General features: G+C 41.3%; 3 non-coding genes and 1 pseudogene across 3 annotated transcripts; 3 read left to right on the top strand and 1 right to left on the bottom strand.

The window, feature by feature from the left end:
• Positions 1-43,270: 43,270 nt before the first annotated feature.
• TRNAL-CAA (transfer RNA leucine (anticodon CAA)) lies at positions 43,271-43,375 on the top strand. Its single transcript has 2 exons — positions 43,271-43,308; positions 43,330-43,375. It is a non-coding gene; the product is annotated as a tRNA-Leu (tRNA).
• A 372-nt stretch (positions 43,376-43,747) lies between these two features.
• On the top strand, positions 43,748-43,819 carry TRNAE-CUC (transfer RNA glutamic acid (anticodon CUC)). Its single transcript has one exon. It is a non-coding gene; the product is annotated as a tRNA-Glu (tRNA).
• A 7,864-nt stretch (positions 43,820-51,683) lies between these two features.
• On the top strand, positions 51,684-52,595 carry LOC119002765 (voltage-dependent anion-selective channel protein 2-like; annotated as a pseudogene).
• A 16,706-nt stretch (positions 52,596-69,301) lies between these two features.
• Positions 69,302-69,408, bottom strand: LOC119002820 (U6 spliceosomal RNA). Its single transcript, XR_005069816.1, has one exon. It is a non-coding gene; the product is annotated as a U6 spliceosomal RNA (small nuclear RNA).
• Between the last annotated feature and the right edge of the window lie 2,681 nt (positions 69,409-72,089).

The following is a 72,089-nucleotide window of genomic DNA, read 5'->3' as shown; positions in this document are numbered from 1 at the left end:
AAAGGACCCCCTCTAAATGTAAATTAGAGGAGCTGGTCCAAACTCTTTCTGTTCATTATCATTTCATCCTCCACCTCACAACTCCTACCCTGCATTCGCCTGGCATCACCTGTTCAGCCCACCCCCACTTCTTGCCTTGCTTATCCTCTTACCTCTACCTACAAAGTAAAAATTTCCCCTGACACCAGTCCATGGGTATTGTTATCTCATACATATGTAACTACTCCCAGTAGGTAAAACTGCAAGAAGGCGGCCCAGCAGAACTAGGACTAGAGCCAGAGCCAGAGCCTGTAAAGAATATATGATAGATATATGTGCACACCTATACAGTATAACAAATATATATATTTGTGTGTGTGTGTATATATATATATAGCAACTAAGTCAGAGCGTTATTTGTTACCACCATAACCTGTCAATTGTGAACAATGTCAGTGATGAAACACTTTTTCCACATAAAATCTTCCAATGGTCTAAGTCCTAAACAACTGTTGAATAACAGTTTGGTTAGTTTAACTCGAATCCTTATACTTATATTAACACATTACCATTTATCCTTTGATAAACATTATATTCTACATGGAAATTAATTTGGAGAATTCTTATTTTTTTATTTTTTATTTAATTCTTATTCAAGTACAGTTTTCTGTTTTATATTCTCTGCCCTGTCCCCCCCAGTGCTCCTCACCTCCTCCCATTTCTGCCCCCCAGCTTAATTATTGTCCATGTGTCCTTTATACTTTTTCACATGAGTTCCTCCCCTTTTCCCCTATGATTCTCTCCCCTCTCCTCTCTGGACCCTGTCAGCCTGTTCTGTATTTGAGTGTCATTGGTCATATTTTGCTTGCTTGTTTGTTTTGTTGTTTAGATTCCTGTTAAAGGTGAGATCATATGGTATTTATCTTTCACCACCTGTGGAGGAGAATTCTTATTATTGAGTCAGCTCTGGAGCTCTTACCGACCCACTCAACTATAGTAAGTTTCTACAATTTGGTTGGAACCATTTATACCTGAGTCTAAACAGTGAATTTTTAAAAAGATTTTATTTATTTATTTTTAGAGAGGGAAAGGTAGAGAGAAAGAGAGGGAGAGAAACATCAAAGTGTGGTTACCTCTTGAGTACCCCCTCCTGGGGACCTGGTCTGCAACCCAGGCATGTGCCCCAACTGGGAATACAACCTGTGACTCTTTGGTTTGCAGGCTGACACTTAGTCCACTGAACCTACCAGCCAGGGCTAAACAGTGGATTGAAACAAACCAAAGCACAGTGCTGGTAAAGATGGAAGATCAATTAGGTTAAACAATTTTGTCATGCTTCAGTCACTTGCTTGGAAGCCAATCAGTGAAACAAAGTGTGAACTGCAAAGTGCAATATATTTAGTAAGTACTAATTTTAGTTTTTGTGTGAAAGGTTTTATGGAATTTAAACATTTTTAACACTGAAAAATATAGAGTGAGTGAATCTAGGAAATAAAGCATTCCATTGTTAGTACAACTTAGTCCATGTGTCATCTTTAGAGCATTTTCCCAGTCTTGCTTAGTCTGTACTAAAAGCTGGTCTTGCTACATGGGAACATTTCAAAAGCATCCTGCTGTCTAAAACCACCTGCCTTTCTTGCACATTCCTTCTGGTCCACACTTGACCCCACTAGAACTCCAGCCTGTCTCCTTGTCGCTATCCTCCCTCCCCACCTTGCCCACCTTCCAGTTCAGGTTTTACCATGGTAGTTGCTCTGCTGCCATGCAGCCTTGATGTCTTGTCTCCTCTCATTGAATCTTAATCATTTGGGAAGAACTCTTTGCTCCTGTCCCTACAGCACTCAGATGGTCAAACATTTACTGGGCACAACAGCACTCTCCTTTCTCAGGCCTTCTTCACCCCAGTCATGTCCATCTTTTCTATCACCAATTTTCTCTTCACTTCAGGAGTTTTTAACCTGGGACTCCAGTGGATAGAACTCAGGGACCCATGAATTTGGGTGGAAATAATTGAAGTGTTTATCTTCACTAACCTGTAGCTAAGTATCTTCTTCCATTAATAATCTAGATAGCAGGACTTCAGATCAAGATGGAGGTGAAGGTAAACATGCTTTGCCTCCTCCAGAAACCGCAGAAAGAATTACAAATAGATGTCAAAACAAATAACACCCAGAACAATTATAAAATCAAGCTGTATGGAAGTCTGGCAACTTAGGATTTAAAGAAGCCACATGTATCTAGATGGTTAGGAAGGGCAGAGAGGAGGAGATGGACAGAGCAGTGTGGAGATGCAGTGTAGTGGCAGAATGGATGGTCCCACATTCATGTGTGGTAGATAAAAATTGGGAGGGATACCTTGGGAGCAAGCAACCCCAGCCTCAGGCCAGACAGCATAACCCAGGGTTCCAGTGCCAGAAAGATAAATCCCTGTAACTTATGGTTGTTAAAACCAGTTGGGGGTGGGGTAGTGAAAGAAACTGCCAGATTTTCAGGAGACTCTGTTTAAAGGGCCTAAACAGGCTTAGAATATATGCAAACCTACCCCCTCTAGGATTCAAAACCAGAGCAACAGATGTAAAAGTTCCAGTCATGTCTGAGGAGTAAGTGAAGAGACTGGAAACAGGACAAGTGCTGGGCCAATCTCCAGAAGCCAGGCAGTGGCATTGTCCCCTCTCCAGGCCCTCCCTCTGTGCTGTCACAAAGAGGTGAAGCAGGTTGCCCTGCCCTGGCAATTATCTGAGGTTCCCCCGCTCACTCAGAATTTACAGTTGCCTTTTCTATAATATGCCACACTACTAACACAGAGTCAAAGCAGCTCTACCTAATACACAGAAACAAACACAAGGAGGCTGCCAAGTTGAGGAAGCAAAGAAATATGGCCCAAATGAAAAAACAGAAAAAAAAAAACAGAAAAAGGACTAAACAAAATGGAGATAACTTATCAGATAAGAGTTCAAGCTGGTGACCAGAATGCTCAAAGAACTCACTGAATACAACAGCAACAACATAAAAAAGACACAGGCAGAAATGAAGTTTGCACTAAGTGAAAGAAAAATCCATAGGGAACCACCAGTGGAAAGGAGGAAGTCAGGATTCAAATCAATGGTTTGGAACATAAGAAAGAAATAAGCATTCAACCACAACAGCAAGAAGAAAAAGAACTCAAAAAAATGAGGATAGTATAAGGAGCCTCTGTGACATCCCCAGATGTACCAACATCTGAATGATAGGAATGCCAGGAAGAGAAGAGGAAGAGCAAGAAATTGAAAACTTATTTGAAAAAATAATGAAATAATGCTTCCCTCATTTGGCAAAGGAAAAGGACATACAAGTCCAGGAAGCACAGAGAGTCACAGACAAGTTGGATCCAAAGAGGACCACACCAACAGACATCATAAATAAAAGGCCAAAGATTAAAGAAAAAGAGAGAATCTTAGGATTTCCAGCCAAGATGAGGGTGTAGGTACATACACTTTGCCTCCTTACACAACCAAAAGAAGGACGACAAATTTTAAAAACAAATAATAGGTGGAGAGGGAAGATGGTGGAGAAATGAGTAGAAGTCACACTGACCTCCTCCCAGGACCAATCTGGAACTACAACTCTGTGGAGAAACCACCCAGAACAAACAACTGAGCAATAGCCAGAGAGAAGCATATAACTTTGGACATACAGAACCAGCTTCGACACAACTGGTCTGGTAATGAGTGTGGTGGGAACTCGAGTGTGGGTGCTATCTGGGCACCCACAGATGGCAGCACTGGCAGGATAATTAAGCATCTGGTTGGGTCCCCAGAAGAAGACTGGAGTCTAAACCCTAGGCTAGGATTCCCAGCCTAGAATACTAGAGCCCAAAAAGTACAGTTAGCAACCAGTGGAAAAAGCAGCAGGGTTGCTCTCTGTCAGAGACAGACAGTTGGAGATGCAAGGGCTGTTTAAAGGGCCAACACACAAATTTTCATTTGCAGGCACTTACCCAGGGCTCAGGCAAAGGCAGGGGCAGCATGGGCTAGAGATGCTTGAGGATAAACTGGGTGCAGAGACTTTGGGGAGAGAACTGAGAGTAGCCTCTGGGATGCCAGTGCTGAGTCATCCCCCAGACCATAGCAGCCTTCATGCTCAGGCAGACCACTCCCCTCTTGAGGGGAAACAATAGCCCCTACCCAAGGAAGGTATCTGCCCTGGCCCTTTGGTGCTTAAGCCTGACTGCTGAGTTCTAGTGACGAGATGAACAACCGAAGGAGACAGCCAGAGACAGTAGATCACTGTCAAAGGAGTGGTAGAGTGGACTAGAGAAACTTGAGGAGAGACAGAGACAGAGGCTTTGGGGAGAGAATTGAGAAGGCAGCTGCCACAATCAAGTGCTGAGTCAACCCCCATACACAGCAATCATCCTGCTCAGGCAGACCACTCCCATCCCCTCAGCAGCTACCTGAGGGGAAACAATAGCCCCTACCCTATTATAGCCTAAATAATAGCCTGAACCTGACTTTTGAGTGCAGAGGGGCCATATTAACAATTAAAAGAGGCAACCAGTGACAGCAGATCACTGGAACTATCAAACAGGCTACCTAAGGTCAGAAAGGGTAAATATCTGACATCACCAGAGGCAAATCCAGAAGAAAAAAAAGCAGTGGTAAATACAAGACTACTGATACAAAAGCTACTGTGGTCTCCTTCATAATTTGCGATATTTTCTTTCCTGCATAGCTGTATAACACTCATTTCTTGTCTAGCAAATTTGTATATAATAAGTCACTAGATTTTATGCTATAGTGTATTTCAATCCACACATTTCCCCCCTCCTCTTAGCCCATCTTATCTTCCTCTTTTCTTGCAATATTCTCATTTCAAATTTGGTTTTCTCTCTAGCTACACCTTGTTTCCATTCCACACTCTTAACTATTTCTCCCCTGTTGAGACACTCAAAACGAATTCTTTTGTCAACAGTCATTTCACTTCCTTTTGACCACCTATTAAAATACCCACATTGTCTCTAAACCTGTAACAACCATTGCTAGTTGGTTGTGGGTAGGGTAGTTTTTGTTGCACTGTTTTTTCAAGGTTATCTCTAGAGCGTCACCAATTCAATATTTCAAATGAAAATTTTTACGGGACTCTTCTACTCTTTTTTTTTAACTTTATTTAATTGTTGTTCAAGTACAGTTTTCTGTCTTTTCTTCCCATCCCAGCTCAACCCCTCCCCCCAGTGCTCCCACCTCCCTCCCATTTCCACCCCCCTTAGTTTTAGTCCATGTGTCCTTTATACTTGTTCCTGTAAACCCTTCCCCTTTTCCCATAAAATTCTCTCCCCTCTGGTCATTGTCAACCTGATCTCTATTTCAGTGTCTTTGGTTATATTTTTCATCCTTGTTTGTTTTGTTGTTTAGGATCCTGTTAAAGGCAAGATCATATGGTATTTGTCTTTTGTGGGGACAACTTTTCCTGCAAGTCCCCCTGACTGCCACGGATGAAAATAACTCTACCAAGACATGATCTGCTTGGAGAGGAGAGGTGGCCAATTTCTCAGAGGAAGGAGCCCCTTCCTCCAGGGTTTTTTGTTGGATTGTAATACACAGGAATACAGGGTGGCGAGGATCAAACAGTACATAACATGTCAAAGAAATCTGAGGGCTTAGTCTGAGCCAGTGTCTGTTAGGAAAGGGGGTTGCAAAAACTTTGGGAGACATACTCATTTCCTGTTCAGACCCTTAACATATGAATAAAAGCACTCTTAGCAAAGCAGGTTTCACAGGACTTTTAGGAACTCCTTCTTATGCCCAATCACCCAGGTTTGGAGATTAAACCCACTCTACCTAAAAAGGGGTGGCAACGCCTCCCCCATCATAGATTTTTTAGACATAAGTGGATTAGAGCCAGGAAGCACTTCTCCCAGAAAAAATGGGGATTCAGGCTATGTCAAAATAGCCTGGGGGTGAGGATCCATCACTCCCTCTTTGCTGTAGCCCCTGGAGTCCTTCCATGATAGCCTCCCATCCAACCATCCGTCGGGGGCAGGGGATGAAGCAGAAGCAGCGTTGCTGCCAGAGACAAGCTTGGTGTCCTAGTGGCTCCCATTCTGGAGGTTGCTCACTCAGCCTTAGCCATGGGGAGCAGTTATACCTCCTGAAACCAGGCAGAACGGTTCCCAACAGTCTTTCACCTCCTGATTTATTTCACTCAGCATAATGTGTTCCATCCATGCCGTTGCAAAGGATAGGAGCTCCTTCTCTCTTTCTTTCTTCTGCATAGAATTCCATTGTGTAAATGTGCCATAGTTTGTGGATCCATTCATTTACTGATGAGCACCTAGGTTGCTTTCAGAACTTGGCTGTTGTAAATTGTGCTGTTATGAACATTGGGGTGCATAGGTTCTTTTGGATTGGTGTTTCAGGGTTCTTAGGACATAATCCTAGCAGTGGAATTGCTGGGTCAAAAGGCAGATCCATTTTTAGTCTTTGTAGAAAATTCCATACTGTTTTCCATGGTGGTTATACCAGTCTGCAATCCCACAAACAGTGAACTAGAGTTCTCTTTGCTCCACAACCTCTCCAACACTTGTTTGTTGCTTTGTTTATGATGGCCATTCTGACTGGTGTAAAGTGGTATCTCACTGTGGTTTTAATTTGCATCTCTCTGATAGCTAGCAATATTGAGCATCTTTTCATGTGATTCTGGATTCTATGTATGTTCTCCTTGGAGAAGTGTCTGTTCAAGTCCTTTGCCCACTTTTTAATTGGGTTGCTTGTCTTCTTAGAGTGGAGTCATATAAGTTCTTTGTATATTTTGGAGATTAAACCCTTGTCTGAGGCATCATTGGCAAATATGTTTTCCCATACAGTTGGTTCTCTTTTTATTTTAAAAACTGTTTTCCTTAGCCATGGAGAAACTTTTAATTTTTATGAGATCCTTTTTTTTCTCTTTCCTTCATGTCCCTTGATCTAGGGGAAATATCAGTAAAAATGTTGCCAAATGAGGTATCTGAGATTTTCCTGCCTATGTTGTCCTCTAGGACTTTAATTGTGTCACACTTATATTTAACTCTTTTATCCACGTTGAATTTATTTTGGTGTATGGTGTAAGTTGGTGCTTGAGTTTCATTTTTTTGCATGTAGCTGTCCCAGTTTTCCCAACACCATTTGTTGAAGAGGCTATTGTTACTCCATTTTATGTTGCTGCCCCCTTTGTTGAATATTAATTTTCCATAGAGACTTGAGTTTATTTATGGGCTCTTTCTTCTGTTCCATTGGTCTATGTGTCTGTTTTTATGCCAGTACCAGTCTGTTTTGATTACTGTTGGCTTGTAACACAGTTTGGTATCAGGTATTGTGATCCCTCCTACTTTGTTCTTCTTTCTCAAAATTGCAGCTGCTATTCAGGGTCATTTATGGTTCAATATAAGTTTTTGAAGTGTTTGTTCTATGTCTGTGAAGTATGTCATTGGTACTTTAATAGGTATTGCATTGAACCTGTAAATTTCTTTGGGTAGTATGGACATTTTGATGATGTTAATTCTTCCAATCCATGAACACGGTATATGTGTCCATTTGTTTGTGTCTTCCTTGATTTCTGTCTTCTGTGTGGTATAGTTTTCTGCATACAGGTCTTTTACCTCCTTGATTAGGTTTATTCCCAGATATTTTATTTTTGTTCTTTCTATATTGAATGAGACTTTTTTCTTGATTTTTGCTTCTGCTGTTTCATTGTTGGTATACAAAAATGCCTTTGATTTCTGGATATTGACTTTGTATCCCACTGTTTTGCCAAATTGATTTATTAGGCTGAACAGTTTTGGGATAGAGTCTATAGAATTTTCCATGTATACTATCATGTCATCTGCATACAGTGACAGTTTTTTTCCTCCTTTCCTATTTGGATCCCTTTTATCTCCTTTTCTTGTCTGATCGCTGTGTCTGAAACTTCCAATAATATGTTGAATAGAAGTGGTGAAAATGGACAACCTTGTTCCTCATATTAGTGGAAAAGCTTTTACTTTTTGCTCATTGAGTATGATGTTGGCTGTAGGTCTTTCATATATGGCCTTTATTATATTGAGGAATGCTCCCTCCGTTCCCATTTTTCTGAGTACCTTTATCATAAATGGGTGTTGTACCTTATCAAAAGCTTTTTCCGGGCCTATTGATATGACCATGTGGTTTTTGTCTTTGCTTTTGTTTATGTGATGTATTACATTTACTGATTTGTGAGTATTGAACCATACTTTCATCCCTGGAATGAATCCCACTTGGTCATGATGTATGATCTTGTTAATGCATGGTTGGATGTGGTTTGTCATTATTTTGTTGCGGATTTTAGTGTCCGTGTTCATCAGCAATATTGGCCTGAAATTTTCTTTCTTTGTTATGTCTTTATCTGGTTTTGGGATTAGGATGATGCTGGCATCATAAAAAGAGTTTGAGAATCTTCCATCATTTTGGAATTTTTGGAATAGTCTGTGAAGAAAAGGGGTTAGCTCTTCCTTGAGTACTTTGTAGAATTCTCTTGTGAAACCATCTGGTCCAGGGCTTTTGTGTGATGGGAGTTTTTTGATTACTGCTTCCATTCCACCTGCTGTTGTTGGTCTGTTCAGGATTTGTGCTTCTTCTTCATTAAGTTTTGGAAGATTATATTTTTCTAGAAATTTGTCCATTTCACCTAGGTATTTTAATTTTGGGGCATACAGTTCCTCACAGTAATTTCTTACAATCCTGTATTTCTGTGGTGTCGGTTGTAATCACTTCTTTCTTTTCTGATTGTGTCTATTTGGGTCCTCTCTCTTCTTTTCTTGATGAGCCTACTTGCAGGCTTGTTGATTTTGTTTATCTTAAAAAAAAACAGCTTCTGCCCTGGCTGGTGTAGCTCAGTGGATTGAGCGCGGGCCTGCGAACCAGAGGATCGCAGTTCGATTCCCAGCCAGGGCACATGCCTGGGTTGCAGGCTGGTTCCCTGCAGGCCAACTCCCAGCAGGGGGACACATGAAAGGCAACCATACATTGATATTTCTCTCCCTCTCTCCTTCCTCTCTGAAGATAAATAAATAAAATCTTTAAAAAAAAACAGCTTCTGAATTCATTGATTTTTAGAATTCTGCTTTTAGTCGCTATGTCATTTAATTGTGCTCTGATCTTGCTTATTTACTTCCTTCTACTTGCTCTGGGCTGTGTTTGTTGTTGTTCCTTGAGTTCTTGTAGGCATAAGGTTAGGATGTTTGTTTGAAATGTTTCTACTTTTTTTTAGGTAGGCCTGTATTGCTATGAACTTCCCTCTCAGGAGTGCCTTTGCTGTGTCTCATAAGTTTTGGGTTGTCATGAGTCATTTTCATTTGTTTCCAGAAATTTTTTAAATTTCTTCCTTAATTTCATTCTTGACCCATTCATTGTCTAATAGTATGTGATTCAATTACCAAGATTTTGAGTGTTTGGGTTTTTTCCCTTTGTGTTGGTTTCCAGTTTCAGTTCCTTGTGGTTAGAGAAAATGCTTGGTATGATTTCAATTTTCTTAAATTTGTTGAGGATTGTTTTGTATCCTATCATGTTGCCTATCTTTGAAAATGTTCAATGTGCATTTGAAAAGAATGTGTATTTAGCTTCTTTGGGATGAATGGCTCTCTATATATCAGTGAAGTCCGTTTCATCTAGGGCATGGTTCAATGCCACAATATTCATCGTGATATTTTATTTGGAAGATCTGTCCATTTTTGACAGTGGGGTGTAAAATTCCCTACTATAATTGTGTTGCTGTCAATATCTTTCTTGAAGTCCTCTAAGAGTTTCTTTATGTATTTGGGTGCTCCTATGTTGGATGGATATATATTTACAATGTTCATGTCTTCTTGGTGGATTATTCCCTTGATTATTCTCTATTATGAAGTTACCTTCTGGGTCTCTCTTTATGGCCTTTTTTTTTGAAGTCTATTTTGTTTGATATGAGTATTGCTACCCCAGCTTTTTTTTCCTCTTCATTTGCTTGGAAAATTTGTTACCAGCCCTACACTTTCAGTCTGTGTAGGTCTTTTGTTCTGAGATGGGTCTCTTGTAGGCAACATATGTGTGTGTCATGCTTTCTTATGCATTCAGCTATTCTATGTCTTTTGATGGGAGCATTTCACACATTTACATTTAAGGTTATTATTGATAGGTACTTATTCATTGCCATTTTTGTACCTGTGTTCCTCTCTGCTCTCTGTCTGACTCTTTTCCTTCCTTTTCTTAAAGCAGTCCCTTTAGCATCTCTTGCAGAGCTGGTTTGGTGGAGGTGTATTCTTTTAGACTTCTTTTGTCTTGGAAGCTCTTTATTTGGCCTTCCATTTTAATTGAGAGCCTTGTTGGATAAAGTAGCCTTGGTTGCAGGCCTGTGGTTCTCATTACTTGGAATATTTCTTGCCATTCTCTTCTTCCTTGGAGCATTTTCATTGAGAAGTCAGCAGTTAAGTTTATTGGGGCTCCCTTGTGTGTTACTGTCTGTTTCTCCCTTGCTGCCTTTAAGATTCTCTCTTTGTCTTGGAATTTTGCCATTTTAATTATGATGTGTCTTGAAGTGGGTCTCTTTGTGTTCCTCTTGATTGGGACTCTCTGTGATCCCTGGATTTGTATGATTTTTCTTACATCAAATTAGGGAACTGTTCCATCATTACTTTTTCAAATAGGTTTTCTATCCCTTGCTCTTCTTCATTTCCTTCTGGTATCTCTATTATTTGATATTATTATGTCTCATATTTTCAGGCATTTCTTTTAACTCCTCTTCATTAATTCTGAACCTGCTTCCCTTTTCTTGCTCTTTCTGGGTGTTTTTTTCTACTTTGTCCTCTCACTAGCTGATCCAATCTTCTGCTTCATCAGTCCTGCTTTTGATTCCTGTGTTCTTCAGTTCTTCTTCAGTTCTTCTTTTGATTCCACTGTGTTCTTCAGTTCAGATATTGTATTCTTCATTTTTTCTTGACCCTTGCTAATAATTTCTATTTCCTTTTTCATGTTAATATAGTTTGCAGTGAGTTCATTGTAGTTCCCCTGTAGTTTCTGGTAGCTCATTGTGAGCTCATTGAACTTTCTCATAACCAGCGCTATTTCCTTTTCTATTTCCTTTTTCATGCAGTGAGTTCATTGTAATTCCCCTGCAGATTCTGATAGCTCATTGTGAGCTCTTTGAACTTCCTGATTACCAGTTCATTATCATTGAGTTCAACACAATGGTTATAAGGACATTCAATGAACTCAATGTGAGTTCATTGAAAACAACAGGGAAACTATGCAGAACTTACTGCAAACTATACCAGCATAAAAATGACATAGAAACAAGGGCAAAGAAGAAATAAAGAATACAATTTCTGAATTAAAGAACACAGTAGAAGGACTCAAAAGAAGGCTTGATGAAGCAGAGAATTGAATCAATGAACTGGGAGACAAAGTAGAAAAAATGTCCCCAAAGGAGCAAGAAAAAAATGACTAAAAAAATGAAGAGGGATAAGGGAAATGAAAGACAACATGAAACAGAATAATATCCATATAATAGGGGTACCAGAAGGATAATAAGGATAAGGGATAGAAAACCTGTTTGAAACAGTAATGATGGAAAAATTCCCTACTTTGATGACAGAAAAAGTCACACTAATCTAGGGAGCAGAAAGGGTCCCAGTCAAGAGGAACCCAAAGAGGCCCACATTGAGACATATCATAATTAAAATGGCAATATTCTAAGACAAAGGGAGAATCTTAAAGGCAGCAAGGGAGAAACAGGAAATAACATTCAAGGGAGCCTTAATAAGGCTAGCAGCTGAGTTCTCAACAGAAACATTACAAGCCAGAAGGGAACAGCAAGAAATATTCCAAGTAATGGAAAACAAAGGCCTGCAATCAAGACTACTCCATCTAGCAAGGCTCTCAATTAAAATGTTAGGCCACATAAAGAGCTTCCCAGACAAAAGAATCCTCAAAGAATACACCTCCACCAAACTAGCACTGTAAGATATGCTAAAGGGACTCCTTTAGTAAGAGGAAGAAAAACAGTGAGAGAGAAAAGGGGAAAGGTGCAAAGGGAGTAAAATGGCAATGAATAAATACCTATCCATAATAACCTTAAAAGTAAGTGGATTAAATGCTTCAATCAAAAGACATAAGGTAGATGAATGGATAAGAAAACATGACCCATGTATACACTGTCTACAAGAGTCCCACCTCAGGACCAAAAAGCAACACAGACAAAGTGAAGGGCTAGAAAAAAATATTTCATGTAAATGAACAAGAATAAAAAGCCAGGGGAGCAATACTTATATCTGACAAAATAGACTTCAAAACAAAGGCCATAAAAAGAGACCCAGAAGGACACTTCATAATACCCAATGAAAGAATTCATCAACAAGACATAAACATAGTAAGTGTATATGCACCCAACATAGGGGCACCCAACTACATAAGGAAAATCTTGGAGGGTTGCAAGAAAGATGTTGACAGCAACACAATTACAGTAGGGGATTTTAACACCCCACTGAATAAAATAGACAGGTCTTCCAAACAAAATATAAAAAAATACATTGCAGCACTGAACAATGTCCTAGATGAAATGGATTTAACTGATATATAGAGAGCCTTTCATCCCAAAGAAGCTAAAACACATTCTTTTCAAATGCACATGGAACGTTTTCTTTTTTTTATTTAATTCTTATTCAAGTACGGTTTTCTGTTTTATATTCCCAGCCCTGCCCCCCCAGTGCTCCCCACCTCCCTCCCATCTCCGCCCCCACCTTAATTATTGTCCATGTATCCTTTATACTTATTCATGTGAGTCCCTCCCCTCTTCCCCTATGATTCTCTCCCCTCTCCCCTCTGGACCCTGTCAGCCTGTTCCGTATTTGAGTGTCATTGGTCATATTTTGCTTGCTTGTTTGCTTTGTTGTTTAGATTCCTGCTAAAGATGAGATCATATGGTATTTGTCTTTCGCTGCCTGGCTTATTTTGCTCAGCATAATGCTCTCCAGTTCCATCCATGATGTTGCAAAAGGTAGGAGCTCCTTCTTCCTTTCTGCAGCATAGAATTCCATTGTGTAAATGTACCATAGCTTTTTGATCCAGTCATTTACTGATGGGCATCTAGGTTGCTTCCAACTCTTGGCTATCGTGAATTGTGCTGCTATGAACATTGGGGTGCATAGGTTCTTTTGGATTGGTGTTTCAGTGTTCTTAGGATATACTCCTAAGAGTGGAATTACTGAGTCAAAAGGCACGTTCATTTTTAGTTTTCTTAGAAAATTCCATACTGTTTTCCATAGTGGTTGTACCAGTCTGCAATCCCACCAACAGTGAACTAGGCTCCCCTTTTCCCCACAACCTCTCTAGCACTTGTTGTTTGTTTCTTTGTTTATGATAGCCATTCTGACTGGTCTATAGTGGTATCTTATTGTGGATTTAATTTGCATCTCTCTGATAGCTAGTGATATCGATCATTTTTTCATGTGTCTCTGGATCCTCTGTATGTCCTCCTTGGAGAAATGTCTGTTCAAGTCCTTTGCCCATTTTTTAATTGGGTTCCTCATCGTCTTTGAGTGGAGTCGTGTGAGTTCTTTGTATATTTTGGAGATTAAACCTTTGTCTGAGGTATGCACATGGAACATTTTCAAACAAAGACCACATAATAGGACACAAAACAAATCTCAACAAATTCAAGAAAATTGAAATTATATCAAGCATTATCTCTGACCACAAAGGACTGAAATTAGAAACCAACATCAAGGAAAAAATCAAAAAACACTCAAACTCATGGAGATTGAATAGCATGCTATTAAACAATGAATGGGCCAAGAATGAGATCAAGGGAGAAATAAAAAAGTTTCTGGAAACAAATGAACATGAACTCACAACAGTCCAAAACTTATGGGACACAGTGAAAATAATCCTGACAAGAAGTTCATAGTGATACAAGCCTACCTAAAAAACAGAAACATTTCAAATAAATAACCTAACCCTATACCTATAAGAACTAAAGGAACATCAACAAAGACAGCCCAGAGCAAGTAGAAGGAAGGAAATAACCAAGATCAGAGCAGAATTAAAGAACATAGAGACTAGAGAAACAATTCTAAGGATCAATAAATTCAGAAGCTGGTTCTTTGAAAAGATAAACAAAATTCATAAGGCTTTAAGTAGACTCATCAAGAAAAAAAGAGAGAGGACCCAAATAAACACAGTCAGAAATGAAAGAGGAGAGATTACAACTGATACCACAGAAATAGAAAGGATTGTAAGAAATTACTATGAAGTAGTATATGCCAAGAAATTTGAAAACCTATGTGAAATGGACTAATATCTAGAAAAATATAATCTTACAAAATTAAGTGAAGAAGTAGGATAAAGTCTGAATAGACCTATAGCAGCTGACAAAATTAAAGAAGTAACAAAAAAAAGGCTCCCAACACACAAAAGCCCTGAACTACAAGGTTTCACAGAATTCCACAAAGCATTTAATGAAGAGCTAATCCCTACCCTTCACAGACTATTCCAAAAAAATTCAAGAAGACAGAAGACTCCCAAACAATTTTTTGAAGCCAGAATCATCTTAATCCCAAAACCAGATAAAACACATCAGAGAAAGAAAAATACAGGCCAATATCACTGATGAACATAAAAGCTAAAATCCTCAACAAAATACTGGCAAACCTCATCCAGCAGTCCATTAAAAGCATGCAAATCCCAGAGATGTAAGGATGGTACAGTATTCGCAAATCAATAAACATAATACATCACATAAACAGAAGGAAATCAAAAATCACATGATCATATCAATAGATGCAGACAAAGCATTTGAAAAGTTACAGCATCCATTTATGATGAAAACACTCAGCAAAATGGGAATAGAGGAAGCATTCCTCAACCTAATAAAGGCCATATACAGGAGACCTTCAGCCAATATCATACTCAATGGGCCAAAACTAAAAGCTTTCCCAGTAAGATCAGGAACAAGACAAGGATGTCCACTTTCAGCACTTCTATTTAAAATAGTATTGGAAATCCTAGCCACAGCAATCAGACAAAAAGAAGAAATAAAAGTCATCCAAATTGGAAAGGAGGAAGTAAAACTGTCATTGTTTGCAGATGACATGATAGTGACAATAATGTACATAGAAACCCCTACAGACTCCACTAAAAATCTACTCAGTCTAATATGTGAATTTGGGAAAACAGTGTGATATGAAGCCAATATTCAGAAATTTAAGGCATTTTTGCACACAAACTATGAAATATTGGAAACAGAAATCAGGAAAAAAAATCCCATTCACTATGGCAACAAGAAAAATAAAATACCCAGAAATAAACCTAACTAAAGAGGTAAAAGACCTGTAGTTAGAAAACTACACAATACTGAAGAAAGAAATTAAGGAAGACATGAATAAATGGAAACATATACCATATTCATGGACTAGAAGAATTAACATTATCAAAATGTCTATACTACCCAAAGCAAATTATAGATTTAATGCAATCCCTATTAAAATACCAATGACATATTTCACAGTTATGGAACTGAAAAAATTCAAAAATTTATATGGAACCATAAATGACCCTGAATAGCTACAGCAATTTTGAGAAAGAACAGCAATTTTTCAACAGTATGGGAAAACATATTTGCCAAGATACCTCATATCAAACTGTATTATAAGACTACTGTAGTCAAACCATCCTGATACTGGCATAAGAAGAGACACATTGACAAATGGAACAAAATAGAGAGCCCAGAAATAAACACAAATCTCTACAGTCAATTAATATTTAACAAATGGACAGAAACATATAATGGGAGAAAATATCCTCTTCAACAAATGGTGTTGGGAGAACTGGACAGCTACTTCCAAAATAATGAAAGTCGACCACCAATTTACACCATACACAAAAATAAATTCAAGATGGATAAAAGACTTGAATAGAAGTCATGATATCATAAAAGTCCTTCAAGAAAATATAGGCAGGAAAGTTTCATATGTTTCACGCGGCAACATTTTCACCAACATGTTTGCTAGAGCAATGGACATAAAGAAAAGAATAAACAAATTGGACTTCATCAAAAACAAAAAGCTGCATGGCTAAAAAAAAAACATTAGCAAAATGAAAAAGGGAATCAACAATATGGGAAAACATATTTGCCAATGATCCCTCAGATAAGGGTTTGATCTCCAAAATATATAAAGAACTCACATAACTCCACTCCAGGAAGACAAACAACCCAATTAAAACACAGGCAAAAGATCTGAAAAGACATTTTCCAAGGAGGACATAAAGAGGGCCCAGAGACATATGAAAAGATGCTCAGCATCACTAGCCATCAGAGAGATGCAAATTAAAACCACAGTGAGATACCACTTCACATCAGTCAGAATGGTCATCACAAACAAGTCAACAAACAACAAGTGCAGGTGAGGTTGTGGAGAAAAGCGAACACTACCTCACTGTTGGTGGGAATGCAGACTGGTGCAGCCTCTGTGGAAAACAGTATGGAATTTCTTCAAAAAAGTAAAAATAGAACTGCCTTTTGATCTGCCAATTCTATTGCTGGGTTTATACCCTAAGAATCCTGGAACACTAATTCAAATAATCTGTGTATGTCAATGTTCATAGCAGCACAATTTACTAAGCCAAGTGCTAGAAGCAGCCTAGGTGCCCATCAGTAAATGAATGGATCAAAAAGCTATGGTATATTTATACAATGGCATACTATGTAGAAGGAAGAAAAAAGGAGCTCCTAACCTTTGTGACAGCAGGGATGGATCTGGAGAGCATTGTGCTAACTGAAATAAGCCAGGCAGTGAAAGACATATGCCATATGTTCTCACCTATAAGAGGAACCTAATTAACAAAAGAAACTGGCAAGCAAAATATAGCCAGAGACATTGAAATTGACAACAAACTGACAGTAATCAGTGGGAAGGGGAGAGGGAAATTACATGGAAAGGGGAAAAGAATGTAAATGAACATGAATGAGGGAGCCATGTTTGGGGCCAAGGCAGGTGTGGGATTTAGGATGTAGGATGCATGTGGGTAGGGCAGCGGGAAGTGGTAGTCAAAGAATGAAGACAACCATTTTTGAACATCAATAAAAAAACAAATAATAATCAGAACTGTCAGAAAATTGTACTATATAAAAGTCCAACCACCAAGCATTTAAAGAAGAAACATTCATTCAGACTGGTAGGAGAAGTGAAGAGGATGTCCAGCAAGGTACACACAGCCTGGAGTACTGGGCAGATGAGGCAGTGCCTGTTAGACCATGCAGTCCTATATTTGCTTTCGGATTAACTGCGAGGAACAACAGGGGAGGGAGATAGACTGTGCAACTCAGGGTTCCAGCATGGGGAAATAATGTCTCAAAACCTTTGACTGAAAAAACTGCAAGGGTTGCGGTGGCAGGAGAACCATCCAGCCTCAGGACAGTTCACTGGGAGAGACCCACTAGGTCTTAGAATGCACACAAACCCACCCACCTGGGAATAAGACTAGAAGGGCCCAATTTGCACATGGGTAGTGGGAAAAGTGATGGGAAGCTGGCTGAGAGCCAAGCAAGAGGCATTGTTCCCTCTCAGACCCCTCTCTCACATACAGTACCACAACTTAGCCACGTGGGGTGCCCCGCCCTGGCAAATAGCTAAGGCTCTGCTCCTTACAATGTAACAGGATGTGGAGACAAAAAAAATATGGCCCAAATTAAAGAACAGATCAAATCTCCAAAAGTAGAACTAAGGGATGCAGAGATAGCTAACCTATCAGATGCAGATTTTAAAACACTGGTTATCAGGATGCTCACAGAAATGACAGATTAGTCACAAAATGAAGGAAGAAATGAAGGCTATACAAAATGAAACAAAGGAAAATGTACAGGAAACCAACAGTGAAGGGAAAGAAACAGGGACTCACATCAATGATTTGGGACAAAAGGAAGAAATAAATACTCAACCAGAATAGAATGAAGCAACAAGAATTCAAAAAAAGGGGAGGAAAATGGCGACAGAGTAGGAGGGAGCAGATTCTGCTTCCCTCTACACATGGGAGAAAAACCTAGCCGATCCACGGAGGAACAGAGCAAACAGCCAACAGCACCCCAGCATATATAAAAATAAGAGATCAAAAATTATAGCAGACACTGAAAAACCAGATGGTAAGGAGAGTGCTTCAGGACAATAAAATCCCAGGGACCAGCTCAGGGACCAGAGAGGCTGTAGCCCCAGGCCTGGTACCCGGTGCCAACTCCTTGGGAGCAGCAGGCCTGCAACAGAGTCCTTGGGAGAGACCTGGGTCCACTGCTTCCTCCTTCCCTGGTCAAACGAGGTTTAAGCAGCACTGGAAAAGACCTTGTTGCTTGAAGTTTCAGAGAGGGGAGTAAGGACAAAGAGGCAAAAACACAGGGGCCATGATCACCTGCGAAGTCTGTGGTCACTGGCTTGGGAGAGTTGAGAGTTGTGCAGTGACAGGCACTGACCCTATCTATAGTCACCAGTCTGGCTGGTGAGTTGGGCTGTACTGAATGGCAGGCTTGAGTAGGAGGAATTTCTCAAAAAGAAAAACTTTTGGGGGAATTCTTCTGCAACAGCTGCTTGGCCTCCCCCATTCCATCTGGGCCATGATCCCAAGGTTACGTGGAAGGTTGCGGGAGGAAGACTAGCAGAAGACCCTCAGTACCCCTGTAGCACTGGGAAGAAACCAAGGCAGCCTGCCTGAGCATGCGTGCCCACACTCCAGCCCACAGTGGTAACCAGGGGGAAAGGGTAGGGGGGAGCCTTTGAGGAAGACCTGGATCCCAAACCCAGGGGCCTGGGAGGGGCGCCAGACTAGCTGTAGGTAGAGTGCTCCCAAGACTGTCTGAGTACACATTGGGAAGGGAGAAAAGGCACACCAATTGCCCCTCAGCCTACTGCAACCAACAAGACCAGAAAAACCAGTTTGGCCAGTTTGAAACCAATAAGAGGTGTTTTTTTTTAAGTAATCTTTATTTTTTAATTTTTATTATTGTTTTATCTTTTAATACCTTTTCCTGGCTTTCCTCCTTTCTTGTTTTATTCATTCTTTCTTTCTTTCCAATTTTATCTCTTCTTCCTCCCGTCTCCTGCCTTTTTTTTTTCAAATACCTACAAAAACACCTGACAAAAACACCTGAAACTGTGAAAGGACCAGAGCTGGACCCAAAGAGGAAGCATCCCAACAGTTGAGATAGTGAAACAAATTTTACTTTGCTATTGCAGAGAACCTGCAAGTTACTGCATATTTGTATTCTTATTTTTTCATTATTCTTTTGTATTTTATTTTAATAGTATTTTTGTATTCCTCTTCTTTCTATATAGTCTTATTTGATTGGCTAGTTATATTGTATCATTTAATAGGTTTCCTCTGTTCTCTCTTCCACGGTGTATTGCTAATTTACTGTCCTTCACATCACTTGTGTTCCTTTAGCACACTACTCCAGGTCCTATACTCCCTATTCTTGTTATCCAGATCACATAGATTATGTCATATGATTTTTTGCTCTAATATTATCATAAATAATAGCTGTTCCATACAATTGTAAATACTATATGACACCCCCCCCCCCGATCTTAGCCCACTTCACAGTTTCCTGAACTCTGTTACTGTAGTGGTTAACTCTATTCTCTCACACACTACACCTATTTACTATCCTTTACTCTCACCTTACCTCAGAATCTGATCTCCCACAACCTCACTGCTTTCTACATCCAACTCACAAGCCTTCCCTCCCAAAGAAGAGTCTTATCTTCTTTCCATTCTTTCTTTTTTTAATAAAATATATTTTATTGATTATGCCATTACAGTTGTCCCATTTCCCCCTCCCCTCCCCTCCACCCTGCACACCCCTCCCCCACCATTCCCCCTCTTTCGTTCTGATAGAGAAAAGCCCCTTTTCCGCTAGCCTAAGAACGCCCATAGGAGAGTCTAACTTCCACATTCCGCTTCTGTAACCTGCTTCTGCCGCACAGCCAATGAGAGCCACAACACCTCAGATATCCCCAAATAAGGAAATAGACATAACTTCCACATTCCGCTTCTGTAACTCGCTTTGCCATGTAGACAGGAATGTCCTGCAGGCTATATAAACCCCAAGAACCCTTTGTTCAGGGCCCAGAATTTGGAGATCACTCTCCTCTGGGCCCGTGCACGTAATAAAGATGGTGCTCCTGAACCCTCCGTGTCTGGTCGCTTCATTTTTCTGTAACAGTTCATGTCCATGAGTCACAAGTTCTTTAGATTCTATATTTCCCCCACTATTCTTGCCCTCCCCCTATCTATTTTCTACCTACTGTCTATGCTATTTTCTGTACCTTCTCCCCCCTTCTCCTCCTCCCACTCCCCTGTTGCTAACCCTCCATGTGTTCTTCATTTCTATGGTTCCACTCCTGATCTAGCTGTCCTCTTGGTTTGCTTTTGTTTTAGGTGTGGTTGTTAATAACTGTGTGTTTGCTGTCCTTTCACTGTTCATATTTTTCATCTTCTTTTTCTTATATAAGTCCCTTTAGCATTTCATATAATAAGGGCTTGGTGATGATGAACTCCTTGAACTTGACCTTATCTGAGAAGCACTTTATCTGTCCTTCCATTCTAAATGAAAGTTTTGCTGGATAAAGCAATCTTGGCTGTAGGTCTTTGGATTTCATGACTTGGAATACTTCTTTCCAGCCCCTTCTTGCCTGTAAGGTCTCTTTTGAGAAATCCGCTGACAGTCTGATGGGTACTCCTTTGTAGGTGACTGTCCCCTTATCCCTTGCTGCTTCTAGGATTCTCTCCTTCATTTTAGTCTTGGCTAATGTAATTATGATGTGCCTTGGTGTGTTCCTTCTTGGGTCCAACTTCTTTGGGACTCTCTGAGCTTCCTGGATTTCCTGGAAGTCTATTTCCTTTGCCAGACTGGGGAAGTTCTCCTTTATTATTTGTTCAAATAAGTTTTCCACTCGTGGCTGTTTCTTTCCCCCTTCTGGTACCCCTATAATTCGGATGTTGGAACGTTTAAAGATGTCCTGGAGGTTCCTAAGCCTCTCCTCATCTTTTTGAATTCTTGTTTCTTCCTTCTGTTCTGTTTGGTTATTTCTTTCTTCCTTCTGGTCCACTCCTTTGATTTGAGTCCCAGTTTCCTTTCCATCACTATTGGTTTCCTGTGCATTTCCCTTCATTTCAATTAGTTTAGCCTTCATATGTTCCTCTAATTTGTGACTAAAATCAACCAATTCTGTGAGCATCCTGATCACCAGTATTTTGAACTGTGCATCTGAAAGGCTGGCTATTTCTTGGTCACTTAGAATTATAGGCTCTGGGGCTTTGAGCTGTTCTTGAGTCATAATGTTTGGTCTGTTTTGCACCTGTTATGTATGAGGGGTGGAGCCTTAGGTGTTCACCAGGGCTGGGCAACCCAGTTGCTGGGTTGTGATGCTGTATGTGGGGCAGGGTCAGAGAGGGGAAAAAAATGGCGCTTTGCTCTGCTCTGCTCTCTCTCAGATTTCTGACCCCTCTGCGGCTTCCCATAAGCAAATTGGGCATCTCTGGTGCTGGTTCCCGGGTGTGTGGGCCCATGTACTCTCCAGGCCCTTGTGGATCTCTCCAACAAACTCTCTGTGAGCCAGGGCGCCTCTCCCAGCCCCTTGACCCCGAGAAAGTCTTTCCAGTTGGTGCCTTCAGGCTCTAATTCCCATCGCTGGGGCCCTAGCCTGAGTGGTGTGTCCCACTGTTCACTCCTTCACTTGGTTTATCTGCACGTGAATGTGTGAACGAAGTCAGCCAGCCACCCTGCGCCCTCACTGGGTCTGCCCGTTGCCACCCCAAGTTTGGGACCCACCAACTACCTCCACCTCTGCTCCTGGGTCGGTTGGACCAAATGATCTTTCAGCTCGACCCCACTCCACTGTTGACTCAGCCCCTCTTACCAGTGTGGCTGAGTGGATCATTGTTGTTGGACTTCTGTACAGTTCAATTTTCACTGTGTTGGCTTCACCTTTGTTTCTCAAACTTAGCTGTCTTTAAATTCAGTTGTGGGAGGGGGCACAGTGTTTCCACCTATGCCTCCATCTTGGCTGGAAGGCCCTCCATTCTTTCTTAAAAGTGGCTGCTTGGGTTGAAGATCACAGTTAAAACTATACATAGCCAAAAGTTCTCCTATCCCTTCTCTACTGGCTGCCACTGTAAATATCATAGAATAGTTGCCTGCTGTCATAAACCATTTTGCCTTCCCCTCCAACTGATCACACACACACACAAAAGGAGTAAATTTTTTTTTAATAAAATATATTTTATTGATTATGCCATTACAGTTGTCCCATTTCCCCCTCCCCTCCCCTCCACCCTGCACACCCCTCCCCCACCATTCCCCCTCTTTCGTTCTGATAGAGAAAAGCCCCTTTTGTGCTAGCCTAAGAACGCCCATAGGAGAGTAGGTGGGGGAGTAGGTGGAAGCAGAGAACACCAGGATACCCACTGGAAGAGGAAACCCAACAACAAAAGAACCTCCAACAGATAACAACAGAAGTGAAGGAGGGAGTGGAAACCACACAAAACTCAATCCAGGACCTATCTGGAATCACAACTAAATAGTGGAGAAACTACCCAGTACAAATAACTGTTTGTTTTTTTGAACAAGATCAAAAGAGAATCCTCAAAACCTTGTACACACGGAAAAACTAGCTTTAACACAATCTGCCCTCACCAGCACAACAACTTATAAGAGGTATTGGATAGAGTGAACCTCAAATAAGCAGCTGGTGAAAAGGATCCAACAAATAAAGATCCCCCAAAAATCAAAGTCTGAAGACAAACACAGAGCCAACTTAAAGTACAGCCAAGATCAGTAAACTTGGGAGGTTGTGGAGGCTACACCACTGAGTCTCACAGGTATTCTACCACAGAAGTTCACACCATAAACCCAGGGAGCCAGAACAGATCAATTTAAGAAGCTGAATTTAACAAGAAGAGTCTAACAAACAACGGAAAGACAAAGACCCAATCTCCAAGTGAAAGGAAAGGAGAAAGACTCAGAAAGAATGCTAAACAAAATAGAGGCAAGTTAACTCTCAGATATTGAGTTCAAAGCACTGGTTATGAGAAAGTTCAATGAGCTCACAATGAGCTACTAGAAACTACAGGGGAACTACAATGAACTCACTGCAAACTATATTAACATGAAAAAGGAAATAGAAATTATTAGCAAGGGTCAAGAAAAAATGAAGAATACAATATCTGAACTGAAGAACACAGTGGAATCAAAAGAAGAACTGAAGAAGAACTGAAGAACACAGGAATCAAAAGCAGGACTGATGAAGCAGAAGATTGGATCAGCTAGTGAGAGGACAAAGTAGAAAAAAACACCCAGAAAGAGCAAGAAAAGGGAAGCAGGTTCAGAATTAATGAAGAGGAGTTAAAAGAAATGCCTGAAAATATGAGACATAATAATATCAAATAATAGAGATACCAGAAGGAAATGAAGAAGAGCAAGGGATAGAAAACCTATTTGAAAAAGTAATGATGGAACAGTTCCCTAATTTGATGTAAGAAAAATCATACAAATCCAGGGATCACAGAGAGTCCCAATCAAGAGGAACACAAAGAGACCCACTTCAAGACACATCATAATTAAAATGGCAAAATTCCAAGACAAAGAGAGAATCTTAAAGGCAGCAAGGGAGAAACAGACAGTAACACACAAGGGAGCCCCAATAAACTTAACTGCTGACTTCTCAATGAAAATGCTCCAAGGAAGAAGAGAATGGCAAGAAATATTCCAAGTAATGAGAACCACAGGCCTGCAACCAAGGCTACTTTATCCAACAAGGCTCTCAATTAAAATGGAAGGCCAAATAAAGAGCTTCCAAGACAAAAGAAGTCTAAAAGAATACACCTCCACCAAACCAGCTCTGCAAGAGATGCTAAAGGGACTGCTTTAAGAAAAGGAAGGAAAAGAGTCAGACAGAGAGCAGAGAGGAACACAGGTACAAAAATGGCAATGAATAAGTACCTATCAATAATAACCTTAAATGTAAATGTGTGAAATGCTCCCATCAAAAGACATAGAATAGCTGAATGCATAAGAAAGCATGACACACACATATGTTGCCTACAAGAGACCCATCTCAGGACAAAAGACCTACACAGACTGAAAGTGTAGGGCTGGTAACAAATTTTCCAAGCAAATGAAGAGGAAAAAAAAGCTGGGGTAGCAATACTCATATCAAACAAAATAGACTTCAAAAAAAAGGCCATAAAGAGAGACCCAGAAGGTAACTTCATAATAGAGAATAATCAAGGGAATAATCCACCAAGAAGACATGAACATTGTAAATATATATCCATCCAACATAGGAGCACCCAAATACATAAAGAAAATCTTAGAGGACTTCAAGAAAGATATTGACAGCAACACAATTATAGTAGGGAATTTTACACCCCACTGTCAAAAATGGACAGATCTTCCAAATAAAATATCACGATGAATATTGTGGCATTGAACCATGCCCTAGATGAAACGGACTTCACTGATATATAGAGAGCCATTCATCCCAAAGAAGCTAAATACACATTCTTTTCAAATGCACATTGAACATTTTCAAAGATAGGCAACATGATAGGATACAAAACAATCCTCAACAAATTTAAGAAAATTGAAATCATACCAAGCATTTTCTCTAACCACAAGGAACTGAAACTGGAAACCAACACAAAGGGAAAAAACCCAAACACTCAAAATCTTGGTAATTGAATCACATACTATTAGACAATGAATGGGTCAAGAATGAAATTAAGGAAGAAATTTAAAAAATTTCTGGAAACAAATGAAAATGACTCATGACAACCCAAAACTTATGAGACACAGCAAAGGCACTCCTGAGAGGGAAGTTCATAGCAATACAGGCCTACCTAAAAAAAAGTAGAAACATTTCAAACAAACATCCTAACCTTATGCCTACAAGAACTCAAGGAACAACAACAAACACAGCCCAGAGCAAGTAGAAGGAAGTAAATAAGCAAGATCAGAGCACAATTAAATGACATAGCGACTAAAAGCAGAATTCTAAAAATCAATGAATTCAGAAGCTGTTTTTTTTTAAAGATTTTATTTATTTATCTTCAGAGAGGAAGGAGAGAGGGAGAGAAATATCAATGTATGGTTGCCTTTCATGTGTCCCCCTGCTGGGAGTTGGCCTGCAGGGAACCAGCCTGCAACCCAGGCATGTGCCCGGGCTGGGAATCGAACCACGATCCTCTGGTTCGCAGGCCCGCGCTCAATCCACTGAGCTACACCAGCCAGGGCAGAAGCTGTTTTTTTTAAGATAAACAAAATCAANTCCAACATAGGAGCACCCAAATACATAAAGAAAATCTTAGAGGACTTCAAGAAAGATATTGACAGCAACACAATTATAGTAGGGAATTTTACACCCCACTGTCAAAAATGGACAGATCTTCCAAATAAAATATCACGATGAATATTGTGGCATTGAACCATGCCCTAGATGAAACGGACTTCACTGATATATAGAGAGCCATTCATCCCAAAGAAGCTAAATACACATTCTTTTCAAATGCACATTGAACATTTTCAAAGATAGACACACAAAAACCCTGGAGCAGATGGTTTCACAGGAGAATTCTACAAAACATTTAAGGAAGAGCTAACCCCTAGTCTTCACAGACCATTTCAAAAAATCCAAAATGATGGAAGACTCTCAAACCCTTTTTATGAAGCTAGCATCAGCCTAATCCCAAAGCCAGATAAAGACACTTCAGGCCGATATCGCTGATGAACATAGATGCTAAAATCCACAACAAAATATTGGCAAACCGTATTGAACAATATATTAACAAAATCATACACCATGGCCAGTGGGATTCATTCCAGGGATGCAAGGATCATTCAATATTTGCAAATCTGTAAATATAATGCATCACACAAACAAAGCAAAGACAAAACTCACATGGTCATATCAAGAGATGTGGAAAAAGCATTTGATAAGGTACAGCACCAATTTATGATAAAAATACTCAGCAAAGTGGGAATAGAGGGAACATTCCTCAACATAATGAAGGCCATATATGAGAGACCTATAGCCAACATCATACTCAATAAGCAAAAATTAAAATCTTTTCCACTAAGATCAGGAACAAGTCAAGCTTGTCCACTTTCACCACTTCTATTTGATATAGTATTGGAAATTTTACCCACAGTGATCAGACAAGAAAAGGAAACAAAAGGGATCCAAATCAGAAAGGAGGAAACCAAACCTTCATTGTTTGCAGATGACATGATAGTGTACATGAAAATTTCTATAGACTCCACTGAAAAACTGCTCGACCTAATAAATGAATTTGGAAAAACAATGAGATACAAAGTCAATATCCAGAAATCAAAGGCATTTTTGTATACCAACCATGAAACAGCAGAAGCAGAAATAAAAAAATTCCATTCGATATGACAAAAAGAAATATAAAATACCTAACCAAGGAGGTAAAAGACATGTATGTGGAAGACTACAAAACACTGAAGACAGAAATCAAGGAAGACACAAACAAATGAAAACATATACCGTGTTCATGGATTGGAAGAATTAACATAGTCAAAATGTCCATACTACCAAAAGCAATTTACAGATTCAATGCAATACCTATTAAAGTACCAATGGCATATTTCACAGATATAGAACAAACACTTCAAAGATTTATATGGAACCATAAAGGACCCCAAATAGCTGCTGCAATTTTGAGAAAGAAGAGCAAAGTAGGAGGGATCACAATACTTGATACCAAACTGTATTACAAGGCCACTGTAATCAAACCAGCCTGGTAATGGCATAAAAACAGGCACATGCACCAATGGAATAGAACATAGAGCCCAGAAATAAACCCAAGTTTCTAGAGTTAATTAATATTTGACAAAGGGGGCAGCAATATCATATCAGAAATTTCTTGCAGCAACATTTTTACCGATATGTCACCTAGAACAAGGGACATAAAGGAAAGAATAAACAAATGGGATCTCATCAAAATAAAAAGCTTTTGCACAGCTAAAGAAGACAATATTCAAATAAAAAGAGAACCAACTGTATGGGAAAACATATTTGCCAATGATAACTCAGACAAGGGTTTAATCTCCAAAATATACAGAGAACTTACACAACTTCACTCTAAGAAGACAAGCAACCCAATTAAAAAATGGGCAAAGGACTTGAACAGACACTTCTCCAAGGAGGACATACATAGAATCCAGAATCACATGAAAAGATGCTCAATATTGGTAGCTATCAGAGATGAACAAATTAAAACTACAATGAGGTACCTCTTTACACCGGTCAGAATAGCCATCATAAACAAAGCAAGAAACAACAAGTGTTGGAGAGGTTGTGGAGAAAAGGGGACACTAATGCACTGTTGGTGGGATTGCAGACTGGTACAACCATTATGGAAAACAGTATGGGATTTTTCTCAGAAAAATAAAATTGGACCTGCCTTTTGACCCAGCAATTCCACTGCTAGGATTATATCCTAAGAACCCCGAAACACCAGTCCAAAAGAATCTATGTAGCCCACTGTTCATAGCAGCACAATTTACAAGAGCCAAGTGCTGGAAGCAACCTAGGTGCCCATCAGTAAATGAATGGATCCAACAATATTTTCACAATGGAATTCTCTGCAGCAGAAAGAAAGAAAGAAGGGGCTCCTACCCTTCGCAACAGCATGGATGGAACTGGAAAGCATTATGCTGAGTGAAATAAGCCAGGTGGTGAAAGACCAATACCACGTGATCTCACCTTTAACAGGAACTAAAGAACAAAACAAACAAGTAAGCAAAATATAACCAGGCACATTGAAATAGAGAACAGGCTGACAGGGACCAGAGGGGAGAGGGGAGGGAATTTCAGGGGAAAGGGGGAAATGTTTATAGGAACAAGTATAAAGGACACATGGACAAAAACTAAGTGGGGTGGAAATGGAGGGAGCTTAGGAGCACTAGGGGGTAGGCTGGGATGGGAGTCAAAGACAGAAAAGTGTACTTGAACAACAATTAATAAATTCTAAAAAAATGAAAAAAATAAGAGTTTTAAAAATGACAGGCTTAGGAACCCCTGGACAACTTTAAATATCCCGACATCCTAATCATAGGGGTGCCAGAAGGAGAAGGGGAAGAGCAAGGATTTGAAATCTTATTTGAAAACATAATAAAGGATAATTCCCCAGTGTGGCAAAGGAAATAGAGTTCCAGGAAGTTCAGGAAGCTCAGAGAGTCCCAAAGAAGTTGGATCGAAGGAAGCATACTTTAAGGCACATCATTACATCACCCAATATTAAAGAGAAGGAGAGAATCTTCAAAGCAGCAAGAGTAAAGGAGACAGTTACCTACAAACGAGTTCTCATAAGAGTATTAGCTGATGTCTCAAAAGAAACTTTAAATGCGAGAAGGGGCTTGAAAGAAGTATTCAAAATCATGAAAGGCAAGGACCTGTTGGATGTAGGTCCTTGGATTACTCTATTCAGCAAAGCTATCATTTAGAATGGGAGGGCAGAAAAAGTGCTTCCCAGACAAGGTAAAGCTAAAGGAGTTCACCATCACAAAACCATTATTACGTGAGATGTTAATGGGTCATATTTAAGAAAAAGATGAAAACTATGAACACTAAAGTGTCAACAAATTCACAACTACCAACAACTGAATATGAAAAAAACCAACTAAGCAAACAACCAGAACATGACCAGAATCATAGATATGGAGATCACTTGAAGGGTTATCAGGTGGAAGGGGAAAGGAGGAGAGTGGGGGAAATACGTAGGAATTAAGAAGCATTAATGATATGTGCAAAACAGACAGGGGGTGTTAAATATAGTTTAGGAAATGGAGAAGCCAAAGAACTTATGTCCACAACCCATAGACTTCAACTTTTGGAGGAGAGATTGCTAGAGGTAATAGGGTAGTGGGTGGAGTGGGGCAAAGGAGGGGGTATTGGGACTACTATTAAAATAGCATAATCAATAAAATATATTTTAAAAAATGACCTACACAGCAAACCAGATAAGTAGTGGGACCTACTATCACAAATAAACATCTTAGTTTTTTTTATCACATTACAGTTGTAAACATTTCAGAGTGGCATTTATACTTATTATTAATTCACTATACTTATCAAATGCTACTATAGCTTAGTTAATGTGTTCATAAATAAGTTCACACATTACAATGTCAAATTAATTTTAGCATTTTGACAATAAAATTTCAACATAATTAGTTTCTTTTGTAATTCTACATATGTTGTCCTATGCATTTAAAAACATTAAAGGAGCTTCCTCAACGTGATAAAGGGCATGTATAAAAAACAGCTAACAGCTTTTTAATATAAACAGCTAATTTTTTTCAGCTAACATCAGAGTCAATGTGGAAGGACTGAAAACTTTCTCTTTAGGATCAGAAGCAAGGCAAAGATGTCCACTTTCACCACTGCTTTTTAATACTGAACTATGAAGTTCTAGCCTATGCAATTAGGCAAGAAAAAGAAACAGAAGTCATCCAAATTGGAAAGGAAGAAGTAAGACTTTCTCTAGTGCAGATGACATGATCCTTCTGCATATAAAGAGTCCCAAAGAATCCACAAAAAATCTACTAGAGTTAATACACAAGTTTAGCTATGTTTCAGGACACGAGATCAAAACAAAAAATTAAGTAGAGTTTTAAAATAGAAAACAATTAAATTTACAGTAGCCCCCAAAGAATAAAATACTCATCAATTTAACCTAGAAGATGAAAGATTTGTATACTGAAAAGTATAAAACATTGTTGAAATAAATTAAAGACCTAAATAAATGGAGTGAAACACAATATTTTTTAAATTTTTTAAATTTATTTCTTTTCAGAGAGAGGGGAAGGGAAGAAGAAAGAGACAGACAGACACATCAGTGTGTGGTTGCCTCTTGTGCACCCCCAGCTGGAGTCCTGGCCTGCAACCCAGGCATGTGCCCTGACTTGGAATTGAACCAGAGGCCCTTTGGTTGAGAGGCCAGCACTGAATCCACTGAGCCACACCAGCCTGGGCAATATTTTTGAGTCAATACTACCTAAAGGGGTATGCATATTCAGTGCAATCTTTAGCAAAATTTCAGTGAATTTTTTCAGAAGTGGAAGAGCTAATCCTTCAATGCATCTGGAATTGCAAGGACCCCCAAATAGCCAGAACACTCTTGAAGAAAAAGAACAAAGTTGGAGGACTCTCATTACCTGATTTCAAAACTTACTACAAAAACTACAACAAAAGTAATCAAAACAGAGTGAATCTAACATAATAATAGGCACACAAATCACTGGAATGGAATTGAGAGGCTAGAAATAAGTCCATATTATCAATGGTTAACAGTTTTTGAACAACTGAGGAAAATAGTTCCTTTCACAAATGGTGTTAGCATGACTGGCAAACAATGCAAAGAATAAAATTGGACAATTAACACATACTATGTCCAAAAATCAACTCAAAATTGACCAACAACCTAAACATTAGAGCTAAAGTCACAAAACTATTAGGAAAAAATAGAAGTAAATCTTCATGGCCTTGGATTTGGCAACGGATTCTTAGATACAACAAAAAGAAAATAGATAAATTACACTCAATCACAATTAAAAACTTATGTGCTCAAGGACATTATAAAGAAAGTGAAAAGACAACCTACAGAATGGGAGAAAATTTGCAAGCCATCTAGATAATAAAGGTCTAGTATCTAGGCTATATAAAGAAGAAAAAGAGAAACAACTCAATTTGAAAAATGGATGGAGAAGAAGTAAGAGACATCCAAATTGGAAAGGAAGAAATAAATTTTTAATTGTTCCCAGATGACACAATACTGTATATATAAAACCCTAAATACTCCACCAATAAAATACTAGAACTAATAAATGAATTCAGTAAAATAGCAGAATACAAAATAAATATCCAGAAAGTAGTTGTATTTTTATACATCAATAATGAACTATCAGAAAGAGTAAATAAGTAAACAATTTCATGTACAATTTTATTTAACAAATGAAATACCTGATAATAAATTTAACCAAGGAGGTAAAAGACCTGTACTTGGAAAATTATATGACACTGAAGAAAGAAATTGTAGAAGATACAAATAAATGAAAGCATATATGGTTCTCATAGATAGGAAGAATTAATATTATTAAATGCCCAAAGCAGTCTATAGATTCAATGCATTTCCTATCAAAGTACCAATATCTTATGTCACAGAACTAGAATAAATAATCCAAAATTTTATTTACTTACTTTAAAATTATTTTATTGTTGTTTAAGTACAGTTCTCTGCATTTACTCCCCACAACTTTCCCCCACCCCAGCCATCCCTACCTCCTTCTCTTGATTCAGTCCCACCTTGGTTTTGTCTTGTGTTCTTTATAGTTGTTGCTGAAAACCCTTCCCACCTTTTCTTCTATTATCCCCTCCCACCTTCCCCTGGTTACTGTCAGATTGTTTTTAATTTCAATGTTTCTGGTTATATTTTGTTTGCTTTTTTCTTTTGTTGACTATGCTCCAGTTAAAGGTGAGATCATATGGTACTTGTCTTTCACTGCCTGGCTTATTTACCTAGCATCAATGCTCTCCAGTTCCATCCATGCTTTTGCAAAGGCTAGAAGCTCCTTATCTCTTTCTGCTGCATGGCATTCCATTGTGTAAATGTACCATAATTTTTATCCATTCATTTACTGATGGGCAATTAGGGTATTCCATTACTTGGCTATTGTAGATTGTGCTGCTATGAACATTGGGGTGCATAGGTTCTTATGAATTGGTGTTTCAAGGTTCTTAGGGTATAATCCCAGCAGTGAAATTGCCTGGTCAAAAGGCAGTTCCATTTTTAGCTTTCTGAGGAAATTCCATATTATTTTCTACAGTTGGCTGCACCAGTCTGCATTCCCACCAACAGTGCAGTAGCATTCCCTTTTCTCCACATCCTCTCCATTACTTGTTTGTTGATATGTTTAAGATGCCATTATGACTGGTGTGAAGTGGTATCCCATTGTGGTTTTAATTTTCATCTCTCTGATGGCTAGTGATGTTGAGCATCTTTTCATATATCTCTGGGCCTTCTGTGTGTCCTTCTTGGAAAGTGTCTTTTCAGATATTTTGCCCATGTTTTAATTGGGTTGTTTGTCTTCCTGGAGTGGAGTTATGGGAGTTCTTTATATATTTTGGAGATCAAACCCTGTCTGAGGTATCATTAGCAAGTATGTTTTCCCATACAGTTGGTTCTCTTTTTATTTTAGTGCTGTTTTCTTTAGCCATGCAGACACTTTTTATTTTGATGAGGTCCTATTTGTTTATTCTTTTTCTTATGTTCCTTGCTCTAAGGAACATACCAGTGAAAATGATGCTGCATGGAATATTTGAGATTTTCCTGCCTATGTTCTCCTCTGGGACTTTTATGGTCTTGCGACTTATATTTAAGTCTTTTACCCACCTTGAATTTATTTTTCTGTATGGTATAAGTTGGTGCTCAGGCTCCATTTTTTTTTCATGTAGCTGTCCAGCTCTCTCATCCCCATTTGTTGAAGAGGCTATTTTTACTCCATTTTATGCTTCTGCCCCTTTTGTCAAATATTGATTGACCATAGACACTTTTGTTTATTTCTGGGCTCTCTATTCTGTTCATTGGGGTATGTATCTGTTCTTATGCCAGTACCAGGATGTTTTGATTACATGGGCCTTGTAATACAGTTTGATACCAGGTATTGTGATCCCTCCTACTTTGTTCTTCTTTCTCAAAAATTCCTGCAGCTGTTCAGGATGTTTATGGTTCCATATAAATTTTTGAAGTGTTTGTTCATTATCTGTAAAATATGTCACTGGTATTTTATTTATTTTTTAAATATAATTTATTGGTTATACTATTACACTTGTCCCATTCCCCCCCCCCCCATTTCCCCACCACCCAGCAGACCCCTTCCACCTATAGTCCCTGCCTTTAGTTCATATCCATGGGTCTTACATATAATAAGTTCTTTGGCTTCTATATCTCCTATACTATTCTTAACCCCCCCTGTCTATTTTCTACCTAACATTTATGCTATTTATTCTTTGTACCTTTTCCCCTTTCTCCCCCTCCCACTCCCCTGCTGATAACCCTCCATGTGATCTCCATTTCTGTGATTCTGTTCCTGTTCTAGTTATTTGCTTGGTTGTTTTTGTTTTTGTTTTAGGTGTGGTTGTTAATAACTGTGAGTGTACTTTCCTTTCACTGTTCATATTGTTTATCTTCTTTTTCTTAGATAAGTCCCTTTAACATTTCATATAATAAGGGCTTGGTGATGATGAACTCCTTTAACTTGACCTTATCTGAGAAGTTCTTTATCTGCCCTTCCATTCTAAATGAAAGCTTTGCTGGATAGAGCAAGTTTGGATGTAGGTCCTTGCCTTTCATGACTTGGAATACTTCTTTCCAGCCCCTTCTCGCCTGCAAGGTTCCTTTTGAGAAATCAGCTGAGAGTCTGATGGAAACTCCTTTGTCGGTAACTGTCTCCTTTTCTCTTGCTGCTTCTAGGATTCTGTTCTTAATTTTAATTTTGGGTAATGTAATTATGATGTGCCCTGGTGTGTTCCTCCTTGGGTCAACTTCTTTCAGACTCTCTGAGCTTCCTGAAAGTTTAGATTCCTTTATTATGTTTTCAGATAAGTTTTCAATTTCTTCCTCTTCCTCTTCTCCTTCTGGTACACTTGTAATTCGAATGTTGAAACATTTAAAGATGTCCTGGAGGTTCCTAAGCCTCTCCTCAATTTTTCAAATTCTTATTTCTTCAGTCTGTTCTGGTTAAATGCTTATTTCTTTCTTCTGGTCCAAACCAATGATTTGAGTCCCAGTTTCCTTCCTGTCACTGTTGGTTTTGTGTATATTTTCCTTTATTTTGCTTAGCATAGCCTTCATTTTTTCATCTAATTTGTGACCATATTCAAGATATTCTGTGGGCATCCTGGTTACCAGTATTTTGAACTGTGCATCTGATAGATTGACTATCTCTTTGTTGCTTAGTTTCGTCTTTTCTGGTACTTGATCACTGCTTTCATTTGGGCCATTTTGTTTTTGATCTGGGCTTGCCTGTTACTTATGAAGGGCGGAGTCTTAGGTGAAAGGGGTGAGGCAATCTATGTCGCTGCCTTGTGATGCTATAAGTCGGGGAGGGGTCTGAGAGGGAACAATGGCGCTTGCTCTGCTTTCTGCTGGTTTTCAGTCACTTCCCCTGCTATCCACAATCAAATTAGGCCCATCTGGGGCTGATTCTCAGGTGGATGGTCTTGAGTATATTCTAGAACCCTGTTGGTCTCTCCAGTAAACTCTCCTATGAGGCTGGGAGTTTCTCCTGCTGCTGCCTCAACCCACATAGATGTTTTCAATCAGAGGTTTGAGGCTTTATTTCCCTGCGCAGGAACTCTGGGTTATGTGGTGTGTCTCATTCCCCAGTTGTTTTTCCAGGTTTATCTGCACACGAATGTGGAACTGCCAGTCAGCAATTCACTGCCTCACTGGGTCCACCAGCTGCTACCTTGCCCACAAGCTTCAGCCTTGCCAGCCTGGGTCCTCCAACCACTGCCTTGTGGTGAGTCCCCTCTACCTGGCTGCCCATCTCTGATCCTCCTGCTGGTCTGGATGAATGTTTCTTCTTTAATTTCTTGGTTGTTGGACTTCTGTACAGTTCAATTTTGTGTCAATTCTGGTGTTTTTTAAAAATGTGTTGTTGTCCTTCTTTTGGTTGTGTGAGGAGGTACAGTGTGTCTACCTACGCCTCCATCTTGGCTGGGTGTTCTGTCATTAGTATTTTAATAGGCGTTACATTTAATCTATTAAGTTGTTTTGGGTAGTATGGACATTTTGATGATGTTAGTTCTTCCAGTCCATGAATGTAGTACATGCTTCCATTTGTTCATGTCTTCAGTGTTGTGCAGTTTTCTGAGTAGAAGTCTTTTACATTCTTGGTTAGGTTTATTCTTAGATATTTTATTTTTCTTGTTTTTATATCAAATGGGTTTTTTTTTCCGATTTCTGTTTCTAATATTTCACTGTTGGTGTACAAAAATGCCTTTAGTTTCTGAATATGGACTTTGTATCCTGCTGTTTTGCCAAATTCACTTATTAAGTCAGGTAGTTTTTTGTGTGTGTGTGTCTGGAATCTATAGGATTTTTTGTATACACTGTCTTGTCATCTGCAAATAATGACAGCTTTGCTTCCTCCTTTCCAATTTGGATGCTTTTTATTTCTTTTTCTTGTCTGATTGCTGTGGCTAGAACTTCCAATACTATGTTCAATAGGAATGGTGAAAGCAAACCTTGTTATGTTGTTCCTGATCTTACTGGGAAAGCTTTTAGTTTTTACCCATTGCGTATGATGTTGGCTGTAGGTCTCTTGTATATGGCCTTTATTAAGTTGAGGAATGCTCCCTCTATTCCCACTTTGCTGAGCGTTTTTTATCATAAATGGGTGCTGTACTTTATCAAATGCTTTGTCTGCATCTATTGATATGATCATGTGATTTTTGTCTTTGCTTTTGTTTATGTGATGTATTACATTTATTGATTTGTGAACATTGAACCATCCTTGCATCCCTGGAATGAAATCCACTTGGTCATGGCATATATTTTTAATGTATTACTGGATGTGGTTTGCCACTATTTTGTTGAGGATTTTACCATCTATGTTTATTAGTGATATTGGCCTGAAGCTTTCTTTCTTCGTTATGTCCTTATCTCGTTTTGGGGTAAGGATGATGCTGGCTTCATAAAAAGAGTTTGGGAGTCTTCTCTCTTCTTGTATTTTTTGAAATAGTCTGTGAAGGATGGGGGTTATCTTTTCCTTAAATGTTTTGTAGAATTCTCCTGTGAAACCACGCAGTCCAGGGCTTTTGTATGTGAGGAATTTTTGGATTACTGCTTCAATTTTGTCAGCTATTATTTTCTGTTCAGGCTTTCTGTTTCTTCTTCATTGAGTTTTGGAAGATTATATTTTTCTAGAAATTTGTCCATTTCACCTAGGTTTTCAAATTTCTTGGCATATAGTTCTTTGTAGTAATTTTTTACGATCCTTTGTATTTCTTTGGTATCAGTTGTAATCTCTCCTCTTTTATTTCTGACTGTATTTATTCAGGCCCTCTTTCTTTTCTTCTTGATGAGTTTGCTTAAAGGCTTGTCGATTTGGTTTATCTTTTTGAGGAACCAGCTTCTGGATTTATTGATCCTTAGAATTGTGCTTTTAGTCTCTATGTCATTTAATTCTGCTCTGATCTTGGTTATTTCCTTCCTTCTTCTTGTTCTGGGGATTCTTTGTTGTTGCTCTTTGGGTTCTTGTTGTTGTTTACTTGAAATATTTCTGTCTTTTTTAGGTAGGCCTGTATTGCTATGAACTTCCCTCTCAGGACTGCTTTCATTGTGTCCCATAAGTTTTGAACTGTTGTGAGTTCATTTTCATTTGCTTCCAGAAACGTTTTCATTTTGTCCTTAATCTCACTCTTGACCCATTCATTGCTTTATAGTAAACCATTCATTCTCCATGAGTTTGAGTGTTTTTAAATTTTTTCATTGAGGTTGGTTTCTAGTTTCAGTCCCTTGTGGTGGGAGATAATGCTTGATATGATTTCAATTTTCTTGAATTTGCTGAGTCTTGTTTTGTGTCCTATCATGTGGTAGATCCTTGAAAATGTTCCATGTGCATTTGAAAAGAACGAGTATTTTGCTTCTTTGGAATTAAAGGCTTTATATATTTATTAGTTAAGTCCATTTGACCTAGGACATTGTTCAATATGGCGATCTTTGTTGATATTTTGTTTGGAAGATCTGTTCATTTTAGACAGATCTAAATCCCTATAGACACCTATAGGGATTTTTTTTTATCATAAATGGGTGCTGTACTTTGTCAAATGCTTTGTCTGCATCTATTGATATGATCATGTGATTTTTGTCTTTGCTTTCGTTTATGTGATGTCTATAGGGATTTAGACACCTATAGTAGGGTGTCAAAATTCCCTACTATAATTGTGTTGATGTCAATATCTTTCTTGAAATCTTCAAGATTTTTCTTATGTAGTTGGGTACTCCTATGTTGGGTGCATATATATTTACAATGTTTATTTCTTCCTGATGAAGTCTTCCATTACATATTATGAAGTGGCCTTCTATGTCTTTTTTTATGGCCTTTGTTTTGAAGTTTATTTTGTCTGATATTAGTGTTGCTATGCCGCTTTCTTTCCCTGTCCATTTGCTTAGAATATTTTTTTTCAGCCCTTCACTTTCAGTCTGTGGAGGTGTTTTCTTCTGAGGTGGGTGTCTTGTAGTCAGCATATGTGTGGATCATGTTTTCTTATTCATTCAGATATTCTATATTTTTTTGATTGAATCATTCATGTATTTAGGTTTAAGGTTATTATTGATAGGTACTTATTCTTTGCCCTTTTAATTCCTTCATATCTGTGTTCCTCTCTCTCACTCTTTTTTTTTCTTTTCTTAAAAGCAGTTCCTTTAGCTTCTGTTACCATGCTGGTTTGGAAGAAGTATATTTTCTGAGGCTTCTTTTGTCTGGGAAAGTTTTTATTTGGCTTTCCATTTTAATCGAGAGCCTTGCTGTATAGAGTGGTTTTGGTTACAGGTCTTTTATAATTTTTTATTTTTGTTACTTGAAATATTCCTTGCCAATCCTTTCTGGCTTGGAGTGTTTCCATTGAGAAGACAGCTACTAGTGGAATACGAGCTCATGTGTACGTAAGATCCTGTTTCTCCTTTGCTGCTTTTAAGAATCTCTCTTTGTCTCAAAATTTTACCATTTTAATTATGATGGGTCTTGAAGTGGGCCTGTTTGGGTTGCCTTTGGTTGGGACTCTCTGTGTTTTCTGGATTTGTGCAACTTTTTTTCTCATTAAATTAGGGAAGTTTTCCATCATTACTTTTTAAAATAGGTTTTCTATCCCTTGCCCTTCTTCTTCTGGCATCCCTATTACATGGATATTATTGCGTTTCATGTTGTTGTGCAGTTCCCTTAGCACCTCTTCATTCTTTCTGAGTTTCTTTCCCTCTTCTTGCTCCTTCTGGGTGTTTTTTACTACCTTGTCCTCCAGCTCACTGATTCGACCCTTTGCTTTATCTAGCCTGCTTTTGATTCCTCCTACTATGTTCTTAAATTCTGAAATTGTATTCTTCATTTCCTCTTGGCCCTTGTTGATAGTTTCTATTTCCTGTTTCTTTGTTGACACAATTGCAGTGAGTGCATCATAGTTTCTCTGTAATTTTTGGTAATTCTGTGTAAGCTCATTGAGCTTCCTTATAACCATTGTTTTCAATTCAATATCTGATTGTTGATTTGCATCTATTTCATTTAGCATTCTTTCTGAGGCTTCCTTCTTTCCTTTTGTTTGGGGTGTGTTTCTTTGTCTTCTCATTGTTTGTGAGACTCTTCTATTTAGCCTCTGCTTCTTACATTGATCTGTTCTGATTCCCTGGGTTTCTGGTGTGAACTTGTATGTAATAAACTTGTGAGATTCAGTGGTGCAGTGTCCTTGATCTCCCGAGATTGTGGCTCTTGGGCGGTCGTTTATGTTGGCTCTCTGGGTGTCTTTGGGTTTTGATTTTTGTTGGGTCTTTCTTTGGTGGGTCCTTCCCTCCAGCTGACTAACTGAGGGTCACTTCACCCACCATGTCTTGTATGCTGTTATGCAGGTGTGAACAGGTTATTTCAAAGCTATTTCTTCTGTCTGTCTGAGGTTTTGAGGCTTCTCTCTTGCTGTTGTTCAGTTGTTTATTCTGGGTAATTTCTTCACCATTTAGTTGTATTTTTAGATCAGTCCCGGGTGGAGATTAAGTGTGGCTTTCACTCACTCCTTCACCATCTTCCCTGACTATCTGATAGTGATTCCTTTGTTGGTAGGTTCTCTTTTCCAACAGGTATACTGGTGTTTACAGCTCCCACTTACACTTTTATGTGATTATTTGGAGGGGGAAGCCAAAATGGATTAAGACGACAAGAGTGTATTCTATGGGACTTAAAGTACCAATGCATAGAGAAGAGATTGGAGATCTTTTGGATAAGTATAGTATTAACCATGGTATTTTACCCAGGTAGCCAGTTTTTATACAGGGTGGAAAAAAGATAAGACTCTTGTTAGAGGGGGAAGGATATGAATTGAATCCAGAAAATAGTGACCTTGTGGGAGGTCTGATTATGAGATATAGCGAGAATAAAGGATAAAAAATAGGTTTAGTGTGCAAGAGAATAGGATTAAGCACAACAGTAACAAAGTTTTGGAAGACAGCAAAATAAGCAAGCTGCTGTGGTTGAGGTTAAGCCCCATGGAGCCAGGCAGAGGGTGAGTGGCCTTCCAGCTTCCACCACTCAGGCAGAAGGCAGGGACAAGGCAGTGGCAGGGGTGGGGCACAGCTGAGACTGTGGCAGCAGAGGCAGGGGTGTGGTCTTCACCTCCACAGCTATGGTGGCAGTAATGCAGCTGGGTGGGTGAGGGTGGCTGCTGTGGGAGAATTCCCTAAATAGCCACTAAGATCCTTTTTTTTTTTTTTTAAACAAAATCCTCCTGTTAAAGCCTGCTGCTCCTAACAAGCACCTGGCCTCTCACACAGCCCAACTCTCCAGACAGTCTGGGTCCATCATGGCCCAACTCTTCTCTCTTCTCTGGGTGACAGCTGGTTCCCCAATTTCTCTTGTAATGACCCAGCTGGTGTCCACAGTCTCAGTGGGTGCATACCAACCCTGTGCATTTGCCACTTTGTCTTTATTCTCCCTAGTGACTTCAAGCATCCAGGTCCATACTGGTGCTGCTGAAACCTGGGGAGGGAGCCCTTGACCTGGCTGTCTTCCAAGAATCCTGCAAGTGGTCCAGCAGGCCCTGGGCTGCAGCTGCCCTGGTCCTTGTGCTGGTTCCAGGGACCTTATCATCCCAAAGCAGTCTCCTTACTGTCTGATTTTTCAATGTCCTCTACAATTTTGGCCTTCAACCTTCATATATGCTGGGATACCATTGGTTGTTCATTCTGTTCCTCAGAAGATTGGCTAGGTGTTCCTCCTGTGCACAGGGAGAACACTCCTGTGGACTCTGCACCCACCTACTTTGCTACCATCTTCCCTGGACCCAGTAATCCAAAAATTTATCTAGGACCACAAAATACCCATAAAGGCCACAGCAATCTTGAGAAAGAAGAACAAAGTTGAGGGTAACAGATTACCTGATATCAAACTATACTACAAGATCATAGTAATCAAAACAGCATGGCACTGGCATAAAAACAGACATCGATCAATGGAACTGACCATAAAGCCCAGAAAGAAACCCATGACCTATATATAGTTAATATGTGACAAAGGCAGCAGGAACATACAAGAGAGTAACGACAGTTTAATCAATAAATAGTGTTGGGAAAATTGGACTGAAAAAAAAATGAAACCAGACCAGTTACTTATACCATATGCAAGAATAAACTCAAAATGTATTAAAAACTTAAATGTAAGACTTCAAACCATAGGAAAACCCAGAAGAAAACATAGGCAGTAAAATCTCAGACATTTTACTTAGTGATATTCTTCTTTTATATATCTCCTCAGGCAAGAAAAATGAAAGAAAAAATAAAGACATGTAACTACAAGCTAAAAAGTATATGCACAGCAAAGGAAACCATCAACAAAATGGAAAGATGACCCATTGAATGGGAGAACATACTTGCCAATAATACATCTGGTAAAGGGTTAATATCCCAAATTTGTAAGGAACTTAAAATACTCAACACCAGGAAAACAAACAATCCAGTTAAAAAATGGGCAAAGGACTTCAATAGACACCATGGGGATGTACAGTACAGCATAGAGAATATAGTCAATAATATTGTAATAATTATGTGTTGCATGTTGGGTACTGGAAATATCAGGGGGAACACTTTGTAAAGTATATGATTGTCAAAGCAGCATGCTGCAGGCTTGAAACTAATACAAAATAACATTGAATATAAACTATAATTAAAAATTTAAAATAAATAAATGGACAAATGAATAGACATTTCTCTAAAGGAGACATGAAATTTGCTATTGAGCACATGAAAAGCTAATTGATTTTGAAAGAAATGCAAATCAAAATCATAATGGGGCACCACTATGATGGCTATAATAATGATAATAATGATGATGATGAAAGTAGGAGAAATTGGAATCCTCGTACTTGCTAACGAGATGTAAAATGGTGCAGCAGCCACTGTGGAAAATACAGAAAATCTGCACTTAATGCTGTCAGTAGGTTCTGTGACTTTAAGCAAAAGTACATATAATGAAACCAATTTTACCATAGACTAATTGATATAAACAATAGTCAAGTTCCTATGGCATCTCATTAATACTTTAAGGAGATGATATTGAGCTAAATGACATTATTTGAGGACCTGCTATAGACTGCTGTTTCCTCAAAAAGGTTCATATATAATTACTACTGACCCAGCAACCCTATTCCTAGAATTGAAAACAGGTACTTGAACAATGCATTTTACATGCATGTTCATAGGAATGTTATTTACAATAACTTAAGGTGCCCAGATGTCTATCAAAGGGCAGATTGTGGTATGTCCATGCAATGGAATATTATTCAGCCCTAGAAATAAAGTACTGATACATGGTATTGTACAGTATGTATGCACACTTAGGGCAGATGCTAAGTGAAAATAACCCCACATAAAAGGTCATATTGTATGTTCTGTGGCTCCACTTACATGAAATATCCAGAATAGATAAATTCACAGACATAAAAACGCAAATTTCTGATTGCTGGAAGATAAGGGGAGGGAGGAATGGGAAGTACTATGGACTTGTTTTCCCCCACCCCCCAAATTTACACGTTGAGGTGCTAACCTCCAATGTGATCATACTTTATGATGAAGCCTTTGGGAATTAGATTTAGAGGAGGTCATGAGGATAGGTCATGAAAACTGTGAGAAAATAAAATTTCTAAGTCACCCAGTTTATTTTGTTAACAGCAGGCCGAGCTGACTATAAGACAGATAGTAACTGCTTAACAGGTACAAGGTGTCTTGGGATAATGAAAATATTCTGGAATTTAAATAGGGATGGTGGTAGACAGCACTATGAATGTATTAAATGCTACCTTGAATGGTTACTTCTATGTCATTTTTCACCTCAGTTTTCAAAAACAAACTAAAGACATGAGAAACTTTCTGCGTGGGCTTTACCACAGAGCCTGAGGTGTTCAAGAATATTGACGAGGCCAACAACCCCTGAATCATTATTCCCATTAGCACTGCACACCCAGTAATACCTGTTTTTAAAACAAAACTGAATCCTTCCTTGGTCTTACAGTCTCTTGCAGCTGGCATTCCATTTTGCTGATCCCCTTTACAGGAGCCCTTCTCCCAAAGGGCATTAACATATGCTGCCACCATCTCATGTCCTATGTCCTCAGCAGAACCCTGCTCCATCGGGTCCTCATCTTCCTCCCTCTCTGCAGCACTGGGCAGTGGATCCCTCCCGTGTCCACATACTCTTCCACGTGGCCTCCACCACAGCTCACTGTCCTGTGTTGCTCCTCCCCACTAGCCACTCTTTCTCAACCTTTCATACAGCTTCCTCTTCTTTCTCAAAGTCTGAGTGTCCCAGGGCCCAGTCCCTGTCGTCTACACACACTGTCCCGGTGAGCTCACCACGTTTCGTGGCCTTTACACCAGCGATTGGCTGACAACCTTCCAATTTACGCTTCCTACTGGCGCAGTGCCCTGTCCTCTAGGCATTGGTATGTAACTGCTTGCTTGATTCCTCTGACAATGTCTTAAATTTCAAATGTGCGTCTGCAGCGGCTCTGAGCCGCTTGCACCCCACACCCTTCTTCCAGCGTTTTTCACATCGATCCTCCTTGTCAGCGCCTTAACTACCTATTTCAGCCTGTTCTTTGGGACCATAGGCTCTTGCAGCGAATTTTATTTCACTTTCCTCCGGGCCACAGGTCTGAGGCCACCTGGGCCGCCAAAAGAGTGAGTCCCCAATGCTCTCCTAGTGCTCACGGCCTCACTGCACCCTGGGGTCCAGGGCGATGATAAACGGAGGGGATTGGTAGTGTGCTGCCGCCTGGCGCTCTCTCGCCCTGGCTGCTGAACCTCTGCCCGTGCTCCAGCGTCAGGCGGTCCTCAGGTTTTTGCTACAGCCTAGCTGGGAGAAACCCTACGAACACCTCGCCACAGGCCCCCTCCCGCCCTCTAACTCTACCCCCACCCCACAGAAGACAGAGTACAGGTAGTAGGCTACTTGTGCTAACCACGCAGCCGGTGTCAGGATGGCCGAGTGGTCTAAGGCGCCAGACTCAAGGTAATTCCTTGCTTGCGAGCGTTCTGGTCTCCAAATGGAGGCGTGGGTTCGAATCCCACTTCTGACACATACTTTTTTCTCCTTTTCCTCTCTTGAAAGGAATTCCTGCCCAGACGCTTCCCGTTGGTCCCTGGTGTCTCTTCTTCCCCGGAGACCTCCAGACCTCTATAATCCATCAGCGGGACCACTATTGCTGGGAATTCCTACCAGACCCTTCCTGTCAGTCATTGGTGTCTTCTCTTCACCGGAGACCTCCATCGTCAGGCCCACTCTGTCCTCGTCTACCGGAGGCTTTCCTGTGCCTGTGGTTGCTAGGAAGCCACTAGGGGAGGCGAAAAAGGCGGTCTATGTGCCAGAGATTCGTCCAGTCACAGTCACACAATTTACTTCCCAAATGAGAGACTTAGTATAGACTTTTAGAGAGCAGTGTGCTGTCACCTCCCTGGTGGTCTAGTGGTTAGGATTCGGCGCTCTCACCGCCGCGGCCCGGGTTCGATTCCCGGTCAGGGAAAGGGTTCTTTTGTTACCTTTCTCTTTTGGAAGAAAGTTGTTAGCGCCGAACGTATTTGTGATTAATAAGGTTCGTCTTTGTGTCAGTCATTATTCTATTTCTACAATATTTTAACTGGGAAGAAAAGAAAGGTGAGGGTAACTCCAATGATCCAAGGAGATTACCCTAAGGCTGCCACAAGTGCCCGGCCTTCCAAGAGTAGAATCAAAAATTCTCCAGGGAGCACTTGACATCTTGCTTCCTTGTATGTCACCAGTATGGCTCAAATAACTCTTAGAAAAAAAAAATTTTTTTTAAGTCTCCACAAGTGTCCAAGAGGCCATTAGAATGGCACATGCCACCTACTGGGCGACTTAGGAAGTTTTTTTCTCCCAGCAATGGCCCAGACAATTGTTGCTATGGAAAGAAGTCAGGTAATTCTCCCCACCTCCACAGCTACTTTTTAACTTGAAAATATATTTACATAGTAAAAATAATTACACAACGAACATTGGTGTTTTCTCTACCTACATACAACATTGGTTAATATTTTGCCACATTTCTGCCTCTCTTTCTCAGTGGGTAGGCAAATAGATAGAGAGATAGATAATAGAAAGATAGATAATAATGATGATAGATTTTTCCCAGCTGGCCACCCATTTGAAAGCTACAGACATCGTTACACAACCCCATGTTACATCTAAGAAAATCAACATTAACCTGTTGTTATATGCCAGTTCACATTCAAACACTTTTTTAAAGTTTTCTAGAAATTTTCATTCCCAATTTTTTCTATTGTGATGCCTTTGGAAAACAACGTTTTAATAATGAAACCACTTAAATAATATTTAGGCTCTATATTTTTAACATTAGCGTAATATTCTGAGCCTCTGTGCCTAATTTGTTGTTCTTCAAAGTATTCATTTCTCCTTAGGCACCTTTTCTAAGCCAGGGCTCTGTGAAGGTGCACTCTACATTCCTATTGTTTGTAATCAGGCCTCTGCTTTACTGGGCCCCATTGGCAATCTTTGTTGTAACCCAGCCTAGTATAGAGCCTAGCACCCGGTGTGACCGCCAGGCCAGGGCAGCTGTGCCTTTAGCTGAACACAGTTGTATATCCTTTCTAAGCTTTAGTTTTCTTAACTGAAAAACTGGTTGATGAAAAAAAGAAAAATAATGAAATTAGAGCTAATCTTTAATTTTCATTTTGAAACCTTCCCTCATCTTAAAAAGGAATTGAAAGGAATCTAAGCATACAGGCACGGGGGCAAAAGTAGGTTTACACTTGTGACTACATGAAACACAGCTTATTCTTTTATTTTTATTTGTTAATTGTTATATTATTTTCCATTTAAATAACTGCAAACCTACTTTTGCCCCACCCTGTATAGAAGAACAAAAGGAAAAAAGCTGGAAGGACAGACACTCAAATGCACCTGTGATTTTCCGTAAGTGGTAGGATTGTGTAATTTTAAAATTGTCTTTGTTGTAATTCCATGCACATGCTGATTTTTCTACCATGGGTATATAAAATTTATTAGACAAATAAAAATATTCACTTCTTACACAAAAATCATCTCAAAATTAATCATAGATTTAAATGTAACACATAAAACTATAAAAAGTTTTTTAAAATGTAGGAGAAAAACTCTAGGACTTAGGGCTTAGTGAAGAGTTTTTAGAAATGGCAGCAAAAGCGTGATCCATAAAAGGAAACATTAAATCAGACCTCATCAGAATTAAAAACTCATTCTGCAAAAGGCTTTGTTAAGGGAATGGAAAAAAAAAGCCACGAGCAGAAAAAAAAATGCAAACCACATATCTAGCAAAAGACTCATATCTCAGATATATAGAGAATTCTCAAAGTCAATGGTAAAAAAACAAGTAATCCAGTTAGAAAATGAACCACAGACATTACAAGACATCGATGTTCAATATTGTTGAAGTGCAAATTAAAATCACAATGAGATACCACCACATACGTTTCAAAATGACTCAAATAAAAAGTAGTAACAACACCAAACAAAGGATAAAGAAGACAAAGAGCATAAAGAGAAATAAAGGATAGAGGATAAAAAGGAACTGCATCACTTATTCACTGCTAGTGGGAATATAAAATGTTCCAGTCACTCTTGGAAACAGTCTGAACATTTTTTTCAAAACTAAACATGAACTTATACTACACGACTCAAAAATGACATTCTTAGGCATTTATCCCAGAAAAACAAAAACCTAAGTTCACACACACACACAAAAACCTACACACAAATAGGTTCATAGCACCTTTACCTGTAACAGCTCCCAAACAGGAAACAGTTGAACAGCCCTTAGAAGGTGAATGGTTAAATAAGTTGTGGCCCTGACACCAAGGAATGCTGTTCAGCAATAAAAGCAAATAAGCTATTGACACAGGCAATAACTGGACAGACCTCAGGGAATTACACAGAGTAAGAAATCAATCTCAGAAGGCCACATAAAGCATGGTTCTACTTATATAATATTCTAGAAAAACAGATTAGTAGTTGCCAGGGATTGGGAATGTTGGGAGATACAGAGTGGGGTGGGGGTAACTGACTATAAAAGGGTAGCAAAAGGGATATCTTGTGTTGATGGAATAGTTTCATATCCTGATTGTGGTGGTTATAAGAACCTAAACATATGATTGCACCAATGTCCAATTTCTGGTTTTGGTATTATAATTCTGTAAAATGTAACCATTGGCATGAATTCGGTGAAAGGTACATTGGGACCTCTCTGTATTCTCTTTGCAACTTCCTGTGAATCTATAATTATTTTTTAACAAATTACTTCCTCTCTACATGGTGGATGGCATTAACTCCAGAATATGTATTCCAGGATAAAGCCAGCCTCTGCATGTGACCATCATCTTTCACTTGTTGCATTTACTTGGATGTATTTCATAGTTCCTGCTATGGACTGAATATTTGTTTTACCCCCAAATTCATGTTGAAACCGAATCCCCAATGTGATGCTATTTGGTGGTAGGAGCCTTTGGGAGGTGAAGAGGTGATGAGGGTGGAGCCCTCATAAATTGCATTAGTACCCTTATAAAAGAGACCCTAGAGAGCACTCTTGTCCCTGCCACTGTGGGAGGACACAGAAGAAATTGGCGGTCTATGAACCAATAAGTGGACCCAAATCTGCCAAACCTGCAGTCACCTTGATGTTGGACACCCTAGTCTCTAGAATTGTGAGAAATAAATTTCTGTTGTTTATAAGCCATTCAGTCTTTGGTATTTTTGTTATAGCAGCCAGAATTGACTAAAACAGTTCCTAAGCTTATCTCCAGGTTCACCTAGGGCAGAACTTGGGTCTGATTCAACAGATTTCAGAGCTGCTACAAAGTGGCTTTTAAAACATGTGAACTTCAGGTGTGCAGTGAGAGTGGGTGATGGGGACCCTGGCCCATAGGGTCTATGTGTTGTGGCTGTGACAGACAAATTCACATGGACTACAGAAGTCCTGTGGAGAGAAAGGGATGGCATGGCTGCTCTCTAAGAGAAAGAGAAAGAGAGGGCGATGACCCTTGCCTGGACAGGCTTTTATTGCTTTTCTGGGCACATTACATGGAGGATGGTCCTCATTTACCGTGCACAGGTTTGCTTAGGGGGTTACCTTTTACAGAAAACAAAGGAGAGGATGTTGCTAATTACATCAGAGAAGAAGGATATTTGCAAATGCAAAGGGAAAAGTGGTTGAACTGGTTACACTCATCCTTGGAAAGTTTAGCATAGATTTTAGGAAGTTATTATAAAGGTATGCAGTAAACATTTTCTGCCTCAATTCAGGGTGAGGGAGTGTTAGTAAAAGCAAGCCTCATAGCAGCCTAGGTACAATGCAGGCCTGATTCCCCATGGGAGAACCTATTCATGGGTGTGGATCCTGTGTGCTGGATCCTCAATCCCCACTGGCCTTTCCGAGTGGGGGCTAGGCTACATTTCCCATGGCATGCGGAATGGTCCCCTACAAGAGGGGATGCAGTGAAACTAGGGTGCCAATGGCCCCTATGGAGCTGGGCTGAAAGTGAGGAAAGAGATAGATTACCACTTTTGTCTGGAGTTTAGTGGGTTCTGGATAAGTCAGTGTTGGGAGAGGCTATCTGATGTGGCCTGATCATTCCTGCACATTCCTGAGGGGAGTGCCCAGAATGCAAGGCCCTGAGTGCTCTTTGACTGGGCTGTTTCTCAGAGTTGTATTTTAGCAAGGAACCTTGAGGGGTGAGGTATTCCCCCAACCTCCACAATAAGAGCAAGCTTTCTATATAATTGGTAAATTCTCTGAGTTCAGTGTTTCTCAGCTGCAATGCAAGCTCACCGCATACATGGGGGGCTGGTATCTACCGGGTCCCTCTGCATTGCCCTCCAGGGGAGGGACTTAAGGGCCTGCATTGCTCATGCTGCTTGTTGTGCCATGGGTAAAAAAGCCTTGGTCTTTAACCCACTAATGCTTAGATGAAATGTTGGTCTTCTGCCAACATTCATGAAAGTGTGGCAGGAGAACTTGTTAGCCTGCAAGTAGGATAAAATTGCAGACTCTGCTGAAGAGGAGAATGACAATATCTCAGCTGGCTCAGAAGGCCTTCCCGAAGGCCCCTGTTGTTTTTGGTGGTGAACTGGCCTTTCACCTCATAGCTGCCTGGACATTTCCTGTGGACTTCTGGTCACTTACTTATACCCCCAAGAAGTCCCTTAGAGGCAAAATTCAGGCCAGATCACTGCCAAAAGATGGGCCTTTTTTAGACCTCATGCTGGAAAGGTCTCATTACTATTGACTCCATCTATTTGCTCCCTCACCCCTCAGTGCTTCTAAGCAAAGAAAACCCAGGGAAATGGGAAAGGAATGAGGAAGGCCCATGTGGCCTTGACCTGTGTACTTTTTAGAACTTCATTTATTCAAACATTCAACATACTCATTGCTGAATGTTTCCAAAGTGAATCACTGTTTTAGGAATAGCAGAGTAAGACAAAGCTGCTGAGCATAGAAGAAGCAAGAAGATTTCAGGCTAGAAGCCGTAGGCTTTGACCCCCTAGACTAGCATTTGTGACCTCACCTAAGTTACTGAATGTCTTGGAAAATCAGTTTTTCCTCATCTACAAAATGAAGCAACATTAGAACATGAATCTCAGCGTGGCTTCGGTAACATGGAAAAGTGTTGAACATGTCGCATTGGCCACAGTTGCCTTTATCTAAGGACCTAAGTTCCAAATATGTCTTAAAATTTACAGTTGTGAAATTGGAGAACTGGAGATGGGGAGAGAAGCTGGGGCTAGATTGAGAATAAGGAAATAAGAGAAGAGCCAAGGATACCAGATAAGGCCCTTATACAGCCAAGCCTCTTGTGGTTTTAATGACCCCAGTGTTTTTGACAGCTAGAACTAAATAATTTAATTCTTAATTAGGATATAGGTGTAGAGGTATAGTCTTTAACTACATGTTTCAATTGCTTTGGTTGTCATGTAGTTTACAGTCAAAGAATTTTTTTAAAATGTGGCCCAGGCATGAAACAGCTCTGGTCACCAACACAGACACCAAGCTAGGATAAACAAGGACTGTAGTCTGCTTTGCCCTTGACTGATACACAGGAACACCATTTGGTGTCTCCTTGCCTGTTGCCAGGGGGGCTTGTAGTCCAAGATTAAAAAGTATGTTAGTCATGTTCCAAAGGATGGCCTGTAAAGCAAGTTTCGGGAGAAATGTTTAAAAGTACAGTTTGTCTCAGATAACAGAATAATGTAACCAGTTTGGCACAAAGCAGTAATAACTTAAACAATGTGATAGTTATACAATGTTTAATTTCTGATTTTTGCTTTAAAGACATCACTGATGCACAATTACAAGATATTTTGCAGAATCTGGGTTCTTCAACCCAGCACCCCCTCACAATGTAATTTTGCGCTGCTCATGTACTGTTTCTTTGTCACGCAGGAGGAAGTAACTCCAGGGCCACAGGGAGTCTGATACAGAAAACTTTTCTGTGGCTAAAGAAACGGACTTTTCTCTAGTTTTCTCTGAACCTTGGCCTCTCCTACCAGCTTATTCCCTAGCCACATAAAAAACTCCCTGTGTTGCTTTTTGGTAGAGATGGATTTGAGACATCTTGCTCTCTGTCCTCTCACCTTGATCAAATCAAATAAACCTTTCTCTAACTCCAACCACCTGTGTTTCAATGTTTTGGCTAACTAGTACATGGGGTACGTGAACCTGAATTTTGGGAGGTGATCCTGCAACATTCGGAAGTCAAAGGTCTCAGCACTCAATTTTATAATTATTTCAATGCCACCCAGAATATGGATAAAACACTGAGTGAGAGAGCCTTACACTCAGTGAATGCTTTATTGTTTTAATCACATATCACACGTTGTTGTGGAGACACCACTAATAAATTCATTACAAGGACTCAATTCCTGAGCCTTATGTGGCATCTCTTGGCCTGGCACCTTTGGGAGAAGGTTGTGATAGAGTGAGAAGGTAGGTTTTGAGTCTTTTCCTGGTGGACCATTGTGACTGGAATCACCCCAGCTCCTGGGTGTCCTGAAGTTGGCTACAGCCTAATTTTGGAGTGGGGCTTGCAGGGCCCTGGGGCCCTTTGTCAGAGCCAAGCTGGTGATCTCTTGAATGTGGTGCACGGTCCTGATCCCGGATTTGATAGCAGTGCCAATCACCTGTGGGTGGGGCCTGTGCTCCCTTGGAAGCCCATGCACCCCTCTGGCCCAAAGAACTCCTGGGCGCAGTCCACAAACTGGTAAAGAGGGATCTTGGGACAGCCGCCCATGTCACGGGAGTCCAGGCTCCAGCGCCTGGACGTGGTGAAGGAGCACCAGGTCCGTGGCTCCTCCCTGGGTGTGTGCGGACCATGGCCCGGCCTTCCAGGACTACATGCACCACCGCATGCACTGTGCTGCGGTGAAGAAGGTGGAGTGGTTGTCTGCGGTGGAGGACACCAGGATGAGGCCCATGTCTCCGGGGAAGGTGTGGCTCTGCTAGCCGATGGCAGCTAAGGCTAGCGGTGCTGGACCTGTCCCTAAAGATGCCTTCAGGGTTCCAAAGCACTGTGAGCAGGTCCGGACCACCTTGCCAGAGTGGCTGTAGTGGAGTGATCGCAGGACATCTTGCTTGTTAGGGTACAGAAACAGGAGCAGCAGGGCAGTCTGGGCCGTGCTGGCCAAGACCACATAACAGGTGGTCAGACAAGTCTTGGGAAGAACAGGGTGGGGGGTTGGGGAGATGATGTGAACTTGGTCTCCGAACTACTCGGCCTCTCCCTCTGGCAAGTGGAGTCAGCCGTCCAGGGCAAGAGGGCAGCGTCCACTGCCTGTGAGAGCTGGTTGAAGGCCCTGGTGATTTCACTGAACTTGAGCACCGGCAGGCAAAAGAAAGAAGGGAAGCGGGCTAATGCTCAAGGCTGTGCAGAGGATGGGTGGTTCTGACTGGATGAAGGCTGAGCCCTGTGGGGACTGGAGGGCAGGCCCCTAGCTCCAGGCAACTAGATAAAGGTGCCACATTTGGACTGACAAATCAGAAAAATTTATGCCCTCTGGGCAGATACAGCTCCTTGCAAGAGCTCCAGGTGTGCAGCATAGGTGTGTTTGGCTCTCAGTGTTCACCTCTACACAGGGCTCTGGCCAAGGGGCTGACAAAGACCTAGTGCTCTCACAGGCCCTCTCAGCTCCTTCCATAGTGTCCTCAGAGAACACAACACTGGGTGACCTCAGCATAGCAGGCACCATTAAGATTCTCCCGCTAGACTTGTTTAAAGAACTCTTTCTTCTGTACATTCTCCCTTTAAGACAGTCCTTGGCTTGGTCCTTCACTTCGCCCTCCAGCCGCAGCAGCAGCTCGACCTGAGCAAACTGAGCACCGGTGACAGCCCCCCTCAGGAGAGCACTAGATCACCTTTTCCCTCGGTCATGCCATGGCCACCTACAGACAGAGCTGAGCAGCCAATGTGTATCTCTCCATCGTATGCTGACCTTGACAAAGCTGCCAAAAGATATTTTCAACAGAGGATTTGGTTTGGGGTTAGTGAAACTGGAATTCAAAACAAAGCCATGCAGTGGCGTGGAATTCTCCACATCTATTACAGACACTAGTAAAGTTATTGGGACCTTGGAGAGCAAATATAAATGGTGTGAGTGTGGTGTGACTTTCACCGAGAAATGGAACACTGATAACAGTCTGGGCACAGAAATTGCAATTGAAGACCAGATTTTTCAAAGTCTGAAACTGACATTTGATACCACCTTTCCATCGGACACAGGAAAGAAAAATAGTGAAATCAAGTCTTCTTACAAGAGAGAATGTATAAACCTTGGTTGTGATATTGATTTTGATTCTGAGGGGCCTGCGATCCATGGTCAGCTGTCTTTAGTGATGAGGGCTATCTTCCTGGATGCTAGATGACTTCTGACAGTGCCAAATCGAAGCTGACAAGGAATAACTTTACAGTAAGCTACAGGGCTGGAGACTTCCAGCTACACACTAGTGTCAATGATGGGACAGAATTTGGAGGTTCAATATATTAGAAAGTATGTGAAGATGTTGAGACTTCAGTGGACCTTTCTTGGACATCAGGTACCAATTACACTGGCTTTGGCATTGCAAGTAAATATCAGTTGAATCCCACTTATTCTATTTCTGCAAAAGTCAACAATTCTAGTCTAGTTGGAGGGGGCTGCACTCAGACTCTGAGGCCTGTCTGAAGCTCACGCTATCTGATGGGAAGAGCATTAATACTGGCGGCCACAAACTTGGGCTTTGCCTGGTGCTGGAGGCTTAGTCCAGCTGAAAGAAACCTCTGGGAATGGAAATCAGAAGATTCGATCTTAACATATTTCCAATATGACCAGAAGGCTTTTTTCTCTCTGAGAAGGTGAACAAAACAAAGGATGAGCTAAACAAGAGCTGTGTTGTAAATATTCATACGGTTACTTGTTAGCAGGTTTCTAGTTGAATTCACCATTTTTCTTGTTACCTGTGCTGCCTTCTAAATGCGCCATCTACCAGTAATGAAACAGACCTTTATGAAAACTGTAGGGAAAAAGAAGACAGTCTCTGGCTTGAATTTTTTTTTAAAGATTTTATTTGTTTATCTTTAGAAGGGAAGGGAAGGAGAAAGGGAGAGAAATACCAATGTATGGTTGCTTCTCATGCGTCCCCTGCTGGGAACTGGCCCCTGCTGGGAACTGGCCTGCAACCTAGGCCTGTGCCCTGACTGGGAATCGAACCGCAATCCTCTGCTTTGCAGGCCCGCGCTCAATCCACTGAGCTACACCAGCCAGGTCTGGCTTGAATTTAAATGGATTTACACTGAATAAAAACTCTGGAAGGAAGGAAAAGATGCTACTGGGAAAGGAGAGGCCTGGATGCTCCCTCAGCTACTGAAGGCTAGTAACATTCATTGCACTCTTGTAACTATTTACAGCCTATTTTGTCAGAGTTAGGTCACAGGACCCCAAGGAAGAGTGAATCCCAGTTTATTCTGTCTTGTTGCAGACTGCTCAGACAGTGGCCATGGGTTTGGTGGCTGAAGTTGGAAGTTAGCTTTGCTGATAGATTTGTGTAATAGGAGAGGAGGTGAGGCCCAGAGCAAATCAGGTATGCAAATCAGGTGTATGTAGTCAGAGGTTCTCAAAGCTGGGTTCCTGATCAGAAAGCAGCAGCAGCCTTGGGAACATATCAGAAATGCACGTTGTCAGTATCCCAGCCCAGATCTAAATCGCTGACTCAAGGGAGGCATGACTGTCTGTTTTTAACGAGCTCCCCAGTGATTCCATTGCACTCCCCTTTTGAGATTTTCCCAGTCATTTTATTTAGAGAGGGGAAGGGAGGGAGAAAGGGAGGGAGAGAAACATCAATGTGTGGTTGCCTCTTGCATGCTCCCTACCCCTGCAACCCAGGCATGTGCCCTGACTGGAAATCAAACAGTGACCCTTTGATTCACAGGCTAGCACTCAACCACTGAGCCACACCAGCCAGAGCTGATTCATCTAATCTTTCTTTCCACCACTGTCCTGATTAGTAACTGGTTCACCCATGCCCATTTTCCCACTTCCTCACCCCACTCCCCACTGGGGTTCCTGGGAGAACACCATGTCATGAAGGATCTCCAGAAAGACCTTAAAGTAGCCAGTGTCTGTGTTCAGCTAGTTCCCAATCATCTGCATGGCCCAGTGGCTCAGGTTCTCCACTTTGATCAGGTAATCCTGTGGCCAACTGACAACCACGCATAGGGAGAAAAGGCAGGGGAGTCAGACTGTCCAGGAGCCCATGCAAGAGTCCTTGCTTCTCATCCAGGGACAGTGGGGAACAAGATAGAATGGCAGGTGCACAGTCGGCTGGGCCACTGATGCTGCCTGGCACATTGGGCTCTGATAGCGCTAAATTGCTCTCTTGAATCCTCACCACGGGGAAATAGCTAATACTCAGTGCTATATTCACACTCTTCTGAGCCTTTCTTTTGTATAATCCTAACATATAATCCTAAAAAGCTACTTAATACGCCTGTTTCAGATGGGGAAACTGAGGCCCAGTCTTCATATCTGCTTGTAAGTATGTTGGGATTAGCCTAGCTTCGCTGACCTGCACCATATGGTCTGGGCCCTTGCACTGACCTGGGAGGAATCTGGTACCTAGTATTTTTTCTCACCTTGCCCTCTCCAGCACCATCATGCCACAGTCCTGGCCAGCCCACCAGGAGGTGACCCTGCAGTTCTGCTTCTGTGTGTCCATCACAGAAGATTGTGCCTTGAGCTTCGTTGGTTCTCTTCTCCCAGGTAAGGACAGAGTGTACACAACAAAGGTGTTGAGGAGGGCTTCACCAGTTGGGGTGCCAATTGTCTGTCTTACCCAGGGCTAAAGGATGTCCAGGGCCAAGTTGGTATTCTTGTCATCAGTGCATGCAGCCTTGAATGCTGGACACTCAGGGAGCAGGCTGGACAGGGGACTGTATTTGGAGATAGGGCCTTTAAAGAGGTATAAATTTAAAATAAGGCTGTTTGGGTGGGCCCTATGCAATCTGACTGGTGTTCTTGCAAGAAGGGATAATTTGAACTAAAGGAGAGACACCAGGGATGTGGGCACAGAGGCAGGACCATGTGGGGACACAGGGAGAAGATGGTCACACACATGTCTAGGAGGGAGGCCCCAGAAACCCACCCTGCTAACACCTAGCTCACAGGTGGCAAACACAAGGCCTGCAGGCTGAATCCAGCCCTTCACCTTGTTTTATGTGGCCTGGCACCTTGTTTCTACCCAGCAGTAGTGCCGAGTTCTCACTTAACTGTTAAGGAGTAGTTACATTTATACAGTCCTAAAATTACACTTGGCCCTTCGAAGGCAACTGCGAGGCTGATGTGGCCCCTGGTGAAAATGAGTTTGACACCCCTGATCTAAATCCTGGACTTCAGCCTCCAAGACTGTGAGAAATAAATTCCTGTTGCTTAAGCCTCTCAGGCTATGCTATTTTGTTGTAGCAGCTTGAGCTGACGGGTGCAATCTGCTTACAGCATTTCCTTCTGCATTTTTTCCCCCAGTGGAGGAGAGAGAAATTGGCTGTGACCCCTTGCTCTTGGGTCAGACTCCCCTACCCACCTTTAAAAAAATGTATCTTCACATTTTATGTGTATGCACACAGGCAATGCAAATGTACTCTTGCTTCCAGTCTCAGGATGTATGTTTAATTCTGGCCACCTTTTCCCCTTCATATAGTGGCATTTGGAAAAAGAAAATACAGGAGAAATCATTTGTATGCCTCTTGTCTCACCCTCCCTCCGCAGAAACAGTTTGCTGTGACCCCTTTGATTCTGACTCAGTGAGATGTAAGGTGGTTGCTCAGTCTCCTGTCTGCTTTATGTTGGACCAGCAGTCAATCCCTTTGCAGGAGCCTGGCTCATAATGGGCACATTGGTGGAGGGATGGACCAATGAACAGATAAATGGATGGAAAGACAGGTAGACAAATAAATACATGGGTAGATGAGCAGAGGTAAGAAAGGATGTAGGAAAGGACATCGCAGGACCTCCTGTGTGCCTCCCTCAGGGCCCTGCATTTTATGTAGTTTCCAGGTTTGGGAGCAGTGCCCAGCCCAGACACTTTCTTTTGTCTACCCTTGCTCTGTCTCTGACCACTCTTCTGAGAACCTGCTATGCTTCTCTCATCTCCCTCTACAAATCTGTTTGTCTGGCTTTCTAATTTGTTTTACTGTAAGCACATACACTTTAAATTCAGCCATTCTCTGCCCTCTTAATTCACCTACTCCTTCTTTCCTCAAGGAAGGGGAATGGGCTTATTTTTCTTCTGAGGAAGTGCAATCTGACACATCTTGAAGTCACAAATCTGTGCCCCCTGTGATGCTTGTGTTTTAATGCCAGAGCTGTTTTGATGAAAAATGGAAATCGTGAGTAATCTAGTCTATTGCTTAGCCCTTAAAGAAACCAGAAGGTGCACAGCTGGGCTTCCCAGGAAACACAAGGGCTTAGAGTGGTGGAAGTTTGCATGGATTTACTCATACTTGGATATATGCTACCCAGCCCTGGAGAGCCAGCCCTTGGGGCACAGGGCTCCATCCTCACTGAACATGAAAGTAGAACAAAGTGCCTCTGAGCTGGAGGAGCTGTCACAACTAATACAGTCTTTGGTGTCACACAGAAGAAAGCAGCACACTCAAGGAGATTAAGTTGGCCCTGGTGCCACACAAATATTTATTATTTGCAAAGCTAAGTTATTTGCACAAGCCCACAGCCCTGTGCCCTGCTATACACCCATTACCCACCCTAAGCTAATCACCCATAACCTTGAAGAGCCACTTCATCAGCCATCTGAGGTGAGGTGATATTGCTGAGTATCTTGGATGCCTGCCCTGCAAGCCAGGGGCTGGGTCTGCTTTTCCCACCCTGGTTTGGCCTATGCTTGGCACAGATGCAACCCCACTGCACACTTAGTGACTATTTGCTGAATAAATAAATAAATGGACAAATGAGTGAGCAGTAGATATGGGAGCCACACATTGTACTTCAAGATGTTTTATCCTTTGTCCCCTCCAAAACACATGTGTCAGATGACATGTCTCCATTATTGGTTTGGAAAGCAGGGTCACCCAGGGCCCAGAGGCAGGGCAATGGGTGAGGCTGCCCAGAGCTCTGGCCTGGCAGGTCCCCTATGGGTTCTCCCATATGGTTTTTGGATCCTCAGGAGAGGGCTTGCTTCAACAGGCTGGCTCTGCTGGGCTCTGAGGTCTGTCTGAGAGATGTGGGCAGAGTCAGGGGCTGTATTCTCCTCTGCCTCTGAACTTTGCAGCTTGTACACTTTTAATTACGCCCTGATATGGGGGTCTGTTAGGGTGACTGTGGGGTAAGCAGGCACAGCCCAGTGCTCTCCTCTTCACTTGTTGCTACACCTGCTCCTCCTTGCCTTCTGTGCCAGAATGAAGTGGACTCTTGCCTTGCTAGTTTCCTTGGCTGGAAACCCAGGAGTACATTTGAGTCTTCCTTCTCCTGTGACTCAGGTTTTCCAGCCCCCTTGGTTCTGCCTCCCCAGGGCCTCTTACAACAGCCCCTACAACTTCTGCTCTAAGGCTTCCTCCCTCTCCTGGCCCAGGTGCCCTCTCCACGCCGCACCCCCATGCTCACTGCCTCTGGCCTCACACTTCTGGCCTTCTCTCTCCCTTGGCTTTTGCCAGAATGACTCTAAAAACAAGTCAGGTTATGGCAGCCCCTACCTTGGCTACTGGCATACTTTTGCCCTCATCTCTGTTAAAGGTCTTTTTACATAATGTGTCTTCTAGTCTGTGAGCTGTGAACTGCATGATATCATGATATCAGGGCACTTGTTTATTTGTCTGGGATGCCTCTTGGAGTGCCAGCAATGCGGTCGTGCTCAATCAATGAATGCAGGAGTGATGTGTGGGGCTGTGTGCCCCTCTTGGCCAGCAGTGAGGGCAGAGGACCATAACACCTTCTTTCTTCTCTGAATTCAGATAGTGTTCTTGATCTCCCCTTCATGTCTTCTTAGGACTTGGATCTTCTCACAGTCCCCCTCTCTCCCTGTCTTCCTGTGCTTCAGGAAGTTTAGGGCACATTTTTCCACTTGGGGTTTTACTGTGGGTGTGAGCTCACAATTTCTGCTCTTCTGGCTTCCCCATGCATTTTTGTTCTTTGTGCACATTGCTGTCTCCAAGGGCTCAAGTTTGCTGTACTTTCTGCAGCCCTCTGATTCTGAGAACTGCCACCTTCTTTTGTCCTACTCTTTGCTGGGTGGTGAAGGTTTAGGGTTTTCTAGGGGAGATGGGGTAGCATGGAGGCCAGGTACAGAATGGGCTAGAGAGAAGGGGTAGGATTTGCCTGGTTATAAAGTAGAGGTTGGGCCCTGGCCTGGTGACTTGGTTGGAACATCATTCTGTGCATCAAAAGGTTGTGAGCTTGATTCCAGGTCAGGGCACATGCAGGAGGCAACTGATTAGTGTTTCTCTCTCACATAGATGTTTTTTCTCTCTTTATTTCTATCTCCCTTCCTCGCTCTTTAAAGTCATTAAACATATCCTCAGGGAGGATTTAAAAAAAAGTAGCCCTGACTGGTGTGGCTCAGGGCATTGGGCATTATCCTGCAAACCAAAGGGTCACCAGTTCAATAACCAGTCAGGGTACATGCCTGGGTTGTGTACCAGGTCCCAGTTGGGGTGCATTAGAGGCAACTGATTGATGTTTCTCTCACACTGATATTTTTCTCCCTCCCTTTTCCCCTCTTTAAAAATAAAATCTTTCTTTAAAAAAGTGGAGGTTTGTGAGCAAGAGTAAATGCATCAACATGTTAGCACTGCTCTTGGCACAACAGCTTCACTGTGTACTCTGCAGCCTAGCGCCATGAAGGGGTGTTTCAAGGTTGGCAGCATTCAGTGATCATGTCTCAGACCTTTCTAATCACCTCCCAAAGTGCCCACCTGCACCCCTACCATCATGCACAGCAACCAGGGGAAAGAGAGTTTCATTGCAATGCAGATCTTTGCAGATAGCCTGGAAGAGTCTGTCCCACCACCTCATTATTACCATGCTAGGTTCAGCTGGATCCAGCTAGAAAAGAGATTGCTTCCATTAAGTCCCCTCACAGCCTGAGTGGTCCCTCCCCTATGCCCCAGGCAAGCATGTAAGGTGTTCTTTCCTCATCTAGGGCAGGTCACACCCCAGTACCCCTATCTGTCCCGCCCTGTTTATGTAAGCCTATAGCACCTGTCATGGGGTCTGGGGGCTATCCATGTTGTCTTGCTGATGCCCAAGAGGAGCTGCATGTAAAAATTCTCTTCGTAAACTTTGATAATGATAGAATCTTCTGCCTCTTTTGTAGGTCTCTTGTTCTCAAGAAATTTTATGTAGGAGCGACTTTCCTCGCAAGTCCCCCCTTGTGCCACAGATGAGAGTAATTATGCCTGAGACATGATGTGATCTGCTTGGGGAGGAGGGGTGGCCAGTTTCTCAGGGGAGACAAAGCCAGCGTCGGCCAGTTTCTCTGAGGAGAAAAAGGCCTCGAGCCCCCTCCTCCAGGGTCTTTTATTCAGTTTTAATACACAGGAATACAGGACAGAAGGATCAAACAGTAGATAACATTTCAAAGGAATCTGAGGACACAGTATGAGTCAGAGTCTGTCAGGAACAGAGTTTTAGGGTTTCCTGCTCGAACCCTTACATATGAATGAAAGCACTCTTAGCAGAGCAGATTTCACAGGTTTATCAGCAAGTATTTGTGCTGCCAGATTTTCCCCCAGGACACACTCTAGCAAGGCAAGGAGCTGCACCCCTCCTCAACAGGTATTCAGGCTTAAGGGAATTAGAGCCAGGAAGCACTTCTCCCAGAGAACATGGGGACTTGGGCTATGTCAAAGCCGGGGGGTGGGGAGGAAAGAGTCCATTGCTCCCTTTTTGTTGCAGCCCCATCCCCCAGTCCTTCTATGAAGGCCTTCCAGGTGATCGAGTCTGGCTTAGGTTGCCCCCCCACCATGAAGGGTCTTACCCATCTTTGATTCCGACCAAGTTTTGGCGGCAGGGAGAGGAAACTGAGGGACTGTTTGCTACCAGAGACAGGCTTTGTCTCCTGCGGCTCACATTCTAAAGGTCATCCCTCACCCTTAGCCACGAGGGGTAGAGATACAATTCCTAGAACCAGACAGAGCAGTCTACAACAATTTTATAACTATATAGTGAAACTGGAAAAGTCAGCATTCATGCTGACTTCATTATTTTGCTTTCTAGTCACTATGAGAACCAGAACAAGTAAGTAGAGGCAAGGTTTGATTCTTTATGGGCACTTTATTCAGATGCCAGGGGTCTGAGAATATGGCAGGTTATATACCTTAAAAACCATTTCAACATCTCATCTCAAGCCAAGATGGAGGTGTAGGTGGAAACACTGTGCCTCCTCACACAACCAAGTTTAAAAACAACAAAGTTTTAGTAACAAAAACGCAACCAAAACACAGAAAATTGAACTATATGGAAGTTCGACAACAGCGAACTGTTCAGCCAGACCGGTAGACCAGGTGAAGGAGCGAGCAGTGAGATGGACCGCACAGGCCCCAGAGGAAAGCAGTGGAGGGGACTGCCATTGGCCCTCTTTGACCCTGGGCCCACATACAGCATCACAACCTAGCCACTGAGTTGCCCCGCCCTGGTGAACACCTAGGGCTCTGCTCCTCATACATAACAGGTATGAACAGACCAAATTATGGCTCAAGAACTCAAAGCCCCAGAGCCAATAACTCTAAGTGACCAAAAAATAGCCAACCTATCAGGTGCACAGTTCAAAACACTGGTGATCAGGATGTTCACAGAATTGGTTGATTTTAGTCACAAATCAGAGGAACAAATGAAGGCTAAACCAAGTGAAATGAAGCAAAATGCTCAGGAAACCAAGAGTGACGGAAAGGAAACTGGGACTCAAATCTATGGAGTGGACCACAAGGAAGAAAAAAATGACCAAATAGAAAAGCATGAAGAAAAAAAAATGAGGAGAGGCTTAGGAACCTCCAGGACATCTTTAAACATTCCAACATCCGAATTATAGGGGTACCAGAAGGGGAAGAGGAATAGCCACAAGTGGAAAACTTACTTGAACAAATAATAAAGGAGAACTTCCCCAGTCTGGCAAAGGAAATAGACTTCCAGGAAATCCAGGAAGCTCAGAAAGTGCCAAAGAAGTTGGACCCAAGAAGAAACACACCAAGGCACATCATAATTACATTACCCAAGATTAAAATGAAGGAGAGAGTCCTAGAAGGAGCAAGAGATAAAGGGACAGTCACTTACAAAGCAGTTCCCATCAGACTGTCAGCTGATTTCTCAAAAGAGACCTTACAGGCAAGAAGGGGCTGGAAAGACGTATTCCAAGTCATGAAATCCAAAGACCTACATCCAAGGTTGCTTTATCCAGCAAAGCTTTCATTTAGAATGGAAGGACAGATAAAGTGCTTCTCAGATAAGGTCAAATTCAAGGAGTTCATCATCACCAAGCCCTTATTATATGAAATGTTAAAGGGACTTATCTAAGAAAAAGAAGGTAAGAAATATGAACAGTGAAAGGACAGCAAACTCACAGTTATTAACAACCACACCTAAAACAAAAGCAAACTAAGAGGACAGCTAGATCAGGAGCGGAAACACAGAAATGGAGATCACATGGAGGGTTAGCAACAGGGGAGTGGGAGGAGGAGAAGGGTGGAGAAGGTACAGAGACTAAGTGGCATAGAGGGTAGGTAGAAAATAGACAGAGGGGAGGGCAGGAATAGTGTGGGAAATATAGAATCTAAAGAACTTGAGACACATGGACATAAACTAAAGGGGGGAAATGGTCGGGGAGGGGGTGTGCAGGGTGGAGGGGAATGAAGAGGGGGAATAGGAACTGTAATGGCATAATCAATAAAATATATTTTAAAAATTTAAAAATTTTTCATCTCAAGCTGATCTTTTGATAAGAAGAAACAGGTAGGTAAGGGGTATGGATCAAAGGTTAATCAGACATGAGTTGCAGTCCATGGGTGATTTTCCTATACATCTTTATGTTGATCAACAATTCTTAATTTTTTTGAAAAAAATTATTTTAATTGTTGTTCAAGTACAGTTTTCTGTCTTTTACTCCCATCCCAGCATACCCCCCAGTGCTCCCTACCTCCCTCCCATTTCCACCCCCCTTAGTTTTTGTCCATGTGTTTTTATACTAGTTCCTGTAGACCGAACTTCCCCTTTCCCCCTGAAATTCTCTCCCCTCTCCCCTCTGGTCACTGTCAGCTTGTTCTCTATTTCAGTGTCTTTGGTTGTATTTTGCTTGCTTGTTTGTTTTTTGTTTAGATTGCTGTTAAAGGTGAGATCCTATGGTATTTGTTTATCACTGCCTGCCTTATTTCACTCAGCATAATGCTTTCCAGTTCCATCCATGATGTTGCAAAGGGTAGGAGATCCTTCTTTCTTTCTGCTGCATAGAATTTCATTGTATAAATGTACCATAGTTTTTTGATCCATTCATTTACTGATGGGCACCTAGGTTGCTTCCAGCACTTGGCTATTGTAAATTGTGCTGCTACGAACATTGGGGTGCATAGGTTCTTTTGGATCGGTGTTTCAGGGTTCTTACGATATAATCCTAGCAGTGGAATTGCTGGGTCAAAAGGCAGATCCATTTTTAGTTTTCTTAGAAAATCCCATACTGTTTTCCATAATGGTTGTACCAGTCAGCAATCCCAACAACAGTGAGCTAGGGATCCCCTTTTCCCCACAACCTCTCTAACACTTGTTGTTCATTGCTTTCTTTATGATGGCCATTCTGACCAGTGTAAAGTGGTATCTCACTGTGGTTTTAATTTGCATCTCTCTGATGGCTAGTGATATTGAGTATCTTTTCATGTGTCTCTGGATCCTCTGTATGTCCTCTTTGGAGAAGTGTCTGTTCAAGTCCTTTGCCCACTTTTTAATTGGGTGGCTCTTTTTCCTAGAGTGGAATTGTGTACGTTCTCTGTATATTTTGGAGATTAAACCCTTGTCTGAGGTATCATTGACAAATATGTTTTTCCATAAAGTTTGTTATCTTTTTTATCTTAACACTGCTTTCTTTAGCTGTGTAGAGGCTCTTTATTTTGATGAGATCCCGTTTGTTTATTCTTTTCTTTCTGCCCCTTGCTCTAGGGAACATGTCAGTAAAAATGTTGCTGTGTGAAATATCTGAGATTTTCTTGCCTATGTTCTTCTCTAGGACTTTAATGATGTTATAGCATATATTTAAATCTTTTATCCACCTTGAATTTATTCTTGTGTCTGGTATAAGTTTGTGCTTCAGTTTCATTTTTTTTTGCACGTAGCTGTCCAGTTCTCCCACCAGTGTTGAAGAAGCTGTATTTACTCCATTTTATGTTGCTGCCCTTTTGTTGAATATTAATTGCTCATAGAGACTTGGGTTTATTTCTGGGCTCTCTATTCTGTTCCACTGATCCATGTGCCTATTTTTATGCCATTACCAGTCTGATTTGATTACAGTGGCTTTGTAATACAGTTTGGTGTTTGGTACTGCGATTCCTCCTACTTTGCTCTTCTTCCTCAAAATTGCAGCAGATATTCGGGGTTGTCTGTGGCTCCATATAGGTTTTTGAAGTGTTTGTTCTATGTCTGTGTAATATGCCATTGGCACTTTAATAGGTATTGCATTGAATCTGAAATTGCTTTGGGTAGTATGGACATTTTGATGATGTTAATTGTTCCAATCCATGAACATGGTATGTGTTTCCATGTGTTTGTGTCCTCCTTGATTTCTGTCTTCAGCATTGTATAGTTTTCTGCATACAGGTCTTTTACCTCCTTGGTTAGGTTTATTTCTAGGTATTCTATTTTTCTTTTTGCTATATCAAATGGGATTTTTTTTCTTGATTTCTGATTCTACTGTTTCATTGTTGGTATACAAAAATGCCTTTGATTTCTGGATATTGACTTTGTATCCTGCTGTTTTGCCAAATTCATTTATTAGGTCAAGCAGTTTTGGAGTGGAGTCTATAGAATTTTTCATGTACACTATCATGTCATCTACAAATAATGACAGTTTTGTTTCCTCCTTTTTGATTTGGATGCCTTTTATTTTTTTTTTCTTGTCTGATTTTGTGGATAAAACTTTCAATACTATATTGAACAGAAGTGATGGAAACGGACAAGCTTGTCTTGTTCCTGATCTTGGTAAAAAAAGCTTTTATTTTTTGCCTGTTGAGTATAATGTTGGCTGTAGGTCTATCATATATGGCCTTTATTATGCTGAGGAATGCTCCCTCTATTCCCACTTTGCTGAGTGTTTTTATTATAAATGGGTGTTGTACCTTATCAAATGCTTTTTCCACAACTATTGATATGATCATGTGATTTTTGTCTTTGCTTTTGTGTATGTGATGTGTTACATTATGTGATTTGCGAATATTGAACCATCCTTGCATCCCTGGGATGAATCTCATTTGATCATGGTGTATGATCTTTTAAATGTGCTGTTGGATGTGGTTTGCCAATATTTTGTTGATGATTTTAGCATCTATGTTCATCAGCGATATTGGCCTGAAGTTTTCTTTCTTTGTTATGTCTTTATCTGGTTTTGGGATGAGGATCATGCTGGCTTCACAAAAACAGTTTGGGAGTCTTCCATCATTTTGGATTATTGGGAATAGTCTGTGAAGAATAGAGTTTAGCTCTTCCTTAAATGCTTTGTAGAATTCTTCTGTGAAACCATGTGGTCCAGGGCTTTTGTGTTGTAAACCACTCTGCCTGGTTTTAGGAATTGTATCTGTACCCCTTGTGGCTAAGGGCGAGGGACGACCTTTGGAGTGCCAGCCACAGGAGACAAAGCCTGTCTCTGGTAGCAAATGCTACCTCAGTTTCCTCCCCTGCCCCCAAAACTTGGTCAGAAGTCAATGACGGGTAAGACCCCTCACAGCAGGGGGCAACCTAAGTCAGACTCGATCACTTGGGAGGCCTTCATGGAAGGACTCAGGGGGCTGCAACAAAGAGCAATGTACTCTTGCCCCCTGGATTTGACATAACCTGAGACCCCATGTTCTCTGAGAGAAGCACTTCCTGGCTCTAATACCCTTAAGCCTGAATACCTGATGGGGAAGAGTGCAGCTCCTTGCCTTGCTAGAGTGTGTCCTGGGGAAAATCTGGCATCACAAAGACTTGTTGATAAACCTGTGAAAGCTGCTCTGCTAAGAGTGCTTTCATTCATATGATAAGGAGGGTCCGAGAGAAAATGAATATGTCTCCCAAAGTTTCTACAACTCTCTTCCTGAAAGACACTGACTCTGACTCATAGTAAGCCCTCAGATATCTTTGAAATGTTATCTACTGTTTGATCCTTGCTGTCCTGTATTCCTGTGTATTACAATCCAATAAAAGGCTATGGAGCAGGGGGCTTGGGGCCTTTTTCTCCTGGGAGAAACTGGCCATTGCTGGCCTGTCTCCCCTGAGTAACTGGCCACAGCTCACCTCTCCTCCCCAAGCAGATCATATCATGTCTCAGCCATTATTCACTTCCATCCATGGCCCTCTAGAGAGAAGTCACCCCCACACTTTTGTGTGTCTATCTTTGAAAATGTTCCACGTGCATTTGTGCTCCCTTGTGTGTTACTTCCTGTTTCTCCCGTGTTGCCTTTAAGATTCTCTCTTTGTCTTGGAGTTTTGCCATTTTAATGATGATGTGTCTTGAAGTGGGCCTCTTTGGATTCCTCTTGATTGGGACTCTCTGTGTTTCCTGGATTTATGTGACTTTTTCTTTCATCAAATTAGGGAACTGTTCCATCATTACTTTTTCAAATAGGTTTTCTATCCCTTGCTCTTCTTCTCCTTCTGGCATCCCTATTATTCAGATATTATTACATTTCATATTGTCTTGCATTTCTCTTAATCCTTCTTCATTATTTCTGAGCCTGCTTTTTTTTTCTTGCTGTATCTGTTTTTTTTCCTGCTTTGTCCTCCAACTCACTGATCCAATCTTCTGCTTCAACGATCCTGCTTTTGATTCATTCCACTGTGTTCTTCAGAAATTGTATTCTTCATTTCCTCTTGGCCTTTGCTTATAGTTTCTATTTCCTTTTTCATGTTGATATAGTTTGCAGTGAGTTCATTGTAGTTCCCCTGTAGTTTCTGGTAGCTCATTGTGAGTTCTTTGAACTTCCCGATAACCAGTGTTTTGAATTCAATATTTGATAGTTGATCTGCCTGTATTTCATCTAGCATTCTTTCTGAGGCTTCCTCCTATTATTTCATTTGGGGATTGGTTCTTTGTTTTCCCCTTGTTTGTGAGAGTCTTCTTGTTAGCTTCAGCTTCTTAAATTGATTTGTTCTGGCTCCTGGGTTTATGGTGTGAACTTCTGTGGTAGAATTCCTGTGAGATTTAGTGGTGTGGTCTCCTTGATCTCCCAAGCCCACTGGTCTTGGGCTGCCCTTTAAGTTAGCTCTGTGTTTGTCTTTTGGTTTTGATTGTTGTTTGGTCTTTCTTTTGTGGGTTCTTTCCACCAGCTGGTTAACTGATGGTCCCTCTGTACACAACCTGTTTTTATTTGTTGTACTGGTGAGAGCATGTTGTGTTGAATCTAGTTCTTCTGTGTGTACAAGGTTTTGAGGATTGTCTTTGCTCATGTTCAGTTTTTTGCACTGGGTAGTTTCTACAGTGTTTAGTTGTATTTCTAGATAGGTCCTGGATCGAGGTTTGTGTGGTTTCTACTTCCTCCTTCTCCTACTTCTGTTGTTATCTGTTGGTGGTTCCTTTGTTGTTGGGTTTTCTCTTCCAGTGGGTATCCTGGTGTTCACCACTTCCACCTACTCTGTTCTTTTTGTCATCATTTCGAGGGGGAGGCAAAACGGTTTATGACAGCAGGAGAGTATTCTATGATATTTACAGTAGCAGCTTATAGGGAAGAGAGAGAGGAGAACTTTAGGCTATGTATAGTGTTAACTGTAATCTTCAACCCAACTAGCCACTTTTAAGAAAGGATGGAAAGAAGATAAGACTCTTCTTTGGGAGGGAAGGCTTGTGAGTTGGATGTAGAAAGCAGTGAGGTTGTGGGAGGTCAGATTCTGAGGTAAGGTGAGAGTAAAGGATAGTAAATAGGTGTAGTATGTGAGAGAATAGTTAACCACTACAGTAATAGAGTTCAGGAAACTGTGAAGTAGGCTAAGATCTGGTGGGGGTGATGTGAAGTATTTACAGTTGTATGAAAAAGCTATTATTTTTTTTAAAGATTTTATTTATTTATCTCTGGAGGGGAAGGGAAGGAGAGAAGGAGAGAAATATCAATGTATGGTTGCCTCTCATGAGTCCCCTGCTGGGAACTGGCCTGCAACCCAGGCATGTGCCCTGACTGGGAATTGAACCGTGATTGTGTGGTTCGCAGGCCCGTGCTCAACCCACTGAGCTACACCAGCCAGGGCATTATTTACAATAATATTATAGCAACAATCATATGACAGAATATGTGTGATCTGGATAACATGAATAGGAGGTATAGAACTTTGAGTAGTATGCTAACGGAACACAGGTGACATGAAGTATAGAAAATTAGCATTACACTGTGGAGGAGAGAACAGAGGAAACCTGTCAAATGATACAATATGACCAGCCAAGGCAAAGAAGACTATACAGAAAGAGGAGGAATACAAAGATACTATTAAAATAAAATATGTAAGAAAAAGAAAAAATAATACAAAAATGTGGTAACTCGTAGTTTCTCTGCTGTAGCAAAGTGAGATTTGTCTCTCTGTCTGTACTGTTGGGATGGCCCCTCTTTGGGTCTTACTGTGGTCTTTTCGTAGTTTCAAGTTTTTTGTCTCACTTGTGGGTAAAAAAAAGGCAGTAGAAGGGAGGAAGAAGTGGTAAGTTTGTAAAGAAAAGAAGAAGAAATAAAACAAGAGAGAAGGAAAGAGAGGAAAAAGGTATTGAAAGATAAAACAATAATAAAATTTAAAAAAAGATTAAACAAGCAAACAAACAAAGAAACAAACACCTCTACTTGCTTTCCTGCTGGCCAAACCAGTTTTTCTGGTCTCACTGGCTGCAGCAGGCTGAGGGCCTTTCTTCCTTCCTGATGTGTACCCGGCCAGTCTCATGAGCACTCTCCCAAGAGCTAGTCTGGCGCCTCTCTCTAGTGCCCCACGCAGGGGATCTAGGTCCTCTTCTGATCACTCTTTTTTAGGGTGTCATTGCCATGGTTGGGGTGTGGGTGTACACACATGGCCAGGCTTCCTGGGTCCCGCAGGTCTGGGCGCAGACCCTTTCCCGTGCTATGGGGAAATGCCAGGCCTTTCGCCCAACCTTGGAATCACTGCCAGGCTGGGTGGGGAGTAGGCCAAGCACTGTTGTAGGAGGATCCCCCAAACAGTTTACTTTTGGAGAGATTCCTTCCACTCAAGCCTGCCCAGCATAGCCGAATTCTCCAGCCAGACCAGGGACTATCAGAGTCGGATCACAACACTGTGCCTCTCAATTCTTCCAAGCTGGCGACCACAGACTTCGCTGGTGATCATGGCCCCTTGTCCTTATTCCCCTCTCTGCAACCTCGAGCACCAGGTTGGGTGTTGCCCAAACCTTGCTTGGCTAGGGAGGGAGGGAGATGATGACCCGGCTCTCTCCCAAGGGCCTTGCAGCAGGCCCCGGGCTCCCAAGGAGTCCATGGTAGACCCGTTAGGCACCGGGGGAGAGCCAAGGCCGCAGCTGCTCCTGTCTTTGCTCTGGTCCCTGAGACCCTACTGTCCTGCAACTGTCTCCTTACTGTCTGGTTTTTCAGTGTTTGCTACAATTTCTGGTCTCTTATTTTCATATACAAGAGGAACTGGGGAACTGTTGTCTGTTTGCTCTGTTCCTCCGTAAATTGGCCAGGTTATTCTCCCATATGTAGGGGTAAGTGGAATCTGTTCTATCCTACTCCATCCATCCCACTCCATCACCATCTTCCCCCGCCTTCAAATAAGTTTTCAATGCCTTGTGCTCCCTCTTCTTCTTTTGTTACCCCTATGATGTGAATGTTGGTATGCTTGATGTTGTCCCAGAGACCCCTTAAAGTATCCTAATCTATTTTTACTTTTGAAAATTTGTATTGTTTGGATTGGGTGCTCTCTGATATTTTGTCTTCCAAATCACTGATTCGATTCTCTTCTTTACCTACTTTTCTTCATATCTTCTAGTGTATTCATCATTTCAGTTATTATATTCTTCATTTCTGACTCTTTTTTATGTTCTCTATCTCCATTTTTGTTTCCTGTATCTTTGTTGAAGTTCTTACTGAAATGATTATTTTAAAATTTCTTTATTTTTCAATTGCATTTGACATACAACATTGTATTAGTCTCAGATGCATAACTCAGTGAACAGACATTAATAACTTACTAAGTGATCATCCCTATAAATCTATTACCCATCCCAAATCATGCATAATTATTACAATGTTAACGACTATGTTCCTCACTGATATTATTAATTATCCTTTTTTAAAAAAATATGGAACGCTTCACGAATTTGCGTATCATCCTTGCGCAGGGGCCATGCTAATCTTCTCTGTATCATTCCAATTTTAATATATGTGCTGCCGAAGCGAGCACTATTAATTATCCTTATAATCAGTGTTTTAAACTCTGCATTTAGTAGATTACTTGTCTCTATTTTGTTTAATTTTTATTTGAACTTTTGTTCTGTTCTTTCATTTGGGACATGTCTCTTTGTCTCCTTATATTGGCCGCCTCGTTGTATTTGTTTCTATGTAATAGGTAGATCTATTATGTTTCTTGGTCTTGGCAGAGTAGCTTTATGTAATAGGTGTTCTGTGGGTCCCAGTGGTACAGTCTTGTTACTGAACAGAGGTCCAAGGTGGGGGGTGCAATATTTGGCCCACGGAGGAGTGCCAAAAACTGCTACAGAACAACAGGGGCCCCTCCCAAGGACAGTATACTAATACTTACTGGGCTCTTCTGTCCACCACCAATTGGAAAGACATCTCTCAGTGCCAGAGACTTGTGAAAAGGAAACAAAATGTTTATTTAATGCTATTCAGGCCTAACGCCTCCATTAAAATATCAAAGTCCTTTAGGGTATACACTTACACACACACACACAGAGCACTCCCTTCTCCCCCTGTCCTAAGTCTGGGTACCGTAAATTGGGAAAAGAGCACACGTCCATTTTTCCAGGCCACTTTTATCGTCAGCTGTGTTGACCTTCCAAGCAGGATCTCCAATTAATCCAGAGTCATGCGGCACCTTCCACTGGCAAGAGTTCTTTGTACCAAGTTCCAGTCAAAGTCTCTCCCGCTTTCCAGGCCATGTGGCCAAAGGGAGCACCCCAAAGCCACGTGGGCCTCTACTACCAAAGCTGCAGGGGTCCGCACTCCACCAAAAGCGCCTGTCTTTCTTTTTCACCTGGCCACAGGGATCTCCATTCTGGCAAAGCTGCGTGGTTTTTCCTTTCACCCGGGAAAGAGGAGGTCTGCACTCTGCCAAAACCATATGGCTCTCTCTTCACCTGGCCAAGAGGGGACCCTTACTCTGCTGAAACCGCATGGCTCTCCCTCAATGGCTGCAGGGGTCTGGGTTTAAATCCCCATGCCAATCTTCCTCTGTGCCCCTATTTCCGACTCCTCCTACAATCAGTTACACCTGCCAGGACTCCCACATTATTACAAGTTTACTGGGCTGCCATCGTTAGTCTGGGCAAGTGTGGCCCCATGGTGTGGAGCCAATCAACTCCAAGCTCTCACGCAGGTGCTGTAACTCGGGGGACTTGCCCCCAGTTACATCTTGGGTAGAAGCCGCTCCCTTCTCCCTGGCTCAAAACTTGGCCACAGCTATTTAACATTTCTGTGAAACCAATTAAAGGTTATAGGTATGTTAAATGATCGTTCCAGGGGTTAGCTGCAAAACTGTTGCTATGCAAAACAGCTCTCAATGGCCCTGCTCCTTTTGTCCCTTCCCCAGCTGACACCTGCAGGTGGGGGGTGTGAGGACATCTTAATATTTCCTGGACACCCTGAGCTCTGGACCCCATTCCAAATCCGTTTGGGGGGCCCCCCTCCTGGTTGCGCCCTGTTACAGTCTCACTGGTCATTCAAGTTGGGTGCTCCAGTTGTGTCCCCTGTGTGGGTTGTGTGTGCCCCCTATTGCAGTTGAGCCTTGATTTTTGCTGGCACATAAATGGGAGCAACTGATCCTCAGGCCGATTGGTTGTGAGTACTGGCGATAATAACAGTGAAGTTACTATGCAGAAACTGACTATATGGAGCCAGAATCACTCGAGCATGGCTCTGGTGCCGGCTGAGTTTGCCTTTTGAGTGTAAATGTGGTTACGTGGTACTCTGGTGTGGTCTAAAGCTGTCTACTCGGGGTACTGGTTTTGGCTCCTCTTTGTGGGGCCAGTGGTGCAGGCCAACAACAGCTGCTGCTTATGCTCTGCCCATGGCCACTTGATATGAGCTAGACAGTGATCTGCAAACAGTTACCACTTGTACTGTGTTTCGAGGTGCCAGGGAGAGGCTAAGCTGGGAACTGAGGACAGCTGCCACTAGTGCCAGGCTTGCGGCTGCTTAGCAAGAGGTATATGTCGTGCTGAGGGCAGAAGCTGATTGTTTGGGGTTTGTGAAATTTTGAGTAATTTTAGGAAAGTCCAGAACATAAACAAAGTCAGGCCTTTTGAATGGTAAAGCCACTGGAAATGGCTTCAGTGGTCCTACAAGTTGGGTGGAATGAGGTCTCAGGGAATCAGCAGGGCAGGGCAGACAGTGTTAGCTAGGTTGATGGAGACTCAGATGTGGCACCTGCCTGTGCATGGGACCACCATTTTATATGTGGTTGTCATCAACCAAAATGCTATTGTGCTATGCATGACTGAAGTGAAGTCCCTCCATCTGCCCTTTCTATTATCTGAAGAGGAGGGAAGTATGGAGAGCTCAGTGTAATCCCTCTCCAGGTTAAATGCTATGAATTAGCTAGATGTTTGAATACTCCCATTAGTCATAGGAAAGTGATGAACCTTAAATTCTGAGTGGAACAATCCTGCTGTCCAAGCAAAACTTCAAATTTTCTAATGAGCACTCATGTAGAATATGGCTTAGGTTGGATTCTATCTATTAAGGAGAACAAAGATTGGGTATGAACTAATTTTACTTCACAGCACTTCTATTTCGACAAACTATATATTTTACTTATTTGTTCATTGTCCATTTTTCTCACTGGAATGTAAGCCCCATAAAAACAAAAGTTGTTTTCTTAAAAAAATATTTTTGTACCTTCCC

Source organism: Sturnira hondurensis, unplaced genomic scaffold, assembly GCF_014824575.4.
Source record: "Sturnira hondurensis isolate 20B ecotype Veracruz unplaced genomic scaffold, ASM1482457v3 Scaffold0018097, whole genome shotgun sequence".
NCBI lineage: Eukaryota > Metazoa > Chordata > Mammalia > Chiroptera > Phyllostomidae > Sturnira > Sturnira hondurensis.
This window is presented reverse-complemented; position numbering and strand designations above follow the sequence as displayed.